We start from the raw sequence: 64,939 nt of genomic DNA on the forward strand, positions 1-64,939 counted from the left end.
TCAATAACACAAGAGACTCGGGAAGCGTTTCAAAGAACGCGTAATGGGGTAAGAGATGGATCCAATTGTGCTAAAGACATTGGAAAAATTTCAAGATTGGCTAGATCCTCGATGATGCTAGAGATGATCCTGTAGAAGGAACACATTTTACTTTTGGAACACTTGAAAACGCAGAAGGACATCAACAAGGACACTGTGTCGTGCTTGTTCATCCCAACAAGTTCAGTTGTCAGGATCCGAAACCGATAACGATGATGTTGATGTTATTTATACAACTGATGATGATGACTTCAATGATGGATTAGTTCTGGGGATGAAGAGGACTTATGGGGGAAATTGGGAGTGGTTGCAGTGGTTCTGGGGATGAAGAGGACCTTGCTCATTCTCCAGCTCTATTGGTTTATTTATGCTTTTGCAGTTTCCATATTTTCTAGTTTAGATACTACTGTGCTAGAGTCTAGAGTGTCAAGTGTCAACTACAATAATGAACTAAACTCACGTTTATTAATATTGTTAGGTTGTTAAGTGAAAAAGAAAATGTGAATACTGTCACAGACTCATGGAGGTATATCTCTCTCTACGTAACCCATTATTACGGAAGAAATTTGTATCAACAACAAATGAAAGAACAACAGAGTACCTTGATCCGCATTCTCCGCTCCGACAAGACTTTGACAGCTGCGCTCAGGCATCCTAATCCCGTTCAGACCTTGCTCATTCCCCAGCTCCGATTCCACGGGATTGTCTACATGTTTGAAGACATCATTTAGGTTTTAAGAAATCAAATATAATAATATCAGGTTTTGGTTAAGGAATGCCGAAATAAAACCAGGCAGACCTTGCTCATTCTCCAGCTCCATACTGTCATTCCAAACCCGGTCCACATTATCAGTGGACTGTGCAGTACCTTGATCCTCATCCTCCTCATTTTCGGCTTCCATGGGACTTTGATGTCTGAGATCAGAATGCATCCTCTCCTCCCACACCAACCCCATGGCAGGGTAATTACAATTGTTAGCAGTATAATCAAGAAAGTTCTTTACTCTGGGACCTTTACGACTACAAGTATGGATTTCAATCATGTCCTTCAACTTAGTTTCATCAACATTTATAATCCCAAATTGTTTTGGAGCCAAATCGGGTCGATGGTAGGAGCATTTCTCAAAGAAATGCAATATGGTCCTAGTTGCTGCAAATTTACCCAGCTCCCTATAATCGGATGGAATAAAATTGTTTTCTAGCCTCTGATAAGGCATCCCATACCACCTGCAACAGAAAACCAAAAATTACATTTAGAAGCAAAACAAAAATTACATTTGAAAAAAAAAAATAGAGATGAAAAAACAAGCAAAATTTACATCATCTTCTAACAGATTCTCCAATATTTCGGCAAAATCTAACCCATGTTTGAGAAAACTTTTGAGCATGATATGCGACCATTCAGCCATGAGAGGGAACTTCATGGGCAATGACCATTCAGGTTTGTTGATTGCAACCACTGTCAACAATTTAGGGATGTGCTCAAAGAAGAAGAGCTACAAAAGAGAAAGATTTACGTTCAGGTTATTCTAATTGTCAAACAAAAGCAAACATTTAAAAAGAGCTAGCAAAGAAACCAAACTTACAAGAAGGGGGTAGAGCTGGGAACGAAATTGCAATTCATCTGGCTTCTTAGGATTCCCATGTGCTTTGAATTGTTTTTCCTGGATGCACGCGAGTTCTGCGTGTAGGTTTGCCAATGAGGCAGCACCCCACGCATACTGGTGAATGTTTGTAACGTCAGAAAGAAGGGGCAAGTACCTGGTAGAGGCTTTCCCATCCAACTCTGGGACGACAAAACAGTGAAGATGATACAGCATGTATGCACAAATGTGTTGACGGACTTCTTCAGTGAGTTCCACACTGTCATTCCCAATGTTCCTATACAGTTTTTTGAGAGCAGACAAATTTATGTTGCCATTGACATCCATTATAGCATCACCCTTTAGTGGTTTATAGCCGAATATACGTTCAAATTGTTCACGAGCATCAAAAACTTCACCGCTGACTCTTTTGCCATTGATAGGCAACCCGGTTAGATAAAAAACATCTTGCAACCCGTATGATAGCTTGATATCGTTGAAAAAAAACACCTTATCCTCTTTATTGTAAAACCAGAGTAATTCATTGAGCAATTGGAACGATCGATGGATTGGAAACTTCAAACCTCGATCATTTTCTTGATGGAGGAACTCCAATCCCATGCCTTTAACATAGTGGAGCACGGCTTTACTCGGTTTCCAGTCGTCGATGTTATTTATGTACTCTGTTGTACTATCTATCTTGTATGTCACCATCCTACCAGTTGTAATTGTAGTTGTAGTTGCACTGGAGGAGGTAGAAACGGCCTTCTGCGCAAACCAATTGGAGATGAGGATGTCCTATTTCACACGAACATCTGCGTTGATGAAAATCCGAAACTTCCAAACCTGACAATTAACACTGCCCTTTACTTCACAGCTAAAATTTCCTACTACCCACAACTTGAAAAAAAAAATGGAGGATTTGAAGGGACTCGTGTAAGTGAACCTAATAATTTCATGGTACAAGCAAAAATAGAATTCTTTATGACGTTCTACAAACAGTTACCAACCCATAACATGCTACAACTTGATTTGTTTAAAATTATCAAAAATTGGGAAAACCCACATCATACATTCGTGACCCTAACACTTATTACTAAGAAACGAAACACAAATGAGTCATTTCAACTTATATAAATTAAAACCCTAGTTCAATCAGAGAGCTCAAATCATACAGATTGGATTATGAATTGGAAAAGAAATTAAAAAAGTTAGACCAAAAGACTAACCTGATAATGATAACGAATCCCCCAAATGGTTTAGTTCTTTAGACCCCAAATCGTTTTCCCCTTAAGCTTTGCTCTAATGAAATTTGGTTATGTGTATAGATAGCTGTGAAACAGTAGGATCTTAGCTGTGAAAAGAAAGAAGAAACGAGCGAAATTAATAAAAGATAATGGAAACGAAGAGAGAAAAGAGTGTGAAAGTAAACTCTGATAGGGTTATAGATAATACGGACTTGAAGCTTTAATATGATCGATCCATGGTGAGAGAAGAAGAGAAGATGAAGAGGAAATGAGGAGAGAAGAGAGAGGCTTTTAAAGGCGCGCCAAAGATTTGACGGTACAGAGAAAATGAACCGGTTGGTTGGATGTTGACTCCTCCGTTCTCTAATCAGTCACGTTTTGCCAAAGACGCACAATCAGGGTATAAACAAAATAATTTGGGGATATGATTCACATACTTATAGTCATGTTAAGGGGTGTTTTTCTTGGGGACGAAAGTATTAAACTACCATTTAAAAACAACAGTAAATGGGTCATTTGACCAAAAAGACACTTTTCTGGTTTATATGGGCGAGGAAACTTTTCTCTTAGGTGAAATAAACGGGAGATATTTAAAAGTGTAACTGTCAGGATTACCCTTTATCAATTTTCTCTCTATTTTCTCTTCGCCATCTCAAAAAAACAGCAGTCACACCGATCGATTTATCCCCCTTCTATTTTTCTCCACCACAATCATCATGTTGCAACCTGAAATTGGTTTCTCCACCGTCTTTATCATCTTTATCTACCATTTTCATCGTCGTTTTCTACCGTCTACATCAACAGTACCATCATCTTTGTCCACCGCCTACATCAACATTATCATCATAATTGAAATTGAAGACTCCATTGTTGAAATTGGTTTCTCCGCCGCCTGCAAACACCATCTCGAGCAGCCTAATTAGGGTTTGAATAAATCAATTTCACAAAATGTCACCTAGAACTCGTAAGTTCCCAAACCCTAACTCAATTTTGAAACTGGTTTGCATCTTGCTGTTGTATCTGTATTGAGTTTCGGTTTTCAAAATTGCATGCTTAAATTTTTGAATTGGTTGAAGTACCTAGGTGTAATTGTATACATCATGCTTTACAAACTAATCAAATTAAAATTATGAGTACATGAAACCCACTTTTAATTTGCTTAAATTTGTCTAATTTTGTTTCAATTGAAGTTAGGGTTTGGAACAATAGTTTATTCTTTTGCTTACATAATGGTTTATACTTTGTTGAGTTTGTTTACAACTTGGTTTATAGTCTGGTGGAATGGTGTACATATATGCATCCTTGTTTACATTTTGTTAAATCTGAACCTATACGATTTTGTACATATTTGAATTTGTTTTCATCTAATTGTAAATCCCGATGCACATGGTTCCATCATGTGTTCTCGCTGGATGAAACTGGTTTCCCTAGTATGGGCAAAGGATTTGTTGCTCTACAGACTTGCCGCGGGCAGGTCGATCGGGTAAGGGAGAAGTTGGGCCGCCAATGTGCATGTTGACGCCTCTTTGATCATTACAGGGAAGATCTCAGCCGTCCAACTAGGCTGGCTAAGTTGAACGATCATGATGTATTTAAGACCCTTTTTAACGGTATTAGCTCGTTTGAGCTTATTTTCGAATATCGGGAACACCCATATTAGGGTTGACGTTCAGAGCGCTTGAAAGTTAATTAAATATGACTCGATCGACTTGAAAAAGCGGGGGTCTAACAACCACACCCAATATTTCGATTAGAAATCTGTATGGACTAACTCCAATATACTTTCTAGAGAATTAACTAGACAGTCAGACTCAATCTAGGCAAAAGTATATCGAGGAGTTAATATCTGTTCTCTTGATTTGATCTTTACTCAAGCGAATAGAAATCTACGAGTCTTTATCAAATACAAGGAATAAACTTGGATGGTACCAAAGACCAATATCCAAGGATCAATCAATATCCAATCAACAACCAAAGGTTGGATTTCAGTATTGATCGATACTACACACAACCTGTATTATTTCAATTATATAACAAAATATAATGCGGAATAGAAATAACACGGACATCAAAAATTTTGTTAACGAGGAAACCGCAAATGCAGAAAAACCCCGGGACCTAGTCCAGATTGAACACCACACTGTATTAAGCCGCTACAGACACTAGCCTACTACAAACTAATTTCGGTCTGGACTGTAGTTGAACCCTAATCAATATCACACTGATTCAAGGTACAGTTGCGCTCCTTACGTCTTTGATCCCAGCAGGATACTATGCACTTGATTCCCTTAGTTGATCTTACCCACAACCATGAGTTGCTACGACCCAAAGTCGAAGACTTTAATAAACAAATCTGTATCATACAGAAAAGTATACAATAATAGATAAATATGTCTCCCACAGATAAACCTACAAGTTTTGTACCGTCTTTTGATAAAATCAAGGTGAACAGGAACCAATTGACAAACCGGACTTATATTCCCAAAGAACAGCGTAGTATTATCAATCACCTCACAATAATCTAAATCGTATAGTAGCGAAACTAGATATTGCGGAATCACAAACGATGAGACGAAGATGTTAGTGATTTCTTTTTATCTTTCTATATCGGAGATATAATCTCAAGCAAATCTTACAATTGAACTCGTACGATAGAAAATGGCAAGATCGGTGATAGACGCATTTATGTGTCTAATTTGTCCTCAATGTTTCGTATTGTTGGTACTCGTTTTCGTCCTTATTATGGTGTTTTGTGTATTTTTAGGTATTTTTGGAAAATAAATATTGTTGGAAAAATCGTCTCGAAAAATCACTCGGAACACCCCCGGATGACACTTGCTATACGGAGCCCAGATTTGGTTAAGGGGCACCTCAATTACTAAGGGGCACCCCAAAAAGGCAGCCGCTATTCGCCCCCACAGCTGGTTAGAGGGACACCATCTTCTTCAATTGAAACTTAAAAATTGGCGGGAAAAATGTGGCAGCTCTCTGAGAATGTTTCGATCGAAATTTGAAGATGTTCTAGGTGGACTAAAGGGCTGAAACTTCATGGGTAGTTGTGATATGTCATAAAAGAGCTGGTATGGGTGTTTGTTTCGATCAAATTTGGCTGGAAAATCCGTGACAAGGAATCAGGGCAGCCCGTGCATGAGAAGAATAGTTCACGGGTTTTGGAAGATTTATGCGTGTTCTGCTCGTGTATGATGACTCTAGCAACACTCTGGACCGTGAAGAAGATAAATGAGGAGATTTTGCAGCTCTAGAAACACGTGAGAAGCTAAAACAGGGAAGAAAATATTCCTAGAATATTTTTCTTCATTGCCGATTTTAATGAAAATTTGTGAGAGTTATGGCATTTTTTTTTTCTGATGTTGAGTATATATAGGGTGAGGGGATCATAGAGAAGGGAGACAGAGAGATTGGGAGAGAAAAAGAGCACCACAGAGCAAAAAATCAAATTTGCAGAGCTGCCATTTCTGCTGCTGCAAAACTGAAGAACACGTAGAACGGACCTGCACCAGCAGTCGTTTTTGAACAGTGACAACAACTCATTCTGTGGGTCGCAGTTTACAGGCAGACTTAAAAACGCAACAACAACAGTAGGACTCTTTGTAACGGTTTTTGCAACAGTTATAAGCGTTGCAAACCCGATTTTTATTATAATTCTCCCTTATTCATCATTTGTAACCCTTTGAGCATAAATGAAACCAACTTTTGAGCGTGTTTCCAACATGATGAGCGGCTAATTCTCTCGTAACCAAGGCAATGGATGAAGCTATTCACACATGAACAATGGGTAAGTATTTCATTTTCTCTAATATTTAATTATAATTCACTCAATCACTGCTTTTGCAGAGTTCTTTAATGTTTACATAATTTTCTTCATTAGTTGTGATTCAATTAGATAGGTTATGCTTTGGTTAGATAATTTATGCTTAGGGGATACAATTAATTTTTGATAATATGTTTGATTATTTGTGGATTAAGAAATAAAGGATTAAAAGGATAATTAGAGTTATGAAATATTTGACATCATTCATGTGTAATAGTGGATTCTAGTGTCTTGGTTATTTTCCAATCACTTGAAATCAATTTTGAGTTAAGTTTTCTATATTTTTAAGTTCTATTAAGTCTAGAATTCATTGCCTTCACAAGCCTCAACGAACTCTTTACTACAACATCATTGAAAATACCATCAATTGGATCGCTCAACTACAAGAGAAGTAGTTTCGTTTGGCTTCATAATCCCAATAAAGTCTTTAAGTCGTTAACCGACAGGGTCTCGAGAAGAAACCTACGGTTAAAGGAGAATCGACTTTAGGAAAACCAACTAGTATCACACAGGAGGTGTGGGGATTAGTTTTTCCAGTTTCTAGACGTCTCCCTTATATAGTTTTCAAATCAGGGTTTGCAATCCAAGTTACCTTGGTAACATAGCATTCAATATTCACCGTTAGATGAAAAACCTGATTTATCCAAGCTAATATCTTTCAACTGTTAGATCGAAACTTAGCTTGTCACACACACAAATGAAATGTATTCATTTAGGTTTGAGTAACCGTACCTAAACGTGTACACTTAGTTGGTTCACAAATAGTTAACCAATGGTTAGCCATATGAGCACTTTCATATTAACCGTATTCATCTTTCTCATAACTAGTTCAAATGACTCATAAGAACTAGTTCAAGAGTTGTTCAATTGCTTAGATCTTTATACATAGACACAATTGAAACAAAATCGGTTTGATTCACTTGAATCAATTCATGAACAATATAGCCACAGTTTCCAAAGATTGCATTCCTTATTGATTTATTGTTTAAATTCATGAAACTACCGACTTGAGAAATATAACCAGCTTGGATACGCGTATGGGTATGCATACCTTATCTACTAGATTTGAGTTGGTTTTGGTTTCCAAACTCGGCAGAACTTTTCGAGTAGAAAAGTTTCGCCAGTATGCGTACGGGTACGCGTACCTAAGGTGACTGGTTTATGAGTTCGTAAACTCCAAACTCAGCAAAATTTTCCGGGAGGAAAAGTTCCGCTAGTACGCGTACGGGTACGCGTACCCAACCTGTCTCCTTCACCAATACCGCATGCACGCATATGCACGCACTTGGTTTCTGGCACATGGATTTATACACTAATGTGCGAACACACTATATATGCTTATATCCATAGTTGTTTACGTAATCTCAACTCTACATTTCAATTATTGAAACATTCTTCCATAATGTTATAATAGTCGTTAGACATAAAGAATCGACTATCGTCATCAAAGCTCTTTTCAAGATTGAAACGTCACCATGACTTTCTCACGGGTAAAGATGAAAATGGTTAAAGCAAAAGCTTACCAATACATATTTCGAGAAAAAAATAGGCGAGTAATCTCGGCTCGAAATAGCAAATGTTTACGTATGAAAACTATCATAGTTATACGACTTTTGTCTCAAGAGTAGGAGATAGAGTAGATAGACTTTTGAGTGACAGATGAGTTCAAGTCTCCACATACCTGTTGGTCGGATGAAGTTCCACTGGTTCCTTGAGTAATTCTTCGTCTTCGTAAGATAATCGCCCTGGAGCTCAGTTATTCCTAACTATCCTAGACCGAGACTTGGTCATAAGTAAATTAGAAATCAAGACATTTAGTTGTGATCACTAACATTGACAAACATGCTTGGGATAGCAACGCATGCGAGTTCGACCGAGCAATGCTCTAACACGACTAGGGCATTAGTGGGCCCGCCGGTGGTCACTACGGTGATTGCCTAGTTCTGTTAGGAGTAGGCTATGCTTGTTGGATCGTGTGGTCAAATTGTGTGGCCTTGATGATTTTTGAGACTGATATGGACAATATAGATTTTCCTCAAGGAATTTAAGCGTGATCGAGCTAACTTAAAAGTGTGTCGATACGAAATTCTCTTTGCTAGAGAGTGATGCAGCCTATATGGGTACTTCCATGCAGATCTCAATACTGACACTTCGGAAGACTCATGCTACTCCGCTGAGAGTGAACATTTATAGCATAGGAAAATACTAGGCAAGTAATGCATTAGCGAATAATGTCAGTGGAAGATAAAATTCACAAAATATTTGGGATTGCTGTTGCATGCACCATTCTGAATAAATTTCAGATATACAAATATATTGAATTGCTCAATACATATGTGAGCAAAGAGGATTAAGCACTCATTGATTTTAAATGGCTTTTGTTCTTTTACAGGATGACGACGCATTAAATACATGGTTTACGATTTTAGCCCTTGAACTAAAAACCACCATCAACAACGATAAACGATTTTCCTGCTTATGATAACCTATCTGGATATACGTATAAAGGGAAGTCAGCCTTCCCTCTTTGTGGTGATAATACTCTTTCAAACTGGTTGTCGTTTAGTCGTAAAACTGTTTACATGAATCATAGGAGATTTCTACCTTATAATCATCCTCTTCTATCTAGTAAGAAGAAAGCATGTTTTAATGGATTGAGAGGAAGGAAAAGCCACATATTATGTTTGGTGTCGTAGCTTTTGAACGTCAGAGCAGTATTGTGAATGATTTTGGGAAGGCGGAGCAAAACGAGGTGGAGAAAAGGAAAGAAAAAGAGGAAAAGAAGAAGAATAAGAAGAATAAGCAGAAAAAGGGACAGAGTAGAGCGGCAACAAGTGCAAATGACGGTAACTCTAAGTGTGGGAAGCGAAAAAGGGAAGTTGCTACTGATGCCGGTACGAGTGCTGCTGCTAGTTCTGGTGCATAGGATTTTGACCATCCGATATTCAACAAATGGTCGATATTTTTCGACTTGCCTTACTGGAAGGTAAATTCCAACCTCAAATTATCTTCTTTTCACTCTTAAATTCCTATATGCATTGTGAATCTCATTGCTATCTAGGTTCCCAACCATATATATGATGATGTTGTTTCCCTGTTATGAAACGTACGACTCAAGTGACTTGCATGCTCATACTTTTTATGTTATATATATATATATATATATGAATTGTTACTACGACATAATATTGATGTTATGCATACGGAGAAAAAAAACGTATGTGAGAGTGTCATTGGTATTATATTCAATATAAAGAACAAAATAAAAGATGGATTGAATTCCCGCAATGATATGAAAAGTATGGGAATCAAAGAAGAATTGCATCCAACAAACAAAAATGGCAAAACGTGGCTTCCACCAGCACCATGTAACTTAAGCAAAAAAGGAAAAGCTATATTTTATAATAGGATGAGAAATTTGAAGGTTCCATATGGGTATAGTTCTGATCTTAGGAGGCATTTCTCGAAAGATGGTTGCTTGGGTGTCCTGAAGGCTCATGATTACCATGTTCTTATGCAACAAATACTACCTGTAGCTTTGAAGGGACTTTTACCTGATGGGCCCAAGTACTGCGGTCAATCGGTTATGTTCTTATTTAACTACACCAAATCTAGGTTTTTCTAACAATGACTTTCCTAACTATTTTTATTTTGCTAACTCAAATGATCCATTATGATTCTAGTAACCCTTATAAAGAGTTAGCAAATTAAGAAATAGTTACCATAATTAGGAATTAATTCATAAAAACTAAATAACTATTCATGGTGTTATATTATTAGTTATTCATTTCTAACATACTTTATACTAAATCATTGTTACAACTATTTCTACCCAAAATTTGATGTATGCTAAAATGAACCCCATGTTTATAACTCTTTATCATTTTTCTTAGTAACACATCTAGGCATAGGCAACACAATAATTTATTTTTGAATTTAGAAAATGCAAAATAGAGTTTTAATATTTAATAAATCTTTTGTTTGGAACCAATTTAAGTTCTAGAACCTGAGAATAACTTACATCCTGGAACCAAAATGAAATGGGAACCGCAACCTAAACTATTTCGGTATTTCCTCGAATCTTCCGAAATCACACCTGCAGAACTCCATTATCTTTCTTCCCGTCCTTTCCACACCTGCAAATCCTCAAAGGCGTGTAATTTTGGTCTCCCAAATTCTCAAAGGCGTTTAATTATGGTCTCCATTATCAGGTGAAGGAATTAGAGGATTGGATCTCAGCCTTGCCTAATTTTGCTAGAAAATTATCAATTACAGGTTGGTTTTCTTCCTCATTTTGTTGCTTTAAGATGGTGATAGCAATTTAGGTTTCTAATATCGAGTCTCTCAGATTTCTTTCTATGTGAATCTGATGATCTCTGGATTATTGTAATATTGGGTTAAAAAATTAGATTTACATTGACTAACCTAAATGCATGATATTGCCCAAAATGTGTTTGCTTTCAATAATCGATTGATTGAAAATTCATATATTAACCGAGCCGGTGTTGGGAGGTAAAGTAATTTCGAGGTGAATTTGATCTGGTTCTAGTGTTACCTAAGTTGAACTTCCACCTCAAATATATTTTTGCTGAATTTTGATACCATGTTTTTGTTCGTACTTATGAAGTGTTAGCATGCAATTTGGCATTCTTGAGAATGATAATGTTATGTTTTCCTGATCCGGGTTTGAGCATTGAATCCCAAATAATAAATAAAGTTTCAATATTTTCTGTAAAAAGAGGATTCAATCATAAGTGAGTGCTTTTTTCTGGAATTTTGTTGTTTCTCCTTCCTTGTTTTATACATTTTTGTTTGATTTTCTGGTTGACACCTGACCTCCCTTAAAAAACAGAAGAGCTCTTGCCATTACTTGACATCAAAATGATTGAACACCACTGTTCAGATTGATTATGGGAACTTTTTAGTTGACACTGAACTAAAATATCCATATTAACTTAATCAAAATGATGGAACCAGTGGGAGTTTAATTTCCTTACATATAAGCTTAATTTTCATTATCGCTTAATCAACTACAGTACTAGTATTAGCATACTGCACTCCACTGTTTCTTTTTGTTTTTTTTTGTCCCCAGTTTTGATCTTTGTTTAATTTGGGAAAAAACTTTGTTCTTTCATCATAGTTGTTAAGTGGTGGTCGACCACGCTTAAACCTGTATGCTTGAGCTTTGTCTCTAGGATCTTTATTTATCTATAGCGTGTCAGCTACCGTATTGTCAATCTTTGGAACCATAAGATGGATCTTTATTTGTTCCTAAAGGCACTTGAGAAGGTGGTCATACGAGTACCATCATCAGTGTTCTGTATTAAGGGTTCTCGAGAAAGATATGCACATATAATTCAATACAGCACCACCAAATGGGTATAATTGAGATCCTTTAATTTAGAACTTACCTATTGTATTACTTGTCACAATGCCACCAATTTTCAAATCTTGTTTCTTGATCCCTTAAAATCTCCTGGAACCCAAAGCTAGCTTTGGTCAGATGTCACAGGAATTGATTGTTCACCCATTGCTAAGACATTGGTGTTCAGCAAAGTTCCTGAGAGGGTAATGTAAAAATTATGAATGTGTATATATACCGTTTCTTCATCACATGCATTCATATTTCTAATGCACTTGGTTAACCTGTGATGCTGTAGCTTCTTAAAAAATTTATTGTAATTTTTTTTTATCAGGTTTCTATGTTTTCTGCACACATACATGTATATAGTTGGGAAAGGTCGAAAATGGCTAAGGCCTCTAAGACACACCATTTGTTGTATAAGAGATTTCTATTTTCTCAATGGTTATTGATCTGTAACTGGTTTAGTTTTGAAGCTGCAAAGGCATATAACGATTACTGATTAGGTTGGTTGTGCCCCTGAAGAGGTGAGGCTTCTTTTGAATGAGCATCTAATAGTTCATCCATTGACCAAACTTAGAAAATTTTAAGAGAATGTAGTTCACATTTGGATGAACATTCGTTAATGTATCTGCCATTCTCTAATTAGTGCTATTCACTTATTGCAAAACCATAGATGGTATCCCATGTATCAATTTTAAATGTCAGCTTATAATTTCGAGTAGTGTGATCTGTAACTGTAAGCATAATCGTCTTGACTTGTTTGAATTAGATGCCCTGTCAGCCATGTAATGTGCATTCCTCATGCTATACCGTGGGCTCATGGTTCTAGATAGTGCTCTAAGTAGCTCTATTCACGTATTGCAAAAATGTTGCCGCTTTACACTTATAAATGTTGCCGGTTCACATTTATATTATCTCAACGAACTTGTAATATCTCCACCCTAACTACTAAGTTTGAACCATGCATATTATCATGATTTCTTTTTATACCCATTGTTGGCTGGTCCATGCTGCCTGTAGTCTTCGTACGTAACGAGGTCCAAGTTTGAACTGCGAATATCTAAAGATTTGCACTTGAAAAAGTCGTTCATCTTAACTGAACTCTAATGGAACTTCCTTTTATGTCTTCGTGCAGGAACTGGTGAGTCCATTAGGAGCATGAAATTTTGTTGTGCACTAACTAAAGTACAGAACACTACCTAAGAAACATATAGATTGGGCTATGAATGTATGGTCATGGAGTGGCAGTAGCAATTCTGACATTCTACTTTACATTCCTACTATATCATAATATCAATACTACCATCCCTTGCTTTGATTTCACAATTGTTAATCTTTTTGTTTAAGTTATTGGTTGTCAGTTGTTCTTTTTGTTGCTCTCACATGATTTTCGATTGTTAATATTTTTGTTTTAGTTATTGTTTGTCAATTTTGACGTGTTGGTTAAATTTTTTGTCAGTTCTGAAAGATTTGCAGCATTCAAGTTAAATTTTAGTTTTGAACAACTGACAGAAATATCGGTTAACCGTAATCGAGCATAACTAAACCAAAGCGAATAAGCTGATGGTTAACACTGGTTTCAAATCACAAAAAACGAGTAACTCTGGTTTCGGTTTCGGAAAGTGCATCTCTGTCTGATAGTGTCCTTAAGACACAAGTTTGTATTGTTACCATACGAAACATCAGAAGTTTATAACAAAATGGGATTCATTTCTCATAAATCAATTAGTGACTCCAGTTCTTCTGATTTTATGCACTTACTTTTATTTCCTCAATCTCGTTTTACAAATGGATTCCCAAATAGAAATTAGATTGACCTTATATTATCCGAAACCTACTATTTGTTCTAGATAAGTGCATCTCAATCTGATAACGTCCTTTCGACACAAGTTTGAGTTATTACTCGATGAAATATCTGAAGTTTATAACGAAATCGGATTCGTGTCTCAGAAACTGACTAGTGACTCGAAATCTTCCGATTTTGTACGGTTACTTCCATTTCTTCAAATATCGTTTTACAAATGGATTCCCGAATAGACAAATGCATCTCAATCTGATAGCGTCCTTAAGACACAAGTTTGTATTGTTACCGAACGAAATATCCAAAGTTTATACAAAAATAGGATTCGAGTCTCAGTCACTGATAAGTGACTCCAGATCTTCCGATTTTATGCACTTACTTCCATTTCCTCAATCTTGTTTTACAAATGGATTCCCGGATAGAAATTAGATTGACCTTATATTATCTGAAACCAACTATTTGGTCTAGACAAGTCAATCTCAATCTGATAACGTCCTTTCACTTGTTTTGCTATCTAATGGGATATCCGAAGTTTATAATAAGATCAGATTCGAGTCTCAGAAACTAATTGACGACTCGAATATGCATATCGGGTTTGCATAGCATAAAAGGCTAATTCACGAACAAATGATTTAGGTACGCATACCGGGTATATGAAATCTTGTTATCTGAAACCTACTATTTGGATTAAAAATTGATTATAGTGACTAGATATTTACCGATTTTGTGTGGAGTGTGGACCAAAATATGCCTTGACTGATCTCTGATTAACAAAATTTGATTCTTGTCTCAGAAATCGATTAATGATTCGAAATTACTGATTTTGTTTACTAACCTCTGTTTCCTCAATCCCGTTTTTATTATAGACTCCCTATGAGAAATTAGATTGACCTTGTTATCCAAAAGCTAATATTTAGTCTAGACATGGGAAACTCAATTTGACATGTGTTTGTATCCCTTGAACCATATTTGAAGCTAGAAATGACACATTAGCTCCACCTTTGCGAATTTCTACGATATATCCTGCTAAAAAGTCGGTCTAGTTGATCCGTAATTTACTTATCAATTTATATATGTGCAACTTATGTCGAAATCTTGTTTGTTGTAAGTTCGATTATGGAAACTTATCTTTAATATTCACCAGGATAATCCTCAGTTCGATTTTAAAAATATGGTATATATTATTTTCCAGAGCAATATTTATTTCGTTGTAAGTCAAAAATACATCTTCAGACGAATGTGTTAATTTTTAATATTGAAACCTTGCTAGTTACATCGGAGTCGTAAACCTACTAATGTTTGGCATATTATATGGGTTCATTGTTCTCACGAAGTTTTTGACTTATAGTAGTCCACTTACCTCCAGGTTTCGATCTCGAAACCAGGTTCATGCCTCGAAGTTAGCGAATAGGGGTATGTTTAAGGTTTGGGGGAATATTCCAAAGGAATCTCTGCTTCCACTAACTCAGAATCTTCATCAGAATTATAAACCTACCAATATTGTTCATATTATCCTCAATGTCATCTCATATTATGTCGGAATCTACACCTGAGTACTAAACCTACCAATGTTTGTCAGATATTTTTGACATGGTTATAATGACATAATCTTGACATGGTGGCACCTTTTTCTCTAAAACATCTAAACGACGATTAATTTGAACCTAAGATTTCCGTGACATGTTCCTTATATAAAAATATACAATCCTACCAAAAATGAGAGTATTTCGAAATACAGAACTTTGGATTTTGGTCTTATGAAGGTTCAAAAAAGAAAACACTTCTGTTCAAAAGAACACACTTGTGTGTCACTTTTTTCTCTAAAACATCTAAACAACGATTAATTTGAAGCTAAGATTTCCGTGACATGTTCCTTATATAAAAATCTACAATCCTACCAAAAATGAAAGTATTTCGAAATACGGAACTTTGGATTTTGGTCTTATGAAGGTTCAAAAGAAACACACTTCTGTTCAAAAGAACACAGTTGTGTGTCACCTTTTTCTCTAAAACATCTAAACAACAATTAATTTGAAGCTAAGATTTCCGTGGCATGTTCCCTATATAAAAACATATAATCCTACAAAAATGAAAGTATTTCGAATACCGAAATTTGGATTTTGGTCTTATGAAGGTTCAAAAGAAACACACTTTTGTTCAAAAGAAACACACATGTATCAATCCGTATGAGAATCCATAACCAATTTTCCACCGTTGAAAAATCTCCACAATCCGTATGAGGAATCGAGGATCAATCTGCACCGTCCAAAATTTTATACAAAAACAAAAAAAATTTCTCCTCTCACTTTCCTCTTTCTCTTGTTTCCTTTCTCTTTCTCGGTTGTTTTCCTCTCTAACTCCGCCTCAACCAAAACCCTCTCTCGTAACAAAATTTCCAAATCAAGGCCTAACACAAATCCTTGAATCCTTAATTCGTGAGTCAAAAACCTTGAATCCTTAATCCGTGAATCAAAAACCTATCTGAAATCGAAAAAAAAAAGCCTCCAATTGAAACATTCATAACCCTAAAATTTGATATTTTCCCTGAAATAAAAAAAAAACCTTGTTCTATGATAATGATTGTTCTTCGATCTACTAGATAAGGTATAATCCCGAGCTTAATTTGTTGTTTTTTGTTTTTGATGATATTGTTTGATTTTGATCTAAAATGGTTTATTCTTTACTCTTTCTTAGGAAAAAGAAGAATTAATGAACAAGAACAAGTCTTGTCATGAACCCCTAACGCTGTCTATCTTCTTTGTTGTAATAGATGATCAATTTTTGTTTTTATTTTTTTCTTTTACTCGATCTGAAACTTGGGTTTTTCAATTTGGGGATTTTCTGACTCTGTTAGTGAAGATGATATATATAATTTATTTTCAACGGGTTTTTGTTTATAAATATGGTTGGTTGTTTTGAACAAAGGAAGGGTTTGTTGTTATTGGGTTGGTTTATTTGTGTACCAATTTTTTATGGTTTAGACATGGGTTTTCAGTATTGCAGTCATTAAGGTTTTTAGACTGTTCAGTTTAAGTTTGTTGTTTATTGTTCTGTTGATTTATTGTTGTTCTTATGTTGCATATGAATAGAAGTGAAAACCCTAACAGTGAAGTTTGACAGGGTAGAAATGGTGCTCGACAAGGTGGTTTATTTTGGTTATTAGGAATGTTTTTTGATGACAGATTCATTAAATTAATGCGAGAATTACACAAGTAGTATGCTTACAAAGTCTGTATGATTTGTATAAAGTGATATGTTCATCTATGACTGAAGTCTGTTTTAAGTCGTTTCTTGTATGACCTGTTGAGTATGCGTGGAAACATATTAGTGAGTTTGTGTTGCAATGTTGGTGTGTATTCTTATACTTCTTAATATTTTGTTTAAGAAACTTGACATTTGTGTAATGAATGTTATCTCTGCTGATCTAGTTTTATGTAAATGACTAACAGGTTAGTAAACTGTTGCCTATCTACAATTCCACCAAGGAAAAAAAAGAAAGACTAAGAAAAGCAGCAGGTAATATAACAATCAACAAAGGGAAACATCATTGGCTTCCTAGACTTGATTATGTTTTGCCTATTTTAATGATTTGGTTTCGTTTTATATAGAAGAATGGATAAGACTTTACTACATTATTTTGTTTGTGTTTGGATGGGAAACCATTCAAAAAAGGTCGGTATATCTACCATTTTTAGTGCATTCGATAAAATTGAACGTATTTCTTTTGTTGATTGATGAACAATTGACTGATTCAATAGGAAAATAGTAAATTCTGCCGAACCTATTGTTCTACAGTGGAAAGTCTTTGATCAAGTTGATGAAGAGCTAATGAAAAGAGATGTAAGAGCAGCATTAAGTCTCGTGAAGTAGTTAGTGGAAAACCGCTCTTTGTTGCTTTGGCACAGCAAGGCGGGTAACTATTTTAGTGCATTCTATTAATTCTTGGAACCATAGATGATTGTTCTTGAGTTGGTTTCTTATTAGCCCTTCGAATGATGGAGGATGGATCAATTTTGTTGTTGCTGTTCTTATGTAATTCATCCTATAGTGTGTTATTATACATGTTTTGCCGAGTAAATACATAGGTGATTGGAGGAATCCTAGAATAGATCTTACTGTTTGAGTTGTTCTTTTAATTGTTGTGTTTGTTGATGATGGATTGTGTCCATCAAATTCTGATTGCCAATGGGGACTTGTTTGATTCTACTGACATATGCATTTGGAATGGTTGTCTTATTTGTTTAATTGCATTGCAGATACTCCCAAAGCTCCACACTTTGGATGAATTGAAGAGGAATGACTTGATCCTTTAGAAATTCTTTTATCTGTGGATGGGACTTTGAGTTCATTTGGAAGGTAACTTCAACTTGCTGTTTTTAGATCAAAGATCCCACTGGTAGAATACAATTCACAAAACACGCCATGTAATATGCATCATATCAATTGGACCCTTCTCTGGAAGCAGGCACCAATATATTTCATTAGCACTATATTATTTTGTCGCAAATATTTCTTTCAACAATTGGGAGTGACAAATTGTCTCTATTTAAATGACAAGACAAATAAATTCATGTTGCTAAATTTGATACTTGTTTGTTTTGTCAATCAAATTTTAATTTGTACGTTTGATGTCATACTTTGCAGATTGATTCTCGAAAGCTTACATCCAAGGTCAGATTCCAATAACCTTTTTGAGTGGGTTACCCTGTACCAGTCGAGTTTTCTTTGGTGTTTATGCATTGCTGTTTGCTTCTGAAGCTAGGGAAATAGTTATGATCAGGGTCAATTCTTATTAAAAGTAGGCTCTTTGTTGTATTTTCCCAAGTGTTTTAGCTTTCTAATTTGAAAGATTGCAATGTAAAATGATATTTTTGGGCTCAAATATACTGGATATGAACGAATTTGTAGTTGCACCAATATTATTGTTATAAATTTGCACTTGAGAAGAATTTGATTCTGGCATGATATGAACTGCAGTGTATTTTCAGGTCACTGGAACATTAAATTTTCAGGTAACCGAAACCTGATATTTCAGGCCGGAATCACCTGATTTTTTTTCTTTTTTTTAATTCAAATTTAACAATTTCCTAATGGAAAAAATCCGTTAGCCTATTTTGAAAAAATAAGACACATGTCATCTCTTTATTATCCCCTTGAACTGTTATACAAAGAGTTAGCAAAGATTATAACACAATCTCCATATTACAAATTAAATATAAAGTGTAAAATGCCTATAGTTAGGATAAATATTGTAATGAAAATGAAGTGTTAGCGTATTTAATTTCCCTAATGGAGTAAAAGAGTTAGACAAACTCCTAACACATTATATAACTGCATTCCAGTAACTATTTTTCTTAGTTGGGGAAATTAGCTTGTATTTTTTAGTAACACTTTTATTCCATAAGGAAAACCTAGATATGGTGTAGTGATTTTAACGAAATATGCCGAAGGACAGTTGATCTCACTAGATTATTAGAACTTCAAGAAGAAATTGCTGAGACTTTGTGTATGTTGGAGATGTACTTCCCTCCATCATTTTTTGATGTGATGGTACACTTGACAATTCACCTAGCTCGAGAAGTGCGTTTATGTGGACTCGTGCAATATCGTTGGATGTATCCATTTGAAAGGTATTACTTGTTTCATTAGTATTAATACTTTTGTTTTATTGTTTCATGTAAACAGAAAAACAAACTTAAGAATAAATTGTTAAAATATCGCAGGTATATGAAGACATTCAAAGAATATGTAAAAAATTACGCAAAACCTGAAGCATGTATAGCAGAGTGTTACCTGGGAATGAAGTGTGTCAGGTATTGTGATGTTCATGCGGACAAATCAGATGAAGGAGAAGTAAATCAAATCCGTAATGAAGACAATCAATATGATTCCACACCGGCAGGGCGTCCTCTTTCTAAAGGTGTTCAAGTGTATATTGGTAGTGATATGATGAAGATCGCTCATAGATATGTGCTTTTTAACACAGCAGTAATTGACCCATATAGAATGTAACTATGACGTTATATGTTCATTTCTAGTTGTTGTCAGATAATATCATTACGGGTCTTTTTCATATTATTTTTTTTCTTATTAGAATGAATATGGATGAGTTAAGATCTTCCGATACTGGCACTGAAGACCAACTCCTTTCCATACACTCAGACACATTTGCAGATTGGATACGGCAAAAGATACGTGCACCACCACTTGGTCATTTGTTAGATGTTGCAGTTTAGATTCATTTTTCCTGAGTAGTATCTCTTTTTTGCATTACCCACAAAACAAGTTATATTTCAGTATTAGAGATGATTTATGTCAAAACATAGAGCTTGTGCCCATGTCTGTGGTCACCTTTTAGCTTTTACCAAGACAAAACATAAAGCTTGGCCCATTACTGGGGTCACTTGTGTTTTGCTAACTAAATTATATTTATATAGGTTAAAATGCAAACTAGTAAAGGCATATCAGTATCAAATACAATACAGTGGTTGGCATATGGTCCTTTAGAGAAATGTGTATCATATAAAGGCTTGCAAATAAATGGGTCAAGGTTTATCACGAAGGATATTCAAAGAGTCACACAAAACAGTGGTGTTTCAATTGATTCAAAATCTTTAGTTGCAGCATCACAAATAAGCAGTGGTTTCTATGGTGTTTTAGAAAAAATTCTCGTGTTGGACTACCAGCATATGTTTCAATTTCCCGTATTCAAATGTGACTGGGCTCACACCTATTTTGGTGTCAAGCTAGAAAAAGGCTTTACATTAGTCAACTTACGTCAGCATAAGAACCAATATCAGAATGATCCATTCATTTTAGCGTCACAAGCCCGGCAAATTTTCTATTCTCGAGAGTCAGATGTATCTAATTGGTTTGTGATGTTGAAACCACCACCCAGGGGTTTCCATGAATTAGAGGAATACAATGAACACGAAGACACAAGTTCCCAACCAGTGGATCCTTCAAATCTTGGCTTACAAATGGATGACGAGACTGAGAGTCATGCAAGAACCGATGTTGAACCTATCTTAGTGGTTCCGACAAAGAAGAATAACAAGAAGAATAAGAAAAAGAAAAAGAAGTTCCACTGATGGTGGGTTTACTCTTTTCATTTCTACTGAATTTGGGTATTTTGTTTCTTTCATTTTGCTTCAGATATTATTTTTTTTTTTTAAAATGACATGCTATTTTTTTCTCTATAATTATGACTTACAATATTGTTGGTATGATATGCTATCTGTTTCTCTTGAGATGAACCCCCCTTTTTAACTTCGCCATTGAAATGATATATCATTTCATTGCCGTTCTCAAGACCGGATAAAGGAGGAGAGAAGGTGATTTATTGAGTTCTAAATGCAGATTTTCTGAAGTAATGTGCATAAATTGGTTACTTGAATCATGCACTGGTCTCTAGTTCTGCAATTCGCTTTTTTTTTTGCAGTCAATTTCTTGCTTTTTTTGCAGTCAATATACTTCAGTACTTTGAGCATTTGCAGCTTCTTTAGGACTGGTGTTTGCTTCACCAAAACTTGCATGAATCTGGTACTGCGTGTGTTGATTGAAATGTGATTGCATGCCTTGTATAATTCAGAGAATGCCTTGTATGTTTCAGGCAAAGTGATGCATTTGGTGCTCTTTTTTTTAAGGCTCAGTTGAATTTTTTTATACATATAGAAGTAAATGTAAAATATAATCACGCACGTAAATGTGGAAGAATGGTTTGAATCTTAGACTTGGACAGAGGAGGCTCAGGTTCAACTCACCTGAGCTTTATTTTCTTTCAAAGTTATTTTTTAATTTTACAACTCTTATAAAGGTTGCAGAAGGTCTATTTATCCTCTTCTTCTTATCTATTCAATCTCCCCATCAATTATTTTTTCCTGCTCCATCTCCCGCGAACCTCCTCCTCCATCTCCTGAACCACGAAATTTTAAAAACCCATCAATAGATCGAGCTTTAGATTTCTTCACCAACAAAACCTTCTCGATCTGTTAAGGCAAAGAAGGTTAATTTATTCACTTACAAAGGTCTGATTCTATAACCCATTTTAGGGTTTTATTATTTTTTTGATTTCCCGTTCTGTTTAACTGCTAGTATACTGAGAATGATGATACAATTAAAATTAGTCCTAGCTAACAAGATTCGCCAACACTGAATTAGGCTTTAAAAACACTTAGGCTTTTAAGTGAATCAGTGGGAACATGTGTAGATTTCAGAAATTTTCTTCAATTAGCCTTTAAAAACACTAAATTAGTCATAGGTGAAGGTGTGAAAGACTCTCCAAGTAGCAGTAGTAGCAGCAACAACAATAAAAACTGTAAGATGAGAATGAAAAAAATCCTAACTGAGTGTGTTATGTGTGAACAAGGGAATCACGAGACAAAAATGTGTCCTTGGATGTATTCTAGGTGCAAGCATGTTCCTTGTAATGGTGTAAGAGTATTTCTACGATCTAAAACAACTGAAACCTATGGAAAAATGTTTTTCAAGTACACTATACCTACCTGCACCTACTTTGAATGGTTTAGTGATGCTTCTGACCCTTCCAAAGCCAAGTTGTTGTTGTTGCCATCAAAGAGAAGCTGTGATGCTTGTGGAGAAGATGATCACTCTTATAAAAATTATCCACTGCACAATCAGTTGTGCTTCTCTTCAACCTGCAATTACAAACTTAACCTAAAAATATGCAACAATCAACACAATAAGCACATAACTTACCTTGTATGTGAACAATGTGGAGATTTTACATGGGCTTCAGATGCTATCTTCATTGCTGCAAAAGAAAAGTTAGAGTTTCTACAAAGCAAATGGCTGATCTAGTTACAAATATAGGAAAATGTCTTCATATGTAATAACATTTCATTTTATGTGTAAAACCTGATTTCATTCTATCTGTTTCAGATTTCATTTGTATGACTTATAATATTGTTGGTATGATATGCTATCTGTTTCTATTGAGATGATCCCCCCTTTTTAACTCCGCCATTGAAATGATATCTCATTTCATTGCCGGTCTCAATCCCGGATACAAGAGGAGAAAAAAGGTCTTTGAGTTGGTCTCTAATTCTGCAGTTGGCGAGAAAAAAAGGTAACACATTCCTATAAAGTCTAAAACTTTGAGCATTTGCAGCTTCTTCATGACTGATGTTTGCTTCACCAAAACTTGCATATATATACACATCTCCACTTGTTTCATTCATTTAGATTTTGAGATATAGAATCTGGTACTATGTGTGTTGATTAAAATGTGATTGCAGGCCTTGTATAATTCAGAGAATGCCTTGTATGTTTCAGGAAGAATGTCGCATTTGCTGGCCTTTTTTTAAGGCTCAGTTGAAATTTTTGATGAATATAGATATACATGTACCATATAATCATACATGTAAATCTGGAAGGGTGGTTGGAATCCTAGCCTTAGGCCGAGGAGGTTCAGGTTCGATTTCGATTCACCGTAGCCTCATTCTTTTCAAAGTCTCTCATTTTTTTTTCAAAGTCAATGTTTCGTTTTACAACCCTTGTAAAGGTTGTGAATATTGATCAGAAAAAAAAGCACAAATCTACCAATATTGAGAAGCCGGAAGGATGGTTGATGAATTCTACTAACACACAATAGGCTTGGGTTCCAATCTCTCAAGAACATTTTTCAAAATCAATTTTTTTTTTATCTTCAACAACCCTTATGCGTGTTGTTATACAGTTATTCACTACCTTTAAGATATGAGTTCTCTGCAACCCTTTTCACACAAAAAGTTGTGGTTTTTAACTCTCGTTACTACTCTTTGGATCTCTTTGGTCCTAAGAGTTGGACGATTTTTACGTTGACAACTTTTTCATTGGAAAAGGTTGTAAAACATGCTACCTTTTACAATTTTAAAATTACGAGTTATCAATCTACATTTGTAGATTACTATTTTCCCCGTAGTGTTTGTTGGTTGTTCATCCTTTTCAACAATGGAAATAAGTGTCAATATCACTTGCTATCAGTGGTTGTTTGAACGTATTGTCATCTAGCACTTTAGAATGTTTTTTGAGTGTTCTCAGTTGCTCTATAGGAGCAATTGCAGCCTTCGTCGGTGGACTAGTAGCTATACTGACTCTTCCACGATCATCTATGATACTCTGTTTTTTTCTTCTAACTGTTGTCGAAAATGTCCACGTATTATATTTTATGCTTCTCTATTTTTTTCTTGTACTTTTTAGTGTTTGATCGTGGGAGGATATACTTTAGGGGCATATTGGTCCGTTTATCTAAAAACAGTTGTACTAAACTTAAAAATCCTGTGCAAAATAGCCAAGTTTGGATATCTAAAAGTATCTTTTATGTTCATGGATATATAAATAGTATCAAATTTTGGTTTTTCTTTTCATCTAGGAATTATTATTTTACGGCTATTTGACCAATTTTGTGTTAAAACAAATCTAAAGATTTAAAGGCCTTGGCGAATAAAACTCCCGCGTTGAACGGTGAAGAAACCCTTGCTTTCTATTGGTTGAAACAAGCCTTTTGTAGCTTTCATGAAACGAGAGTTTTGGTGAGGACACTTGGTAATGTACGATTGGTTTAAAAATTACAAACTGAAAATGAAAATTTAATTTACCGTGTTTAGAATTTTATGGAGGTCCAAATCCAATTCGGAAGTCAAGTACCTACCATATTAGGACTCTTTTATCCTAAATAGTACATAAAGGAAAAGGAAACCCGACATATTTCACACATATTCTTTGCGTAAATAAAAATAAAAATAAATAAAATCTACACATAATTCTATTTTTTCTCCACCCATTTAATGCATCTTTTCGACACACCAAATCAAGAATGCATCACCACGGAGAAGGTCGAAACACCTCGCACACCAAATCAAAAATATGGTTAAAACAAAAATTATACTTTTTTTTCTCCTTTGCACTTTTTTCCCTCTAAAACTAATATGATTTTGTTTTAAAGTAAATATGATGAAACCTGATTAATCAATCATCATTATCTAATTTCAAATCAACACTAAACTACGTAAGGGCTAATTAATCATTATCAATTTTTTATTTTCGATAAGAAGTTTTTAAAATTACCATCTAATAATTTTTTTGTCTCATTATCATCGGCACTTACAGAAGGATTCTTATTTCCACTGCCTCTTTGATTGGCACTTTATTTGATAATGTGTTGGATAACCCTAAATACCTCTTCATTTCCCTAGGTAAGAATATTTTTTCATTTTTTTTTTTCTTAGGCTAACTTGAGCTAAGAGGGAGGTGCCTCGAATTCGTTAAGATATTTCATAATTTATTGCTACAAAAATCAAACTGTACTCGTCACTGGGTGCCACATGTTTATAATATTTAACATTTCTATGCCTAATCACTTCACTCTATTACCAGAGTACGAAGCATAAGCAACCTCTACACGCAATCCCCAACATTCACAGAGCACCCTATTAAGATGTCTGGAACTCTATTGACAAGACTTCCAACCACGATTAATGCCCCGTCTGACTCTGAATGGAGTGTCTCACATAGCATTTAAGTAATAAATTTGTTTCTTACTTTCTCTACCATCATTTTTCATTTATTCCATGCCCTAAAGATAAAAATTTGGTCATCACCTGTGCGAGCCCTAAAGCATGAATCACCAATTCTAATGGTGAAACTTTAGGAACGCACACAGCGGTGCCATGTTAGCTGTGAAGGGTGCCTAGGTCTTGTGATACACATTGGAACTTGTACGTGTAATTTTTAGACTGGAAAATAATCGGCGTTTTGGGATTTTTACATGTAAAATCTGGAAGTTAATATGAATATGAAATGTGTCTTTGGAAGTTGAAGCCCCATGTCCATGACAAACCAAAAACATGAATCCACATGGAGTAAAACTTGAACCAGAATACCACACATGATGTTAGATCAGATACACATTTAAAAGGAGAATAATAATTACAACTGGAGATGTGTATAAAGCATCCTTAGATGTGCTTTCAAAGGAAAATAATATTGCTTATCGACTAAAATATATGTGCACATCCTTTATCTCCTATAGTCATATGTATTCACCAATAAGCTAGGATCTGTATGATAAGGATGCAAGGGTTACTGTGCTTCAAAGCTCAAGTTCCATTGTTATGGTTTCATACAAAAAAAACCCATAGCAGGATATCAAAAATGAGTATGTATAACTATCTGAAAATTGACCTTCTAAAGCTGTAGATAACATTGAAAAGTCCTACACAAGTTTTATGAGTTTTTGTTGACGGAAATAAGAAAGGGAAAAAACTGATTCTAATAAACCTCACAGCATGATAAGTTTGCTATACAGGCGTAAGAAGACTAGCTGGATGCTTCAGAAGACCTGATTTTTAACATACTTTCAAGAGCCACATTAACAAGTTTTTTTTAACTTTTTACAGAACCTATCAAAAAACTTCCACCGCAAAAAGGTATCCAAACGCCGGGCATATTACCACCCTCTCTATCTAAAGTGGGACATTGATGGCCTTCAACTTGTCTAGAGAAACCCCCCCTGTAAGAAACAAGAGTGGGAAATAGAATACCAAAACATCAAACAATATGAGAAGCAAATAATAAGAAGTCACTGACTGACTGACTACCATAGTTCTGTGTTGCTACATAATATACAGGAGTTACACTTCACATGCTAAAGCGACTTGGATCTAAGATCCAAATCGACGATTTAGGGATACTGAATCCTGCCAGTACAACAACTGTCTTTTAAGCCTCTATCTCTATTAAAGGAACTCAGTCGCTCTAGAGCCTAGTTAGATGACGCTAATAAATGTAACGGTACCTAACCTGAATGCATCTTCAAGCTCTTTATTATTAGGATCCAGTTTCAAACCTTTGAAAAAAGCATCTGCTGCATCATCAAGCCTCTGCAGCAAATACAGCAAAGATTATTCAAAAAGGATTTCTTTAAATAAAAAGGAGAGAAGAAAATTAACAGACAAGGTAGGAATATGTACATTCAGCATTTTGAGTGCTACGCCTGCTCTATAATGCGCCTTAGGCCAGTCTGGTCTTGCCAACTTGCATCTAGTAGCATCTTCCAAAGCAAAATCTCCTTTATTTAAATACACATAGCAGAGACTCCTGTTGGATAACACAGCTGCATCGGCAGGTTTCTTTATGAGGGCCTGACAAAGACATAGCTCAACCCATCAATGGGAGTAAAAAACCACAAAACACAGCTTAAAAGGAAATAAATTAAGAACGAAAAAATCTTTAAGATCAATTTCCACATTTGACAATATACGAAGACAATGTGAAAATTGCAGATATGTGTGGTATCCCATTTAAACTCCGCTATAGGATAAACATGTGCGCCTGCATATAACATCAACTGAAATGAACATTTAAGTTGTTTATAGATTAAGTTTAGGAGACAGTAATTTAAGAGGAACAGAGAAGCTATCTTTCTTGGGGAAAACTGCGTAGTCCAGACTTGAAAGAAGCCACACTATTCTGAAACTTGATCATAGATTCTGAAATAAGCACAAAAGGACTACATAGATGTATATATTTAGAAACTGAGAAAAAAGAAAAATGGAGGGTTGTATCCTATTTTCATTCCAAGATCATTTGGCGAACGTACATTTCTGGGATAAATGAAGATGTTCTCTGCAATTCCCAAATGATCCAAATTAAATTGGATATGATGATATAAATAATAAATGCTGAACACTACATTATACATGGAAGGTGTAGGGGTTCTTATTGCACCTTCAATTTAAAAGCTATCAATGAAATTGCAATTTATTTAAAAGCTTAACCTTATAATTTTTCCGGTTAAAAGAAAGGAAGGTACCTCTGAGTACCAATATACTGCCCGCGAATACTCCTTCCTCTGAAATGCACTTGTTCCCCTTGATTTTAACTCAAGAAAATACTCCTCAGCTTTACAAATTAGCTGTCAGTAATGAAGATTCAATACAATACAATACATTTAACATAAAACTTTCTAAAAACGACACATTTATGTGGTCCACTAGATGAAAGTTGGAAACTGCTGAATACCAACAGAAATAACAAGTATGAATTGATAGAAACGTCACTGGTATTCACACATATGACAAACCTAATATCTATCCAGAACTTTTAGTGATAGACTAACACTATGCCAATGAAAAAGATAGTGAAGTCATATTGGTCCAAAAATGTTGAGCCACTACTCAAAACCTCAAAAGAAAAATAATATTGTAATTACCTTTTCCATAAATTTCACAGATTTCACATGCTTCATTATTCCGTCTATGCTCCAGTCAACATATGATGGAATAGGAGAACTCACAGGAAAAAGAATCTCAACACCTCGACGATTATCTTTAACAGCTGTGATTTCTATTGACTTTAGTCCGTGCTGCAATAAAAAAAAAGTCGACTTTCACATAACCCAGACCACCATAGGTTACATCACTGAAACATCTCAAAGTGTACCCCAATTCTTTTCATACTAAAGCGCGACAAAAAAACTAAACAGAGGATCAAGGAAATAATCAAGACAGTTCCTTTGATCGTTCGACTCAAAGTGGCCCATGGAGCTTTATAAACTCAAAAGAGAGAGTCATTAAGTACCACCACAAAAACTTTTTAAGCACCATTCCATGTCAGCTTCAACAGATGATGTCCACTAATTGAACAGAGACTAAATGTATAATTTGCTTACCATTTGTGTAGCATTTGGATCAGCACCAGCTTCAAGCAGCAGCTTAATGATTTGTATTACCCCCACTTCAGCAGCTATAGTCAGAGGTTTTCCATCTGGTCCTAGATTAGGATCAGCACCTGCCTACACAAATGAAAAAAGTATTTATAAGAGCAAATTATATAGGGTATATTTACAAACCCAAATATGATATAAGAAACATATTGAGGCACCCAACAACCACAAGCAGACACCAAATAATCCTTAATATGCATGTATGATCAAAAAACCATCACCACTCCCGAAAGACCCACTCAAAATATACCAACAAGAATATAAAAAAATATTGTTACCTTCAGTAATGACACCACGCATTGCAAAGATTGTGAATGGATAGATGAATGAAGTGGAGTCAATGCATCATGGAAGAGCGAATTTGGCTGCAAAGACAAAACAGAAGGTAGCGGTCCCCTTGCTTAGTGAAAAAAATAAGAACTTGTGGAAGTAAGTATGTTATAATCGTTTTCAAGTAGCAGATATGTACGTAGAGAGGAGGTCTATTATGATCACACTAGACAAGTCGGCTGCAATGCAGAAACTTATAAAGCAACATCAGGCAGAGATTGTATATACATCCTATCGTGTATAAAAGATTTAGCTTAACATAAATCTTATTTAACATATGTCTCTATCGAACAGTTCGCATCTAATCAGGATAATATTTAGGTAACTATTTAGAGATCAGTTGAGTATTTGCTAAACAGAAAGTCACACGAAAAGGAGGTAAATGCTACTCACATTGGCACCATGATCCAGAAGAACTTTAACAACATCGTGGTAGCCATGGGCAGCAGCATATTGTAGCGGTGAGCCAAGTTCATTCGTAACATCCACATTTATACCTTTTGAAAGTAACAAGGGTATGATTTCTGTATGCCCTGCAACAGAAGAAAAAAAAAATCAGGACCTCATTTAGGCTAATGTCTGAATAACACATTTGGAGAGTTTTCAGATCTGTTGGACCGCAACCTACCTCTCATAGCGGCATGATGCAAAGGACTACAATCTAAATCATTTGGTACTTCAGGATTGGCACCCATTTGAAGAAGATATTCCACAGCAGCCAAGCGCCCTTCTATAGTTGCCCAGTTTAGGAGAGTTTCACCTGCAAAACACGTCATCTCAAGTGTAAGTGTATAATTACACATAATCGTGCTTACCAATTTCTAATTCTAATATATCTTTAAATTCAATTAGTATTTAAGTACTAAAGCTCAAGAAGTCATTATGAATAGGTCGCCAGCATCTTACAGTTGAAGTACATTAAACTACTCAGCCATGTCTTAGCAACAGACCAATTATTGAATCTAAAACACACATCTCATTTTCGACGCGGAATTTTGAGTATCATTGATTGGAGCAATTTACTCGGTTTTAAGCTTACCAACTTTAAATTCTATTTGTACTAGAGCTTCAAAAGCCATTCAAGCAAAACTGGTCGCACGATCATGTGGACAATTCATGCCAACAATGTACAATTACCCAATTGGCAATGTCTTTGTCAACATCTACCCATTTTCGAAACACCCTCAAGAAAAACGAACATTGTTGAAGACCGTTCTAAGATTGCAATATTCATCCTAGGAATACCCTAAACATGACCAATACATCAACTGATAAACCTAAGAATTCCAATTTCAATGAGCCCTAAACCCTAACATCAACACAACTTAAATTGAAGCATTCAATTTAGAACCAAGAGCACAAACAAATTGAAATAACCCCCAATTTCTGTACCTGAATTATCCTCGACCTCAATATCAAGTTTGATTTCCTCAATCAAGTACTTAAGAACTTGAACATTCCCTCCAGCAGCCACATGATGAATAGCACGTCTACCATCATCGTCTTTAGCATTCTCCAATATTGCTGGTATCCCATCTCTAAGTAAATGGCCTAGGTCAGCTGCACATCCTGATCCAAAACAAAGATCATCAAATAGTTAACAGATGATCATCAAAAACACAAGAAATCTTTCACAAAATAAAACTCATAAAAAAAAGAAGAAGAAGAAGAACTCAGATTATACTTTTGAATCGTCTGAGTGTGCCATCATAAGCAGCCTCGAGAAAGATAGAAGCTGCAAACAAAGAAGAAACAAACAGAATTAGCAATGAAGAAGAAGTAATCGGAATGTAGAGAAGAAGAAACTGTGAAATGAAAACTCCAGGGTTATAATACTACGCACTTGCAGCTGTAACAGGAGGATCCATGGTGACTGGTGAGAGAAGAAGATGATGATTAAGCAGAGGATTTTAATTCTGGGGAAATGAGTTGACAATACAGTGAGTCTATTAAAGAGGTCTCTACCTACTAAGTCAAGTCAATCAGCCACGTCGTGCACGTCTTCCTGGATAATAGGGGGTATGGGGCATATGTGAAAGTGTCCCACGTTCAACGGGGTACTAGACAGTGCTAGCAACTTTCTAGGCGGATGCACTAATTTTTTTCATTTTTGATCGGTAAAAAATTTGGTGATGATCAGATGCGTTACGAGGCAGTGATATCATCGCCCAATGACTTAACCATTATACTACGGTGACAATGATATGATGCACTAAACTTTAACAAATGAAAAATTTGCAAAAACCCTTGCTAGTGAATATGGTCATAAATAAGGAATGTGACCTTGATGAAAAATTTGCAAAAACTCTTCCTCATCATTTACATTCTCATTACCATTATCGTTTCAAATCTCCAGCATATGGGCTATAATATCTTATATTGCAGCAAACTGATTTCCGCACGCTAACTCAATCTAACTCTTTATCTGTTGGTATTGACAGGTGGGCTTGAAATAATGGACGAAATATCTCCATTCCTCAGTAGTTGGCAAACATGCAACCATTCGGACTGGGACTACAAAGAGAATAAAGTTGATCCGTAAACCCGTACTTGTACCCGGATATGGGAAACTCGGATTATTAATGGGGCTCACAAAATTCAGTGGGCTGAAACACAAGCTGCAATGTTAGTTAAGCCCAATCAAAGGACAATTTAACACGTCAACAATCTGAGTCGCAGAGCAACCACAACATTTTCTCGGTCATCCCATAATAATACAACTACTAGCAAACAAAAAGACATGGTAACGGTAAGGGTAAAGCTATATTCACCAAACTCTGTTTACAATACTGTTAACTTTAGAGTACACAAATGCTTTTTTGAAGTCAGGTCCTTTTCCACACTGCCGTTAGCCATATAAGACAACGAAATAAGCATCAACTCAATAGAAGAATACATCATCCTCAAACGATGTGACACCACACAACATTATAGGACAAAGTACTCTTCAAACCAAAATAAAATTCTAAGGAAACCCGTGATTGAAATTCAAATTAAAGTCAATCGTCTCAACATCATAATCCTCTCAAAAATCTTTACCTACTCTATTGCTCTGTATCATTTTCACAAAACTATGGCTTCATCTTCAACTTCAAACCCACACAATATTGAAAACCTTGTTAAACAAATGAATACCGCTCTTTCTATGCCTGAAGATCTATTCCCAAAAGTGTTCATAAACTCTGAAAACATCAGAACAAAACAGCCTCAAGATTGGAAATGATGCTTCATTGGAAAATTGTGCAGCAACATATGTTTCCAGACTTCACAAGTGAGCAATTTCATTAATGCGTACTGGGAAATGATCAGCATAATTGAAGTTGAAGTTTGGAATAGAAGAAGAAACTTCTACATCCTAAAAACAACCCATGAAGAAGACTATGCTACTCTAAGAAAAGGAGGCACCAGAGGAGTATTTGATAAGCTTATGGTTCTAGTTGGAGTACCTGAGAAAGACCACGAACTGATTGATGAAGAACTTTTCACTAAAGTTATGGTCTGGCTTTTAGTCAAAAGAATTCCAACTCACATCATACCATACATAAGAAACATAATCAAGCCAATTGGTGTTTATCAAGACTCAAAGAAGTCTTATGGAAGAGATAGGTTTGAAAAGAATATGGAAGTAAAAGTTACAATCAATGTAACCAGATCTCTTAAGTTTGGAATAAAAGCCTTTGAAACACCAGTACTCTCTCCCATCGGCTGGAATGTGCTTATGCTCTTAATGGCATCAAACTCTGTAAAGTCTGCAGAATTCTTGACCATGCAATCCCCCCTTGTCCTTCCACCCCAAATCAAAACAACCCGAACTTTCATCATCTCCCAACTCCCCAAACAACTCCACCCCCAAAAACTCCCCAACAAAAAAATTGTGCAAGATGGAAAAGATATTATACATAGACAGTACTCTGATGCAGATGCAAATGTTGAGTTTGAAGCAAAGCTTAAAGCTGCTAAGAGAAAGGAGCTTGAAAGAACAGTTGCTAACATTTCCCCAACCTCAGACAGCCCCATTGTCTTTGGAGCTCAGACCTCAACACCTGCAAGTCATAATTCTCCACACCCTGATGTGCTGTCTTGTCAAATCAGAAATAGGAGAATGGATTTGGTTAAAAATATTGTTGACTCTTACAAGAAGAAACTGCCAAAATGGAAAGCTGCAGCAAGAACAAATTCAACCAAGATTTCCGAGATGAGAACTTAAAATGAAGAAGTTATTGCAGCTGAAACTGCTGCTGCTGAAAAAATCTTCCCAATCACTAATCCAACCCCCCCCCCCCCCCCCCCCCCCCCCCCCAAAAAAAAAAAAAAAAAATCCTTTCCCTTCAATACCCTCCCAACCTTAGCCCAAATTAAAGCAAATATGGAAGTTGAGGCTAACGAGAAGAAAAGAGAGGCTTGGAAAGCTAAGAACAAAGATCACTTGTTTGAAAATCTTGACACAAATACCCAATCAAACTCTAGTACCTCTCCCTTAGAATACAAAAGAAATCAATCCCTCTATAATGAAGAGTACCTTCAGCTCAACCATATGGACCTGACTCAATTAAAGATAATCAAAGACTTCTCAGAGCATTCTCAGGAGCAGATGGGAGACCTTCATCTCAATATGGCTAATGGCATAGTGGATAGCTATGCATCAGGAATTATGGTACTCCCTTACACCCATTACTTTTATAATTTATTAAAGTTTCAAAAACTCATCTTCATTGTCACACTTACACTCCATGCTTACTATGATCATATCACCAGAAGCCTCACTTCAAAGTATCCTCTTGTGTCATACTTCTGGCATTTTTTCACTTCTCTAGCTTGGAATTGCCAAGGTCTGGGAACTAGAGATGCCAAGAATTATCTAAATGACATGCTTAATAAGTTAAACCCTGATATAGTCTTCTTGTCTGAAACCAAGCAAAACCATGAAAATTTTGCAAAATCTATGCATCATTTAGGTGTTAAGAATTTTTGGTCTGTTAATCCTGGAGGGGCAAGTGGCACTGCTGGTGGCTTAGCTTTGATATAAAAAAAAATATAACCCTAGATATTAAGGACTATTCTATAAACCATATCAATGCAATCATCAGAACTACCAATAGCCCCTCTTGGATCTTCACATGATATTATGGGAATCCTTATGACACTCCCTCTAAGCTTCATTCCTGGAATATGCTATCTACTACTGCAGCCTCCTATAACCTTCCTTGGTTGATTATAGGAGACTTCAAATTTATTCTGCATGATACTGAAAAATTCAGTACTCATCCCATGGATAAAAATGAAGCTGACATTTTCAAAGAAAAGATTCTTGAACTAGATTTGATTTATCTTGGTTTCACTGGTTTCCCTTTTACTTGGTCAAATAAAAGAAAGGGCCATGCCTTAACTGAACAAAGGCTGGATAGAGTTCTAGCTACTGATGAGTGGCTAGCCATCTACCCAAATACCACAATAACTAACATGCTTGCTATTGGGTCTGATCACCATCCCATTTTTCTTAATTCCAATCCTAATTGGAAAAATGGCAAAATACCTTTCAAGTTCTTTGTCTCTTGGTTAGACCATGAGGATTCCAGGAAAATTATAGCAGATTGCTGGAAGAAATCAATATCTGGTTCAAGTGCTTTCATCATTGCTAGAAAACTGAAAGACATAAAGCTCCAAAGCAGAGTTTGGAACAAGGAAGTTCATGGAAACATCAAAGCAAACATTGAGGAAAGTAAACAATACTTAAATTGGCTATATATAATTACTTCAGAGATGATAGAGGACAAGCACTAGCAAATGCAAGAAAACAACTCAAAAATTGGTTTGATATTGAGGAACAGTTCTGGAAAACCAAGAGCAGAGATCAACTTATAAATTTGGGAGATCAAAATACAAGCTACTTCCACAGAGCAACAAAGAGTAGAACAAGAAGAAACAAGATTGAGGCAATCCAAGATGAGGAAGGCAAATGGATCACAGAAGATGGAGAAGTCAAAAACTGCTTCACAAATCACTTTTCTCAAATGGCTACTGCTGAACCCATAAATCCTTCTACTGAACTCATCAATCTCATACCATCTAACATAACCAATATTGATAACATGCTTCTCAACAGGAAACCTGAACCAGATGAAATCAAAGCTATCTTATTCATCATGGCTAGTGATAAAGCTCCAAGACCAGGTGGATTTCCACCAAATTTCTTTAAATCCAACTGGGACATTATAGGAGCTGGCATTGTCAAAATGGTCCAAAATTTCTTCTCTTCTGGTCATCTTCTTAAGGAAATGAACACTACCTTCATATCCCTCATCCCAAAAATTGATAGCCCCACCTCCCCAAGCCATTTTAGGCCTATAAGCCTATGCAATACCACATATAAAATAATCTCCAAACTTCTAGCTCAGAGAATGAAACCCCTTCTGTCTAAAATCATATCTCCTTATCAATCAACTTTTATCCCTAGAAGACAAATTTCAGACAACATAGCTATTGCTCATGAAATAATTCACAACATGAGATCAAAAAGAGGAAAAAAAAAGGTAATAATGGAATTATGGGTATTAAGATTGACATGGCAAAATCCTTTGACAGAGTAGACTGGAACTTCCTGATGGACATCATGAGGAAAATGGGTTTTGATGAACACTGGTGCAACAAAGTACTACAATGCATCTCCACTTCTACTTCTGATGTTCTTATAAATGGCTCCCCTGATAAGTTTTTCAAACCTACCGGAGGACTAAGGCAAGGGGATCCCCTATCCCCTTACTTATTCCTCTTCTGCATGAAATCTCTCTCAAGAACCCTTCTTCATGATGAGGAGATATGAATTATTACAGGAATCAAGATATGCAAAGTAGCACCTTCTATCAGTCATCTTCTGTTTGCGGATGATTGTATGATATTCTGCAAGGCAAACTTGATTGAAGCACAAAACATAATGAAGAATCTGCAATTATTTGGAAGCACTTCTGGGCAGCTTATAAACTTCAATAAATCTGGAGTTTTCTTCAGCAAAAACACAAATCCAAGCCTTATTCCTAAAATTAGTGGATCCATGGGAGTTCAAGTACTGCAGCTGGATGATAAATATCTAGGATCACCTCTCTTTACTCACAGAAGCAAAATCAGTTCCTTTAAGCCAGGAGTGGAAAAGATGAAGCTAAGACTTTCAGGTTGGAAATATGTCCCTCTAAATCCTGAAGGAAGAGAAGTTCTCATCAAATCTGTCACTTCATCAGCTTGCATTTATCAAATGAACTGTTTCAAGGTGCCAAAGAAAACTTGTAAAGATCTTGATAAGCTGCAAAGAGATTTCTTTTGGGGGGAAAACATAGAGAACCCAACTGGATACTATCCTAAAGCTTGGACTTCAGTATGCAAGCAAAAAGAGCTGGGGGGTCTAGGCTTCATGAATTTGGAACTTCTTAATAGCTCCATGATAACTAAAATTGGATGGAGGCTTGAGCAGGATAAATACTCTATGTGGTATAAACTCATGGATGCCAAATATCTGATAGGAAGGAATGTTCTCAATATGGATACTAAATGAAAAGATGGTGACTCCTGGATCTGGAAAGGAATTCTTGAAGGAATAAGCAACATACAGCAACATTGCACCTGGAGAATAGGAAATGGAAGGACAATCAGAATTTGGGAAGACATTTGGATACCAAATACCTTCTCAAGATTACAAAAACCACATAACTGTCCTCAACACAGAGAAAAGGTGGAATCTCTCCTCCTTCCATATGGAAAATGGAATGAAACACAAGTCCTTTCTATCTTTAACAATATTGAAGCTGCAGTGATTCTGAATCTGCAAAGTCATCCAAATGAAGAAGATAGAATCATTTGGAACTTAACTGACAAAGGAGACTTCTCTGTCAAAGCTCTATACAAGGAAAAAATTGAACATCTATACAAGAATGACACACCAACAGGAAATTGAGAAGAAATTTGGAACATGGAGGTGGGAGTAGCAGCTACGACATGACTTTTAGATTCCGCTGAGAGAGCAAGAGATTGAAGGAGATACAACCGACCAACTCTACGGCCTATCCCAACTAGCTTCCCGGTTTTGAGATCCTGTATAGCACAACCAAAAGGAAAACAATATGTGTTATAACCTTGATCACACAGTTGACCAACTGAAATAAGATTCATTGTAATATTTGGAACAAGAAGCACATCTGGTACATAGAAGTTATTTGAATTGTTGACCAAGCCTATATGACTTGCAGTTACTGTTGATCCATCAGCAGTATGAATCTTAGGGGTGATGACAGGATGAATACTTTCAAAAAACTTTTGATTAAAAGTCATATGGTTTGATGCTCCTGAGTCGAGAAACCATTCTATTGAATAAATACCCGAGGAGATAGAGAAGGCAGATGCAGCTGTAGGGTTGTTACCAATTGAGAGTGCTTGTTTAATCATCTCTTGAATATCAGTAAGGTTTGGTGTTGAACCACCACCAGGTACAACTGATGCAAATGAGGTTGTCGATGTTGCATATGGATTTGTTGCAAATGAAACTGGAGCTTCCGTAAATCTGGTAGGTGTATTGAATTTGTTTCCTCCATTAGCATTGATCCTTCTCATGTTTCTTGAGGTTGGTGAGGTGCAGAATCTAGATGAGTGACCAAATTCCTTACAATACCCACACTGTGTTGTGGGTGTGTCAGGTATTGTGGGAGCAGGTGATGTATTGGCCAATGGGAGATTGCAGTTCCTTGCCAAGTGTCCAAAGGTCTTGCAGTTATGACACTGTACTTGAGACATATCACGTTGCACTTGAGTATTTGAGTTTCTTGGAAAATTGTTAGGGTTGGATCGTGAGGGCACAACAAATACTCCTGATATCTCCGGTGTGATTCTTTTCCTTGTTTCTTCTGTAATAAGTTCAGACAAAGCAGCTTCCACCGTGGGAAGAGGTGAACGATGAAGGACTGATGCCCTAACAGACTCAAACTCATCACGCAAAGCCATTAGAAACTGAACTAAACGTGTTTCCTCTCTATACTTCTGCCATAATTCCAAATCTATGGTCCATATTGGTTCCATGAGTGCTAATTGATTCCAGATTAAAGACATCTCAGAATGAAAAATAGAAATAGACTGATCATGCGATTGTTTCTTAGATCTAATATCTTGTTCGAGTTTATACCTCTGAGCAAAGTTGATTTGGGCATACCTTTTCGAAAGAAAATCCCATGCATCTTTGGCTACCTCAAAACTTGTGAGTTGCATGCTTATGGAAGGAATGACTGTGTTTCCAATCCAAGTGAGAATCCTGTGATTGTTAATCTCCCATTCTTCTTTTGGATCCTTTTTCTGTGTTTCATTTTCTTTCCCTTTTTCAACAGAACTGCTTGCTGTAGGTTTCTTTTCTATACCATCGACATACTTCCACATACTCTTTCCTTTAAGAAAACTCCTCACGAGGAATGACCAGTGATTGTAATTGGTTCCATAAAAACGGACAGTGATGGGTTGAGAATCTTCTCTTGACATGATTACTACGTTTTCTCTGGGTTGTATTTTCTATGGATTGTATTGCAGCGGAAACTGGTTCTCAGATCTTTCCTAGCTCTGATACCATGATAAACATGAGCATAGAGATTCTAATGTAGTTGTGAGAATAATTCTCCGTATCTTCATTGATAGGCAAAAGCCTGATTTATACATGTTTACACAACTAGATAAGGCAAATAAAAGATACACCTAACAACTAGATAAGGAAAATAAAAGATACACCTAACAATATCTAGGATATATACAAAAAGAATATATATGTAGTTACAACCAAATAACAAACACAATAATGTCAAGATATATCATATCTTGACCATATCTTAACATTAAAAACTCAAAAATGTAACGCCCGATTGACATTGGTAACATTATAAGCTACTCTAGAATCCAACACGCCGCTTCCAAACAAGAAAGGCAGAAAAAATTAACAGAAACAACGATTGGAGACGCAGAAGACTCAAACCTGTGTCAAAACATCTCTAGATGTGCCTTAATATTTGATACTAAGAAACCTCGGAGCATAATACGTTGGACTAGCCGGAAGCTTTACAAGACCTGATTCTTTTAATACTTACAAAACTTTACAAAAAAAAAAACTTCCACCAGAAAAAAGATTTCAGAATGTCAGTCATTACCAGGCTTTTTTAATCTAAAGTGGGACATTGATGGCCTTCAACCTCTCTAAAGAACCCTCCCTGTAAGAAACAAGAGTGTGAAATAGAATAAGAAAACGTCTGAGCAATGATTCTGCTTTGCTACATGATATACATTAGTTACACTTCACATAAAAAATCGACCTGGGTCTAAAAAGAAAACCTCAAACAACTACAACTATCTTTTAGAAAGATTTTCTGGGAACCAGCTTTTTTTTTGGGACCATTGTTTTATTTTGGGTAAGACATTAGAAGTAAATCTAGGTCACCCCTTATCTCAATATTTATATTAATACCAAAATTATCCTCTTGATTATTTTTGTATAATGATTAGTTAATGTGATTACTCATTGATTAAGGTTAAATTAATAGATGATTGTATTTAAAAGAAATAGAATTATTGAGTGACCAAAGTAATAGAAGAAGAAGAAGAAGATGGAGAAAAAAATTATTTTGAGATGGGTAAATATGGAGAAAAAACATTCTCTCGGTACCGAAATATGCTTGTAACTTAGTGAATGTTGTTAAAAATGGCCTAAAATATCGTCAAAATCAAAATTGTAACAAAAAATTCAACCAAGTCAACAAAGTTCGATTATATTATATGAAGAACATGTAACCGAACTTTCTGCAAATGTAGTTCGGTTAATAAATCCAAAATCACAGGCAACCAAACCAAAGCTTTAATGGAGTTTTTGTTTCTGCAAATGTAGTTTGGTTGGGACATTTTTTGCGACGTAACCGAACCCAAAGTTTGGTTGAGACATTTTTTCGCGACGTAACCGAACTTTTTTGTGACGTAACCGAACTCAAAGTTCGGTTAGGACATTTTTTTTGAGACGAAATCGATTTTTTTTTGGGAGTAATTGGATTTTTTGTGATATAACCGAACTCAAAGTTCGGTTGGGACATTTTTCGCGACGAAACCGAACTTTTTTTGTGACGTAACCGAACTCGAAATTCAGTTTGGAACATCGTTTTTGCGACGAAACCGAACTTTTTTGCGACGAAATCGAACTTTTTGCGACGTAACCGAACTTTTTGCAACGAAACCGAACTTTTCTCTGAAAAAAGAAAAACCTCCATTAAAGTTGAGTTCGGTTAGTTCGACAAAGTTTTTCACATAATTCCTAACCGAACTTCTCTCTACAACTTCCATTTTCAACTCATTTTGGTGATTACTTCTCATTTTTTTCAACCAAAAACGTTATATATATATATTTTGATGATATATATATATAGAGAGAGGTGGTGGTGGTAGTCGGAGATGGTAGGTGATGGTCGGTAGTGGTGGCGGCGGCGATGGGAGGAGGTGGTGGTTATTTATATATATATACATATGATTATTAGGTTAGTTTTAAATTAAGTTAGGTTAAGGATAGATTAGTCATTTCCACATTTTAGGACACCCCTTATAACTATAGGGAAAGTGGCCTATAAGACCATGGTCCCCAAAAAAACCATGGTCCCAAAAACCGTTCATCTTTTAAGCTTTTATCTCTATACAAGCAACACAGTCGCTCTAGACCCAAACATAGTATGGAGGGAGCCTGGACTCGAAACAATTTATAGCAAAAATCTTCCAAGTTCATCAATTTTTCTTCTTTAAACAAGAAAGAAGGTTGAACATATCAACAACATCAGGGAAGGTCAAAGGACTCAAGACTAAACCATCTTAACCACCAAGTATAAAAGGAACTCTAGTCTTGCCCAATCAACCGGAGTGTTAACTCCAATGTGTTGATGGTTATTGCTCATCTAACCAACATCTAGCAATTCAATTTCACTCTCCAAACAAGACAGGTTCAGGTTCTAATAATAATTTTCCCAGCAAGAATAAATGAAATGGTAGAACTAGTAATAAATGTAACGGTACCCAACCTGAATGCATCTTCAAGCTCTTTATTTTCAGGATCCAGTTTCAAACCATCGAAAAAGGCATTTGCTGCGTCATCAAGCCTCTGCGTCATATACGTAACAAATATGTACGTAGAGAGGAGGTGTATTACGATCGCACTGGCATTCTAACAAGTAAGCTGAGAAGCAAGAACTTGAGCAACATGGGGCAGAGATTCAACTCAACACGGTAGGACATATATGCGTTTAGTTATATCAAAAAAGCTTAGTGTACAATATATCGTGTATACCGGATTTAGCTTTAAATAGTTCTAATTCAGAATTAAAAACAGCAGTAAGTTCTACTCACATTGGCACCATGATCCAGAAGAATTTTAACAGTATCATGATCCCCATAAGTGGCAGCATATTGTAGCGGTGAGACAAAATCATTAGAAACATCCACATTAATACCCTTTGAAAGCAACAGGGACACGACATCTTTATGGCCTGCAGCAGGATTAAACATCAAGTCCTCATTTAGGCTACTCTAAAATGTCCGAATTACAAATTCGGAAAGTTACCAAATCAGTTGGAAAGCAACCTACCATTCATAGCGGCATAATGCAAAGGAGTACAGTCTGAATCATCTAGTAGTTCAGAATTGGCACCCATTTCATGAAGATATTCCACGGCAGCCAAGCGCCCATCTACAGCTGCGTGGGATAGGGGAGTTTTACCTGTGAAACATGTCACCCCAAATTGCATAATTACACACACTTGTACCTAACGACTTTTGACGTTAACAACGTCAATTAGTACCAAAGCTCTACAAGTAGATTAACCCACTCAGCCATGTATTAGCTGTAGACATACTGATGGATCTAAAACACCCATCACATTTTCAATGCAGAATGTTAAAACTCATCATTTGGAGCCATTTACTCAGATTTGAAGCTTATCAATATTGAACTCTATTCATACTAAATCAAAAATGTGGTCACACACTCAAGTGGACTATCCCACCAACAGTCAAAGTTATAACCCACTAGGCAGTGTCTTTGCCAACATCTAGTGTCCAAGAAAAAGCAAGACAGGACAAAACAAAGCCGTTGTAACAACCATTCTAGAAAACATGAGACATAAAACAACAATTTCCAATTCCCCAAACCCTAACACACAGAAATAAACAGAAAAACAAATTGAAGCATGCAAATTAGAAGCAACAACAAAATTAGTACCAAGAACCATGAAATCTAAGAACACAACCCCAATTGCTATCATACCTGACCCATCCTTGACATCAATTTCAAGTACTTGAGAAGTTGAACACTTCCTCCAGAAGCAGCAAAAATGAACAGCTCTCCTTCCATCTCCATCTCTAGTATCCTCAATTACTGCTGATATTCCATCTCCGTGTAATGGATCCAGGGCTAATGCAAACTCAACACCAAAAATTATCAGAAACACAGAAGAAAAAAAATCCATAAAGAAGAAATCAAAAAGAAAAAAGTTGCCTACGTTTGAGCAGATAGAGTTGTCCTACATGAGCAGCCGTGAGAAAGACCTTAGCTGTTGTAAACGAAGAAGAAACAAACGGATTAGTAAGTCCGGTGATAAAGCGGTAATGGCGATGAAGAGAGAAAATCAAAAAACTGTGAAGCAAAATCCTAGGTTAGGATTCTATAGAGAGTACGGAGTTGCAGGTGGAATATGATCAATGGCCAGAGAAGAAGAAGATGATGAAAAAGAGGGTTTTAGTTTGTGAAATGAGCAGGAGGAGAAAGAGAGAAGAAGATTTCAGCTTTCAACACAAAAAGGCGCGCCAAGGAACTGACGGTCACTACAGTGAAGCGGAGTGGTTGGGAGTCTAAATAGGTCTCGACCTAGTCGGTCATGTCCTGTGCCGTGCACCACCGTTTTGCCAAACCCACAGGGGTCGCCTAAATCTGACTCAAAAATTAAATAGAAAACTTGTAAGAATAAAAACCTGAGCAAATCAAGTTCAAATGTAAAGGTATGAGCCAATCAGACCTTGAATCAAGTGTAAATGATCTAACAATCTGAGTTAGGCCAAATAAAATTGCGAGTCAAATCGGAAAAAAAATACATGTTAAAATTCGGCTTACTTAATCCGGGAAAAATCATGAGTTTTTTGTTGCTGTTATTATCGTTTCAAGAATAGTTTAAAAGATTAAGTTTTATTTCCAAAATAAATAAGCTGTATGCCATTGATTTAATGATTAAAAATGAATAACTTAGACATTTAGAAGAATTGCAAATATCTAGAAGAACATACAAGTGGAAGATGCGGTCAAGTGGGTGTTGTGTTTGGCAGTCGTGCTTTGAGATATCAAATATTATCAACTAAATCAATATTTCCACTACAACCCAACAAGCACTTCCAACAAAGGAAGGCTAAGAAAGCAAAGAAAAACCCAGCAATTAAGAGAAGCAGGCAATATAATCAAAATGAATTACACCTCTAGCTACTGAAACCTCGAGCCGAAACATGTGAGAACAAGAAACCTCGAGCCAAAACATGTTAGAACGATGCAAGGGCTAGTTCACCACATATGCCTCTCTCTAATTTACTAGCCTTGTGCATTCGTCTATGGAACTAATTATCAAAATAATCATTCCAAAACACGGATTTCATTGTTATACTTCTATACTAGATAAAACTAGGATTTCATTCTTATACTGCCAAAGCAGGATTTCAAAATCGATGCTAAGAAATCTCGCAGCATAGTAAGTTGGCTATATACATAAGAAGACTAGCCCAATGCTTCAAAAGACCTGCTCTTTAACATACTTTCAGAGCTAGGTTGGCAAGTTTTTAACTTTATACATAACCTTTCGAAAACTTCCACCAGAAAAGGGTTTCAGAATGAGCTGCCTTTCTATCTAATGCTAGACATTGACGGCCTTCAACCTGTCTAAAGTCACCTCCCTGTAAATAAGACGAGAGTAAGAAAAAGTCGAACAATATGAGGAACAAATCATAAGAATTGACTATCAATGCTTCTGTGTTGCTATATAACATACATTATGTTGCATTAACCACCAAGTACGAAAGGAACCCTAGCCCAATCAACAGAGTATTAAGGCCACTGGGTCGACGGTTATTATTGATCATCCAATCAGGATAGGTTCCGGTTCTAATGATAAACTTGCTAAGCAGGAATGCTAGAAGTAATAAATGTAATGGTAGCTAACCTGAATGCTTCTTGAAGCTCTTTACTTTCAGGATCCAGTTTCAAACCATCGGAAAAGGCAACTGCTGCAGCGTCAAGCCTCTGCGCCAAATGCAAAAAAAATTATCAAAAAGGATTCCTTAAAATAGAAATAAGAGAAGAAAATTAACAGACCAGGAAAAATTGACGAATATATACATTTAGCAGTTTGAGTGCTACGCCTGCCCTAAAAAACGCTTTAGGCCAGTCCGGTCTTTCCAGCAAGCATAGAGCAGCATCTTCAAAAGCAAGAATTCCTTTGTTTAAATACGCATAGCACAAACTCCTGTTAGATAGCACAGCTGCATCACAAGGTTTCATGCTGAGGGCCTGAAAAACAAATCACTAGATCCATCAAAACCCATCAATGAGAGGGGGAAAAAAACATAAGACAGCTTGAAAGAAAGAGACTAAGAACCAATGGATCTCTAAGATCAAATTCCACATTTGAGAATACGGGAAGACAATGTGGAAATTGTGGATGTTAGCGTTTACCCATTTCAACTCCACTACAGGAGAAGCATGTTCCTCTGAATAGGAATTAGACAATGCAAAAACATTACAAAATTAACTGAGATGTACAGTTAGGTTGTTTATAGATTAAGCTTAGGTGAGATTGATTCGAGAGGAACAGAGAAGCTCTCTTGTGTAAATTGTTGTAGTTGGGACTTGAAAGAAGACGCTGTTCTAAAACTTGATTGTAGATTGCGAAATAAGCATTTATAAGGATCAGCACGGAAATATATAATTATGACAACAAAAAGAAAATGAAGGCTTGTACCCTAATACGTTCCTAGATCATGAATTTGGCAGGCTTACACTTCTAGTATAAATGTAGATGTTCCCTGAAATTCTCAAATGATCCAAATTGTATTGCTATGATGTTATGAATGCTAAAGAAAACACTTATCCTTGGAAGGTGTATATATGTTATAATTTCACCTTCCAATTAAAAGCTATATATTAAAGAAAAATTCATTCAGACGCTTAACTGTAGAATGTTTCCGATTATAAGAAAGATACCTTAGAGTACCAATACACTGCCAGCCAGTACTCCTTCCTCTGGAATGCACTTGTTCCCCTTGATTTTGCCTCAAGAAAATACTCCATTGCTTTACGATTCATCTGTCAGTAATGAGGATTTAATACAATAAATTTTACTTGAACCTACGAACTACACATTTACGAGCTCCATTGCATGAAAGTTGGGAACTGCTGAATGCCAACAAAAACTAGAAACCAAATATCGATCAAGAACTTCTAGTAATAAATGATTTACAGTAAGCCGTTTAAAAGATACCGAAGTAGTTTTAGTGCCAAAATGGTAAGCCACTATTCAAAATCTTGTATTTACCTTTTTGTTGAACTTCTTAGATTTTGCATGCTTCATAATTCCATTTATGCTCCAGTCAACATATGATGGAATAGGAGAAGTCACAGGAAAAAGAATCTCAACACCTCGATGATTACCGATAACAGCTGCGAGTTCTATTGGCTTTAGTCCGCGCTGTGACAAGAAAAAGTCTGACTTTCATAACCCAAACAACCATAGGTGACATCAATGAATCATCTCATAGTGTACCACCACCTCTTTTCATATTAAGAAAGCACAACAAAAGACTAAACAGAGGATCAAGAAAGTTGCGCCTTTTCAGCGCAAGGATGAAATAACTAAGACAATCCCTTGATCGTTCGACTCAAAGAGGCCGATGAAGCTTTATAAAGTCAAATGAGACACTCATTAAATACCACTTCATATCAGTAACAACAGACGATGCCCACTAAATGAACAGAGACCAAAAGTAGAATCAGCTTACTATATCTGTAACATTTGGATCTGCGCCAGCGTCAACCAGCAGCTTGATGATTTGCATTTCCCCCGCTGCAAGTGGAAGAGCTTTTAATCCATCTGGTCCACCATTTGGATCAGCACCTGCCTACACAGATGAAAAAAATATTTACAAAAACTAGTCAGTCTAAATAGATGTTACTTAAGTCGAACAAAAATGTAGAAAAATATTTTTACCTTCAGTAATAGCTCCACACATTGCCAAGAATGGCAATAAATAGATGCATGAAGTGGAGTAAATGTGTCTTGGAAGACAAAATTTGGCTGCATAGATAAAACAGAATGCAAAGTCAGTGACCCCCTTGCTTAAAGGAAAAAAGAAGAAGGAGAAACTGTGGAAGTAAAAGAAACGATCCTATGTTATTATCATTTCCATGTATCAAATATGGGCGTAAAGAGGATGTGCATTACAAACACACTAGCATTCTGACAAATATGCTGAAAAGCAAAAACTTATAAAGCAGCATTAGGCATAGATTCAACACAACACGACTGGAAATGTATGTTTCTAGTTGTATCAAAATAGCTTACAGTACAATCTATCGTGTATATAGGATTTGTCCTTAAATAGTTTTAATTCAGAATAAAAAGTAAACATATGCTGTGATCAATACCAGTAAGTTCTACTCACATTGGCACCATGATCCAGAAGAATCTTAACAGTAGCGTGATCACCAAAAGTGGCAGCATATTGCAGCGGTGAGACAAAATCATTCATTACATCCACATTACTACCTTTTGAAAGAAACAAGGATAAGATATCTTTATGCCCTGCAACACGATAAATAAAACATCAAGGCCTCATTTAGGCTACTCTAAAATGTCTGAAAAACAGATTTGGAAAGTTACCAAATCAGTTGGAATGCAACCTACCTTTTATAGCGGCATAATGCAAAGGAGTACAATTTGAACCATCTGTTATTTCTGGATTGGCACCCATTTCAAGAAGATACTCCGCCGCAGCCAAGCGCCCTTCTATAGATGCACGGGACAGGGGAGTTTTACCTGTGAAACACGTCACCACAAATTGCATAATTACACATACTCGTACTTGACAATTTTAAAGATTATCAATTTCAACTTCAATTAGTACTATAGCTATAGAGGCCATTATCAACGGGATGTGGTAATAAACTCACTTCGCCAACATCTTACAGTGGAAGTAAATTACAGTTGAATCTAAAACACCCGTCTCATTTTCGACACAGAATGTTAAAACTCATCCTCTGGAGCCATTTACTCAAAATTTACACAGTTTTAAGCTTATCAACTTCAAATTCTATTAGTACCAAATCAAAAACGTGGTCACACAATCGTACGAATTATTCACACTAACAATCTAAGTTATAATCCCCTTGGCAATGTCTTTGCCAACAGCTAATATCCAAGAAAAAGCAAGACAGGACTAAACAAAGCCGAAAATCATTATCTTATGGTTGTAATATCCAACCTAGAAAACCCCTAAGCATGAGACAGAAAAATTTCCAATTCCCCAAACCCCAACACACATAAATAAACAGAAAAACAAATTGAAGCATGCAAATTGGAAACAAGAAGACAATTAGTACCAAAACCATCAAATTAAAGAAAACAACCCCAATTATTTTGATACCTGACCCATCCTTGACATCAATTTCAACTTTCAATTCCTCAATCAAGTACTTAAGAACTTCAACACTTCCTCCAGAAGCAGCAAAATGGATGGCACGTTTCCCATCTCCATCTTTAGTATTCTCAATTATTTTTGCAATTCCATCACCATGCAATGGATCCAGTCCAAATGCAAACTCTGATTTTAAAAACAAAACAAAATCATCAACAAAATATCCTCAAAAACACACAAGAAAAGAAAAATCCAAGTTAAATGAAGCTCTTACGTTTGAGTAAATTGAGTTGTCCAAGATGAGCAGCCTTGAGAAAGACCTTAGCTGCAATTAAACCAACAAACACACGGATTAGTACTCTAAGCCATAAAGAGGTAGTGAAAACGAAGAGAAAACAGAACTATAGACTAGGGTTTTACAGAGAGTACGGACTTGCAGGTGGAACATTCTCCATGGCGAGAGAAGAAGAAGATGAAGGAGGAGAAGAGAGAGGGTTTTTCTCTGGTAAATGAGGAGAGGCGGTTTTATGAAAAGAAGCGCCAAGGATTTTGATAGACAGACAGGAAGTACACTGAAGCAGATGTAAGTCTGAATAGGACTTTACTTAGTCAGACACGTCTTTGGTACATGCGCGACACGTCATTTACTTATAGGGGTGGATCGGTAAAAATATATAAAGTGTCCCACGACTCCCACGTCTCAACGGGGTGACAGTGCAAGCAAGTTGCTAGGTGAATGGGTTGCTAGTTGAAATTCTATTCATTAATGCCAAGAGGCTAGTAAATTTACTAATTAATTGAATGGATTATTAATTTAATGAGTTAAAATTTGACTTTTGTAAGTCAAGCTGGATCGGAACATTATACAGTATTTCAGAATGAGTATTAATTAATGAAATTTTAACGGTAACTACAAGGTTATTTGGATACACTTTGAGAATTTATCGTCAAGTTATAAGTTAGTTTTCCAGCATAATTTTAGAATGACTTTTTAGAATTCAAGAAAGTTTACTTTCTGCAAAGTAAAATTATTTTGCTTCTGACTTCCCGAGTTAACTTTTCTTATGGAGAAGTAAAAGAAGAAGTGTTTCTGGTATCCAAACACCAGAGTATTTGGATATCCTTTTAGATTTATTTCTAGTTTGTGGTGTGAGTCTAAATATGTCTCAACCTAGTCAGTCAAATTTTGCAGTGAATACCAGACGTTGTACGGTCTTCAGGACTTTTACTGAAGGATGGATCCTGGGCAAGAATATATAACATATATCTAACTCATTGCATCAAAATAAATAATAATTATATCCAATAGATAAATTATACTTTTGAACAAAATCAGATGTGTCTAATGAGTCATGTACAAAATAGTACCTAATTCAAATAGCTTCGAGTCATATATGAGCCGGGTCAGAAATCAAAATATTATAATACAAATATCAGACATCTTCCCTAAAGTGAGTCAGAAATCAAATCCAACACATATTCAAACGAAAAATTATGTCTGACTTAGATCGCGAGTCATATCCGAACAAACAAGGTTTATGATATTTATGATAAAATCCAAGTCTATCCTAGATCTGTTAAACAGTGGTTTCCAGATTGAAACACCAAACCCTTCAGGTAAGCATACTAATGACGGTGGAATACAAATTGTCAAGACTGGTAATGGTGGAAAAGATACCAAATTTCATATAAGGTAAACATAATAAGTAGCATGTCTTTTATGGGATTCGGTATCTAAACCGATACTCTTATTAGTAATAATGCAAATTGTACATGTATTGTTTATCACTGCTTTAATTATAAAACATAGCAGTGCATGGTGCGGGAAAATAAACTGATAGGGGAGAGGAGTCCCAAGTCGGGATGCAGCAGAGGCACATGGTAATTTTTGAGGAATGCGTCTGCAAGTCACCAATTGGTGTATTGAGGGGTTAAATGTTTCAATTGGGCTTGGAAACCAGCTATGCTAGATGTGCAACTGCACATGCAATGGCACGCTTGAAACTGACTCTCCGACCGACCCCTGCCAGAGTTATTTTTGTTTTTTAAGAATAATCAACATCCTCAATCAATTTTAGTATAATCATGACTGATAAGAAGAAAAAAACATCATCTTATAGATTTTTTATTTTTATAGATTATGTTTATGGAGTACTAGGGGAATAATCCTTGGAAAAGAATTTAAACCTTAGTTAATTCCATTTCGATTGACATTGTTGTGGAATTTTTTTAAGGGAACAACTAGGATATACGTCCCGATCAATTTTGATACAATCATGATTAAGAAAAATCTATTTTAGAGAAAATAAGAATTAGATTTTATTTTGTTTTGGGGAAAAGTAAGAATTAGGTTTATTTACAATTGTTCAATTTGTGAGAATACTAAAAGAACAATTAAAATTGATGTTAAGTATGATTAAAAAAAAGTTAGGGTTTATTTTGATTTTGAGTAAGAAGGATATAAGTTTAATTGTTATCAAGAAACTAAGACTTGTTTGGTTTTTGACGAGCTAAGAAATCCTTGTACCATCCACATTTGTATAAGTTTGTTCTTGTAAAAATAATGACCCTTGGGGAATAAAGAACAATATGAAAAAAACCTCTTAACATTTGGTTCCAGATAATTATAACTCAACTTTAATATCCTTATTACCTTTTTTTCGCCTTCTGGGAGCTCCCACATGTCATTGAGTGCAATATATTGCCACTTAAGTTCATCTGTTTTTGATATCAAACCTCCAATAATCTTCAGTGGCACTCCTCCACAATCTTGATCAGTCTGATCTCTTTTTAACACCTCCAGGCTGCAATGCAATTTTCTCGAACAAAGATCAGGACACATCTTCAGATAATCTTTCCAAACGATGTATGTATACAGAAGTACTCGATCTTGAAGCAGCTTCATCGCTTCGTATAGTCACTATAACTTTGGTTCCTTTGGGAAATATCCATAGCAACGTTTTTAACATATTATTCCACTCATTGTTGTTATCATACCACATATCATCAAGTACTATAAAATATCACTCACCCTGAGCACTCTCTTTGATTTTACTCAAAACGAGTTCCAAGGTAGAGAGGTCGCACTTCTTTTTCTCAACCAATTCAAGGATTTTACTGAAGACCTCTTTTTGATCAGAATTTTGAGACACGTGCACCCACAGTTTGTTTGCACCGAAATGATCAGTTATCAACTGGTCACCGAATACACTCTGAGCTAGAGCGGTCTTGCCAACGCCTCTCATGACGAAAATACGAACAACTGAACAAGTCTCTTCATTATTGGATGACTTGTTAACCAATAAGTCTATTATTTTTGATTTTTCAAGTTCTATTCCAAAAATTTCCGAACCATGTACATGAGAGAAAGTACCTCTATTTCTGAGACCATTATACAGTTTGTAGTTAGACTTGTACTACTCCGATTTAAACCCAACAACTTTGCCTCCTTTGCAATATCACCCAATCTTCGGTTAAGATCTCTAATTTTATGAATCATCTTGAAACGAAATGCAAGAGTGGTCTTCAATGGAAACAAGAAGTTCTTATTTACCTTCAATGGTAACAAGAAGTTCTTCTTTACCTTCTTTTGCCTACGACCTTGAGTTTCAATTCTATGGTGTAGAGATTCATATGCAAATTCATCCAATACATCTTCAGCGTCATATGATAAGTTTTTAAGTCCCTGGAACCAAATCTCTATTGCCTTTTCTTCTTGCTGCTTATTCTCCGCATCAATCAACAGAGCCTTAATCTTGGTAAGTAGTCGATGCATTTTTTTCATCTCAGTTTTGACACCCCAAACATGTTTCATCTTCTCAAAGGCTATTGGTATCAGACTGTTGAACACGACACTCATGATAGGTTCAACAACTAGTCCTTCATACATTTATTCTTTAGTACGTCTGGGATTGATAATATAAACAAACAAAACTCAAAATTAAGAAGAAAAAAATGTTGAATTAAGACAGATCTAGAAATTTTTTTTGAAGATAATCTCAAAAGAAGGAATACGTACGTACCAGAAATGTTTCTTATGAATTGTTGAAGTAGATGAAGTAATACATATCCAGAAAAAAGGTTTGAAGATAGACTCAAAAGAAAGAATAATTGCAGTTAACACAGATAACCACAGATGTTGTTTATGAATTATTGAAGTAGAAGAAGTTATACATAAGAAATAAGATCTGAAGATGTGATCAAAAGAAGGCCATACTTGTATCAAAGATAAACACATATGTTAACTATAAGTTGAAGTATAAAAAGTAATACATAAAAAAAAAAAGATCTGGAGACAGTTCAAATGAAGTAGTACTTGTACCAAATAAGATAACCACAACTTATGAATTGTTGAAGTAGATGAAGTAATACAAATCTAGAAAAAAAGATTTGGAATAATACCAAAGATAAGTTTCTTATGAATAGTTGAAGTAGATGAAGTAATATAGATCCAGATCTTGAAAACAAATTTGGAGACGAAATCAAAAGTAGGAATACCATCCAGCACCGAAGATAACCACAAATGTTGCTTATCGATCGTTGAAGTAGATAGAAGAAAAATGATTTGGAGACGAGTTCAAAATAAAGGAACACTACTGCAAAAGATAAACACAAAAAATGCTAATGAATTAGGCTTCTCTTAAATGTAGCCCACACATTTATTAACCATAACCCATTTAAAATAAGTGCTTAAGTTAACCAAACAAATATTTATAATCATTCAACATAGCCCACGAAATTATGTATAATTATTATATATAGCCCATAATAATAAGATAATTGTTAAGTCCCTAAATAAGCATCAACAAAAACAAAAAAAAAACATAAAAAGTTAATTATCTAACCAAATTTATATAAGATATTTGACATAGTTAATGTTTTTTTAAGAATAATCAACACCCTCAATCAATTTTAGTGTAATCATGACTGAGAAGAAGAAAAAAAACATCATCTTATAGATTTTTTATTTTTATAGATTATGTTTATGGAGTACTAGGAGAATAATCATTGGAAAAGAATTTAAACCTTAGTTAATTCCATTTCGATTGACGTTGTTGTGGAATTTTTTTTAAGGGAACAACTAGGATATAAGGGCCGATCAATTTTGATATAATCATGATTAAGAAAAATCTATTTTAGAGAATATAAGAATTAGAATTTATTTTGTTTTGGGGAAAAAGTAAGAATTAGGTTTATTTATAATTGTTCAATTTGTGAGAATACTAAAAGAACAATTATAATTGATGTTAAGTATGATTAGAAAACAATTATGGTTTATTTTGATTTTGAGTAAGAAGGATATAAGTTTAATTTTTATCAAGAAATTAAGACTTGTTCGGTTTTTGACGAGTTAAGAAATCCTTGCGCCATCCACAGTTGTATAAGTTTGTTCTTGTAAAAAAATGACCCTTGGGGAATAAAGAACAATATAAAAAACACCTCTTAACATTTGGTTCCAGATAATCATAACTCAACTTTAATATCCTTATTACCTTTTCTTCGCCTTCTGGGAGCTCCCACATGTCATTGAGTGCAATAGATTGCCACTTAAGTTCATCTATTTTTGACATCAAACCTCCAATAATCTTCCCTGCTAGAGGCACTCCTCCACACTTCTTCGAAATATTCTTGCCTATCTTGATCAAATCTGATCTCTTTTCAACACCTCCAGGCTGAAATGCAATTTTCACGAACAAAGACCAGGACACATCTTCAGATAAGCTTTCCAAGCGATGGGTATATACAGAAGTACTCGATCTTGAAGCAGCTTTGCCGCTTTGTGTAGTCACTATCACTTTGGAAATAAGAAGACAGTTAGTACCAAAACCATCAAATCAAACAAAACAACCCCAATTATCATCATACCTAACCCATCCTTGGCATCAATTTCAACTTTCAATTCCTCAATCAAGTACTTACGAACTTCAACACTTCCTCCGGAAGCAGCAAAATGGATGGCACGTTTCCCATATCCATCTTTCGTATTCTCAATTATTTTTGCTATTCCATCACCATGTAATGGGTCCAGTCCTAATGCAAACTCTGATTTCAAAACAAAACAAAATCATCGGAAAAAGTTTAACAAAATATCCTCAAAAAACACACAAGAAAAGAAAAATCCAAGTTAAATGAAGCTCTTACGTTTGAGTAAATTGAGTTGGCCAAGATGAGCAGCCTTGAGAAAGACCTTAGCTGCAATTAAACCAAGAAACTGACGGATTAGTACTCCAATCCATACAGAGGTAGAGAAAACAAAACTCTACGCTAGGGTTTTACAGAGGGTACGGATTTGCAGGTGGAATATTCTCCATCATCGGAGAAGAAGAAGGAGAAGAGAGAGGGTTTTTCTCTGATAAATGAGGACAGTTTTTTTATGAAAAGAAGCGCCAAGGATTTTGACTCAAACTGTAAGTACATTGAAGCAGATGTAAGTCTAAATAAGACTTTACTTAGTCAGATACGTCTTTGTTAGAGCATTGCTCGGTCGAACTCGCATGCGTTGCTATCTCAAGCATGTTTGTCAATATTAGTGATAAAAAATATAGGTCTTGGTTTCTAGTATACTTATGACTAAGTCTCGGTCTAGGATAGTTAGGAATAGTTGAGCTCAAGACTCCAGATCGATTATCTTCCAAAGACGAAGAACTACTCAAGGAACCAGTGGAACTTCATTCGACCAAAAGGTATGTGGAGACTTGAACTCATCTTGTCACTCAAAAGTCTATCTACTCTATCTCCTACTCTTGAGACAAAAGTCGTGTAAGTATGATAGTTTTCATACATACACATTTGCTATTTTGGGCTGAGTTTACTCGCCTATATTTTTCTCGAAATACGTGTTGGTAAGCTTTTTCCTTAACCATCTTTATCTTTACCCGTGACGAAAGTCATGATGACGTTTCAATCTTGAAAAATAGCTTTGATGACGATAGTCGATTCTTTATGTCTAACGACTGTTATAACATTATAGAAGAATGTTTCAATGATTGAAATGTAGAGTTGAGAATATGTAACCACCTATGGATGAAAGCATATAGTGTGCTCGTACATTAGTGTATAAATCCATGTGCCGGAAACCAAGTGCGTGCATATGTGTGCATGCAGTATTGGTTAAGGAGACAGGTTGGATACGTGTACCCGTACCCGTACTGGCGGAAATTCACATCCGTGAAATTCTGCTGAGTTTGAAGTTTACGAACTCAAAAACCAGTCACCTTAGGTACGCGTACCCGTACGCGTATTGGCGGAACTTTTTCACCCGAAAAATTCTGTTGAGTTTGGAAACTAAAACCAACTCAAAATCCGGTAGCTAAGTGTATGGGCTGTCGTAGGCACAACAAATTAATAAATATATTTCCCATTAATTAACTGGTAATATAGCGGTAGTAAGAGATCGTTCCCACAGAGAGATGTGTAATTGATAGATTATTTGATCAGCAAGATAAAGTAACTAACAAAGGGGGTTTTGGTTGTAAGATAATAGAAAGACAATAAAGAATAAAAGGATGATTAAGGAATCCTTCGCCGTTACCAAGCGCTAACAGGATTATAATACTTACCTATCGTTTGTAAGAACCATTCATCACCAACCTTGGAATAACAGCTAGATCAGTGTTACTCCCAAAACTCCTCATATCACTGGATACGGAAGTTCTCTCCTACCAGATTCTACTCAACGAACCACCAAGTAGTAGATCACTCAAGGTGTAATCCAATCGAACGCTTTAAGCTTTGTGAATTTAGGTTGACCCCAGTAGTTAAACTCTTAGATCAAGGTTTACTTGCTGGTGTTATCCTCACACACGATTTCTCCACAGAATCCTTCTGTAAGGTCTCGCGATCTCTACTTGTGTAGAGAGTTATTCGACGATTACTTATCTCATAACTTCTACTAGCAATAGAACAATCAATAGACTAATCTAGTATGCATCCCAAATCAATCTAAGAATCATTCATAAACCCTAGATATGGTAAAGACAAACGATGATGATTAAAACCTCAAATAGATTTGTATTATTAATAAAGCTTCATGCTTAGAACATTGAATTCATTCTTAATCAACAAAGGTTTAGTTTCTCATGATTACACAATTACCCGGTCCCCCCCTAAAGGGGTAAACCCTAAAATATTAATGAAGGACCAAAAGTATAATATGAGATGATATTAGATTACATAACCTAATACCTTTTTATAGGTTTACATTGCTTGGTCTCCAAGTATTTAGTTCAGTTCAAGAACCCGACCCGAAATAACGAACTAACGAATCCAAACGTGCCCTTAGGCTTTCCAAGGTATTAATACACGCTTTACACTTGCTAAGTTTGCAAACCCAGTCCGCGAACTTCAAATTCCAGCAGATATTTTCGGAATTAAAGTATGAAACCCGTCCGCGAACTTGACTGTCTTCGGTAATCAATAAAAGCTTGTTTTGTCCACAACTTCTTCATCCGAACTCGGAATGACCTCATTATTTTTGCATTATTTTTACCTTTCAATTCTCTTCAAGATGAGGATGAGAAATCCTAAATTTTAATGAGTTAAGATCGGTCTTTGGCCCTTCTCTTGATTTTGAGTGTTTTGCTCCTTTTCGTCGCTGTTGTTCCACTTCTCTTGTACTTTGGCACTTGAATGCTTGGAATAATTCTCTTTATAGCTCTTTTCAACGCTTTGTAGCTCATTTTTGGATGATTCACCTAATTGATAGAAATAAGAGAAAACAAGAGTAATAATACGAATAGGTGCAAGAATAATAGCTAAAACAAGTATGGAATGGATACTAAAATCATTTGAATTATGCACTTATCACTAAGGTACGCATACCCGTACATGTACCCAAGCTAGTTATTTCTCAAATCGGTAGTTCATGACTGAAAACAATAATTTATAAGGAATGCAATCTTTGCAAACCGTGGGTATATTGTTCATGAATTGATTCAAATGAATCAAGCCGATTTTGTTTCAATTGTGTATATGTATAAAAACCTAAGAAATTGAAAAACTCTTGACATAGTTCTTATGAGTCATTGGAACTAGTTATGAGAAAGATGAATACGGTTAATATGAAAGGACTCATATGGTTAACCATTGGTCAACCATTTGTGAACCAACCAATATACACGTTTAGGTACGGTTACTCAAACCTAAATGAATACATTTCATTTGTGTGTCACAAGATAAGTTTTTATATAACGGTTGAAAGATATTAGCTTGGATAAATCAGGTTTTTCATCTAACGGTGATTATTGAATGCTTTGTTACCAAGGTAACTTAGATTGCAAACCCTGATTTGAAAACTATATAAGGAGACGTCTAGAAACTATGCAAAACTAATCCCCACACCTCTTGTGTGATACTAGTTGGTTTGCTAGAGTTAATTCTCCTTTAATTGTAGGTTTCTTCTCGAGACCCTGTCGATTAACGACTAAAAGACTTCATTAGGATTGTGAAGCCAGACGAAACTACTTCTCTTGTAGTTGAGCGATCTGATATTTCCATTTTCTATCGTACGTGTTCAATTGAATAATTGACTTGAGATTATATCTCCGATAGGGCAAGATAAAAAGAAATCACAAATATCTTCGTCTCATCTTTTGTGATTCCGCAATATCTAGTTTCGCTACCATACGATTTAGATTATTGTGAGGTGATTGATAATACTAAGCTGTTCTTCGGGAATATAAGTCTGGTTTATCAATTGGTTCTTGTTCACCTTTATTTTTATCAAAAGACGGAACAAAACTTTTAGGTTTATCTCTGGGAGACAGATTTATCTATCCTTTTAGACTTTTCTGTGTGATACAAATTTGTTTATTAAAGTCTTCGACTTTGGGTCGTAGCAACTCTTGGTTGTGGGTGAGATCAGCTAAGGGAATCAAGTGTGTAGTACTCTGCTGGGATCAGAGACGTAAGGAGCGCAATTGTACCTTGAATCAGTGTGAGATTGATTAGGGTTCAACTACAGTCCATACCGAAGTTAGTTTGTAGTAGGCTAGTGTCTGTAGCGGCTTAATACAATGTGGAGTTCAATCTGTACTAGGTCCCGGGGTTTTTCTGCATTTGCGGTTTCCTCGTTAACAAAATTTCTGGTGTCTGTGTTATTTCTATTCCGCATTATATTTTGTTATATAATTGAAACTTGTATCGATTAATTGTGAAATCCAACCTTTGGTTGTTGATTGGAAATCGATTGATCCTTGGATATTTGTCATTGGTACCATCCAAGTTTATCTCTCTTATATTTAATCGAGACTCGCAGATTGCTTGAGTAAGATTTATATCAAGAGATAGAGATATTAACTCCTTGATATACTTTTTATTAAGATTGAGTCTGACTGTCTAGTTGAGTCTCTTAAAAGTATATTAGAGTTAGTCCATATAGATTTCTAATCGAAATATTGGTGAGGTTGTTAGACCCCCGCGTTTTCAATTGGTATCAGAGCAGGAAAACATGTTCAAGACCTCAAAAGTCTGTGTTTGTAGCGATCTGACTCTATGGACATTAGTGTTATCTCAATAAATGCGCCACCAGATCCAGGGATTGCATAATTTTCTTTCATGACTGATTTATTCATGTCTGTAGAAGAAATGTTGTCTAAACCTCTACCAGGTTTAAAATCCCTTGAAGCGTTTTCAGGATGTGGAAAGAAACTTGAGAGTCTATCTTCTGATGTTGATTCATTTCTCCATAATGGACAAGAGTCTCTTGTTAGACTAAATCGAGTCATGATGAATAATACTCATGTTGAGGTTGAAATCGATTTATTAATCAGTGAGTGTAATACTCCCTCTCTGTGTAATCCTACCAGTTTTAACAAACTGAACGATTCACGAAAGAAGTTTAAATCTCAGCTATCTGAGCACATCACCTCAAATGTTGAATTTTTTCAATGTTCAAATCCTGACACCTTTTCTCCAGATAATGTTACTATTTATAAAGCAAGGATGCCTCTTGTCTTCAAAAGAGTTTATCTTTTCAATTCTAAATATCATCCGCATAAATTGATTCTCATAAGGTTGAAATAAGAAATCAGAAACACAACACCTATTGTGCCTTCTGTATGTTCTTTGAAAAACCTAGAGAAACATTTCTTTGGGGTTTCTCCAATACTGCAAGATGTAAGAGCAGTTGGAAAGAAACTCTCTCTTGGTGTTATGATGTGCAAGACACTCGGAACAAATATTGTTGAGCTAGTGCTCTTTGTTTGTACCAAACGAGTCCTTACTGCACATGTGCGGTTCGCATATGGCAAACCCAAAAACCGCTTCACGAACGAATCTCTTTTCCAAACGTGGCAAGTTGGTTCCTATAACACATAAAAAAAAATATTCTCTTCAGTTCTATCTATCTTCTCTTCCTTCTTCTAAGTTCATAAACACACGAGAAACCCAAACAGTTCTCATACCTTACTTCATCAACTTCTCATTTTTGAACCAAATCAAAATTGGTTCGTCAAGTTGATTTCAGGGGAATCTCGTGTACGCTGGGTCTAGAACAATTTTTTGCATGAGATAATCAAGTAGTGAGATACCATTAGGAACAGTTCGAAAACCAAGTAAGTTTCCATACTCTTACTTTGTATCTTATCATCAATTATGGCACGTAGAAGAATTAGTCATTCCGGGAGTTCTAGTGGTCATACGAGGGATGAGTCTTTCCTCGATCCCAGTAATGGTGCTAGGTTTGTTAACCCTGCGGTTCGAGTACTCTATTTGGAGTATAATATTAAGACACCAATCTTTGAAAGATATTATGATGAGTCAGAAATTGAGGTACCTGGTTTATCTAATTTTTTCAAAAAAAATTCCTGGGATATTATCCATAAACCTATAGGAACTTCCCGTGTTGAGATGACTGTACAATTTTATGCCAATATCCATGATCCAGACCCTGCCAATTACATGTTCAAAACTATGGTAGGTGGTACTATCTTTACTATGGATCGATATGTTATTGCTTACCTGCTGAATATATCTCGTATGGGAAATGTTCGGTTTCCCCCTCCTGAGAATGAAATATTGACTTCACAAGTGATGTCAAGTCGTCTCTTTGATAGAGATGTCTCTCGAAGAGATGGTAAGATGTTTGTTGGAGGGGTCGGTTTGTTTCTCAAGGTTGCTGCAAAACTTATTGTAGCTAACATGATGCCAAGCACCATGGATAACAATCTTTGGTCCAAGTCTCTTGCTGAATTTATCTGTTATATTGTTGAAGAGAAAGATATTGACTTCTGTGGACTTATGGTTAATCACGTGATAAGTGTGAAACAGACTCCGAAGAAAACTCCAGGGTTTCCTTGTCTTAACTCAAGGATCTGCAGTCACTTCAACATTACTCCTTTTGGAACTGAGAGTGGTGGTCCGAAAGTTTTGAGTAAGGCCAACATCAAGAAGATGTTACAATCTTCAACCAACACTCCAGCAAGTACCTTTGCTGCCACTAATGCTGAAATTGCTCGCCTACAAGATGAAGTTGACTGCATGAAAGAGCAGTTGGAATATGTTGAAGAAGAAAATCCATATCTGATTGAAAAGTTTTATGAAATTGCTAGAGATAATTATGGGTGGAGTGATTGATATCTAATATATTTGTTGTTATCTGTTAAACTTCTTATGTCGAACTACTGTTGTTTCTATGTTTGTAACAACTCTTATGTTTAGCCTTGAATGATTTTATCTTTCAATTAAAATTGCTACATATGATGGTTCCATGAGAAGTACATATAAACCTTGTCAAAAGTTATCTCTTTTATATGTCGATATGCAAGTATTGATACAAGATCGATGAACTTTTGACAAACAAAAGTTAAGCCTATTATGTCAATTATTGATGGAAGATAGGTTAAAATCTTTTGTTTACAAGGATTGTCTATTGTATGTCATTATACAAATAGTGATGGAAAATAGAACGAATCTTGTATATGCCGCAGTATTGATCATTCCCTGATCCATATTTTATGTGTATAATGCAATGCTCCATAAGTTTTTCTTGTGTTGAGCATAAGACGATTGAGTTAATAATTCTTTTATGGTGAACTTAGTCGTAGCTTCGTAAGCTCTCTTATGTCGAGCATTTCCAACTAGATTAATCATAGTTTCGTTTGTGGTTATTTTGGTTGTGTATTCCGATTAAATTAATCATGGGTTCTCTTGTGGTTAGTTTAATTGAGAATTTTGGATATAGAAAATCATTTCTTTATGGTTTTTTGGTGTCCAATAAAATCCTTCTTTTCTTGTAAAAGTAAGGTCGCCCTTGTTGTTATCTTGGGAATGACATCAAATGGGGGAGAGTTCTTTTGAACTTGCGCTTAATTTCCATATCTTTGTGGGGAGTGCGGTTGTGGAATTATTTAGGGGTTATCTTATATCTTTATAAACTTCTTGATGAATGCATTTAGCCTCGGCTTTATGATTGCATCTAAACAAGTTGATATGTACTTTTCTTTGGTCTTGAAGCGTCTTCATGGAAATTTCATTAGGATCCCGTTTTCGTACCTTTGCCGATTTTATTGACAAAAAGGGGGAGAATTAATGTGTAGTTCACACTACAAATACATATGATTTACGTGCTTTACGGGTCATTATGTATGGGGGAATGGTTTTCATGTTGAGACGAAAGTATTGACTAAGGGGGAGTGATACATATCACCATAGTATTGTTGTCGAAGTTGTGATATGAGAACTTTGATGCTGTGTAATAATACTATGACACTGTATAACAATGATCGAGAGCTTTTGTTTTCTCATTGTTATGGCTACGGAACTTCAAAAACTATGATGATGAATTGAACATCTATGGAATCATGGGAGTACTTGGAAAAGGCGAAGTTTTCAAGTAATATTGAAGCACCAAGGAGATCAAGCATGTGGACGAGAATCTACAAAGTTTTATTTATTTTGTAATCCATATGTATTGATAGTTTTATCACTAAAATTGACAAAGGGGGAGATTGTTAGAGCATTGCTCGGTCGAACTCGCATGCGTTTCTATCTCAAGCATGTTTGTCAATATTAATGATCAAAATTTATGTCTTGATTTCTAGTATACTTATGACTAAGTCTCGGTCTAGGATAGTTAGGAATAGTTGAGCTCCAGACTCCAGGTCGATTATCTTCAAAAGACGAAGAACTACTCAAGGAACCAGTGGAACTTCATCCGACCAAAAGGTATGTGGAGACTTGAACTCATCTTGTCACTCAAAAGTCTATCTACTTTATCTCCTACTCTTGAGACAAAAGTCGTATAAGTATGATAGTTTTCATACATACACATTTGCTATTTCGAGCCGAGTTTACTCGCCTATCTTTTTCTCGAAATACGTGTTGGTAAGCTTTTGCTTTAACCATCTTCATCTTTACCCGTGATGAAAGTCATGATGACGTTTCAATCTTGAAAATAGCTTTGATGACGATAGTCGATTCTTTATATCTAACGACTGTTATAACATTATAAAAGAATGTTTTAATGATTGAAATGTAGAGTTGAGAATATGTAACCACCTATGGATGTAAGCATATAGTGTGTTCGCACATTAGTGTATAAATCCATGTGTCGGAAACCAAGTGCGTGCATATGTGTGCATGCAGAATTGGTGAAGGAGACAGGTTGGGTACGCGTGTCCGTACGCGTACTGGCGGAAATTTGCGTCCGTGAAACTCTGCTGAGTTTGAAGTTTACGAACTAAAAAACCAGTCACCTTAGGTACGCGTACTGGCGGAACTTTTTCACCCGAAAAAGTCTGCTGAGTTTGAAAACTAAAACCAACTCAAAATCCGGCAGCTAAGGTATGCGTACCCAAGCTAGTTATTTCTCAAATCGGTAGTTCATGAACTTAAAACAATAATTTATAAGGAACGCAATCTTTGCAAACCGTGGGTATATTTATCATGAATTGATCCAAATGAATCAAATCTATTTTGTTTCAATTGTGTCTATGTATAAAGACCTAAGCAATTGAACAACTCTTGAACTAGTTCTTATGAGTCATTGGAACTAGTTATGAGAAAGATGAATACGGTTAATACAAAAGCACTCATATGGCTAACCATTGGTCAACCATTTGTGAACCAACCAATGTACACATTTATGTACGGTTACTCAAACCTAAATGAATACCTTTCACTTGTGTGTGACAAGCTAAGTTTTGATCTAACGGTTGAAAGATATTAGCTTCGATAAATCAGGTTTTTCATCTAACGGTGATTATTGAATGCTTTGTTACCAAGGTAACTTAGATTGCAAACCCTGATTTGAAAACTATATAAGGAGACGTCTAACAACTGTGCAAAACTAATCCCACACCTCCTATGTGATACTAGTTGGTTTTCTAGAGTCGATTCTCCTTTAATCGTAGGTTTCTTCTCGAGACCATGTCGATTAACGACTGAAAGACTTCATTCGGATTGTAAAGCAGACGAAACTACTTCTCTTGTAGTTGAGCGATCTGATATTGCCATTTTCTGTCATACGAGTTCAATTGAATAATTGACTTGAGATTATATCTCCGATAGGGAAAGATAAAAAGAAATCACAAACATCTTCGTCTCATCGTTTGTGATTCCGCAATATCTAGTTTCGCTACCATACGATTTAGATTATTGTGAGGTGACATTTGCTATTTCGAGCCGAGTTTACTCGCCTATCTTTTTCTCGAAATACGTGTTGGTAAGCTTTTGCTTTAACCATCTTCATCTTTACCCGTGATGAAAGTCATGATGACGTTTCAATCTTGAAAATAGCTTTGATGACGATAGTCGATTCTTTATATCTAACGACTGTTATAACATTATAAAAGAATGTTTTAATGATTGAAATGTAGAGTTGAGAATATGTAACCACCTATGGATGTAAGCATATAGTGTGTTCGCACATTAGTGTATAAATCCATGTGTCGGAAACCAAGTGCGTGCATATGTGTGCATGCAGAATTGGTGAAGGAGACAGGTTGGGTACGCGTGTCCGTACGCGTACTGGCGGAAATTTGCGTCCGTGAAACTCTGCTGAGTTTGAAGTTTACGAACTAAAAAACCAGTCACCTTAGGTACGCGTACTGGCGGAACTTTTTCACCCGAAAAAGTCTGCTGAGTTTGAAAACTAAAACCAACTCAAAATCCGGCAGCTAAGGTATGCGTACCCAAGCTAGTTATTTCTCAAATCGGTAGTTCATGAACTTAAAACAATAATTTATAAGGAACGCAATCTTTGCAAACCGTGGGTATATTTATCATGAATTGATCCAAATGAATCAAATCTATTTTGTTTCAATTGTGTCTATGTATAAAGACCTAAGCAATTGAACAACTCTTGAACTAGTTCTTATGAGTCATTGGAACTAGTTATGAGAAAGATGAATACGGTTAATACAAAAGCACTCATATGGCTAACCATTGGTCAACCATTTGTGAACCAACCAATGTACACATTTATGTACGGTTACTCAAACCTAAATGAATACCTTTCACTTGTGTGTGACAAGCTAAGTTTTGATCTAACGGTTGAAAGATATTAGCTTCGATAAATCAGGTTTTTCATCTAACGGTGATTATTGAATGCTTTGTTACCAAGGTAACTTAGATTGCAAACCCTGATTTGAAAACTATATAAGGAGACGTCTAACAACTGTGCAAAACTAATCCCACACCTCCTATGTGATACTAGTTGGTTTTCTAGAGTCGATTCTCCTTTAATCGTAGGTTTCTTCTCGAGACCATGTCGATTAACGACTGAAAGACTTCATTCGGATTGTAAAGCAGACGAAACTACTTCTCTTGTAGTTGAGCGATCTGATATTGCCATTTTCTGTCATACGAGTTCAATTGAATAATTGACTTGAGATTATATCTCCGATAGGGAAAGATAAAAAGAAATCACAAACATCTTCGTCTCATCGTTTGTGATTCCGCAATATCTAGTTTCGCTACCATACGATTTAGATTATTGTGAGGTGATTGATAATACTAGGCTGTTCTTCGGGAATATAAGTCCGGTTTATCAATTGGTTCTTGTTCACCTTGATTTTTATCAAAAGACAGAACAAAACTTTTAGGTTTATCTGTGGGAGACAAATTTATCTATCCTTTTAGACTTTTCTGTGTGATACTGATTTGTTTATTAAAGTCTTCGACTTTGGGTCGTAGCAACTCTTGGTTGTGGGTGAGATCAACTAAGGGAATCAAGGGCGTAGTACCCTGCTGGGATCAGAGACGTAAGGAGCGCAACTGTACCTTGAATCAGTGTGAGATTGATTAGGGTTCAACTACAGTCCATACCGAAGTTAGTTTGTAGTAGGATAGTGTCTGTAGTGGCTTAATACAAT

The 64,939-nt window shown here is 35.9% G+C and overlaps 3 protein-coding genes and 1 long non-coding RNA gene across 5 annotated transcripts in view; 1 reads left to right on the forward strand and 3 right to left on the reverse strand.

Moving 5' to 3' along the window:
* LOC113319446 (protein MAIN-LIKE 1-like) overlaps positions 1 to 3,220 on the reverse strand; it is a 5,093-nt gene extending 1,873 nt beyond the window's left edge. Inside the window, exons 1-6 of the mRNA XM_026567701.1 lie at positions 3,082 to 3,220; positions 2,852 to 2,976; positions 1,626 to 2,468; positions 1,402 to 1,535; positions 839 to 1,266; positions 641 to 745 (exon numbers count right to left, since the gene is read on the reverse strand). Coding sequence (XP_026423486.1) covers positions 641 to 745; positions 839 to 1,266; positions 1,402 to 1,535; positions 1,626 to 2,336 — 1,378 coding nt within the window. The 5' untranslated portion in view covers positions 2,337 to 2,468; positions 2,852 to 2,976; positions 3,082 to 3,220. The remainder of the gene's footprint in view (positions 1 to 640; positions 746 to 838; positions 1,267 to 1,401; positions 1,536 to 1,625; positions 2,469 to 2,851; positions 2,977 to 3,081) is intronic.
* Positions 3,221 to 26,039: 22,819 nt separating this feature from the next.
* LOC113338699 (26S proteasome non-ATPase regulatory subunit 10-like) lies at positions 26,040 to 30,829 on the reverse strand. 2 transcript variants are annotated; one of them, XM_026584076.1, is made up of 12 exons: positions 30,766 to 30,829; positions 30,607 to 30,657; positions 30,315 to 30,491; positions 29,551 to 29,682; positions 29,316 to 29,455; positions 28,871 to 28,957; positions 28,539 to 28,661; positions 28,080 to 28,232; positions 27,681 to 27,782; positions 26,839 to 27,009; positions 26,669 to 26,748; positions 26,040 to 26,378 (listed from the first exon to the last, which is right to left on the reverse strand). In XM_026584076.1, exons 1-12 carry the CDS (start codon positions 30,788 to 30,790, stop codon positions 26,252 to 26,254), a joined length of 1,368 nt encoding a protein of 455 aa, XP_026439861.1. In that variant the 5' UTR covers positions 30,791 to 30,829; the 3' UTR covers positions 26,040 to 26,251. The 2 variants fall into 2 exon arrangements, with proteins under 2 accessions (XP_026439861.1, XP_026439867.1); XM_026584082.1 differs by lacking the exons at positions 26,040 to 26,378; positions 26,669 to 26,748; positions 26,839 to 27,009 and adding an exon at positions 27,282 to 27,493.
* A 3,262-nt stretch (positions 30,830 to 34,091) lies between these two features.
* On the forward strand, positions 34,092 to 36,465 carry LOC113272831. The gene is made up of 3 exons (XM_026522629.1): positions 34,092 to 34,641; positions 34,683 to 35,180; positions 35,753 to 36,465. The coding sequence occupies exons 1-3, from the start codon at positions 34,092 to 34,094 to the stop codon at positions 36,463 to 36,465; spliced, it is 1,761 nt and encodes a 586-aa protein (XP_026378414.1).
* Positions 36,466 to 43,618: 7,153 nt separating this feature from the next.
* Positions 43,619 to 44,238, reverse strand: LOC113338715. Its single transcript, XR_003354824.1, has 2 exons — positions 44,159 to 44,238; positions 43,619 to 43,892 (listed from the first exon to the last, which is right to left on the reverse strand). It is a non-coding gene; the product is annotated as an uncharacterized LOC113338715 (long non-coding RNA).
* Between the last annotated feature and the right edge of the window lie 20,701 nt (positions 44,239 to 64,939).

This window comes from Papaver somniferum, chromosome 1 (assembly GCF_003573695.1).
Source record: "Papaver somniferum cultivar HN1 chromosome 1, ASM357369v1, whole genome shotgun sequence".
Classification (NCBI taxonomy): domain Eukaryota; kingdom Viridiplantae; phylum Streptophyta; class Magnoliopsida; order Ranunculales; family Papaveraceae; genus Papaver; species Papaver somniferum.

What these genes read in the sequence shown, in the direction of transcription:
- LOC113272831 (XM_026522629.1), top strand. Translation starts at nt 34,092, where the DNA reads ATGCTATCTACTACTGCAGCCTCCTATAACCTTCCTTGGTTGATTATA. An exon ending in CAAAGCAAACATTGAGGAAA is followed by an intron (nt 34,642 to 34,682) that starts GTAAACAATACT and finishes ATTACTTCAGAG; the next exon opens with ATGATAGAGGACAAGCACTA. An exon ending in CCAAAATTTCTTCTCTTCTG is followed by an intron (nt 35,181 to 35,752) that starts GTCATCTTCTTA and finishes GAATTATTACAG; the next exon opens with GAATCAAGATATGCAAAGTA.
- LOC113338699 (XM_026584076.1), bottom strand. Translation starts at nt 30,790, where the DNA reads ATGGATCCTCCTGTTACAGCTGCAA. An exon ending in ATCCAAATGCTACACAAATG is followed by an intron (nt 28,233 to 28,538) that starts GTAAGCAAATTA and finishes TTTTTATTGCAG; the next exon opens with CACGGACTAAAGTCAATAGA. An exon ending in CTGTGAAATTTATGGAAAAG is followed by an intron (nt 27,783 to 28,079) that starts GTAATTACAATA and finishes CATTACTGACAG; the next exon opens with CTAATTTGTAAAGCTGAGGA.